Raw genomic sequence first — 72,089 nt, 5'->3', positions numbered from 1 at the left:
GCAGGCAAGATGTACCAATGAAAGCCAAAAGTGAAGGGTAAAACTTTGAGAAGAAAGATTATATTTGCCTAGTGCAAAATTATCACCCCCAAGATATCCATTAATTGCTAAAGGAAAAACAGTAATTTTAAAAATGGAAACACCTGGCAGATGCCATCTTAGCCAAGTGATCAAGATTAACATCACCAGTAATAAGACATATTGACACCCCACACTTTCTGATTTGATACACTAAGAAGGGCTTATCATTTCTGTGGTACTCTTGGCTAACAATGCACAATTAACATTTATTAATGAAAAAAAACATTAGGCAGATCCAAATTGCAGCACATTCTTCAAAATAGCTGTCCAATACTCTTCAAAAGTGTCAGGTCCTGGGACACAAAGAGATACAGAGGAACCATTACAGAGTGGGAGAGGACATGGAGATATAAAAACTAACTGTGATGTGGAATCCTACATTGGGTCATGGACCAGAAAGAGAACACTGGTGGGAAGACTGATGAATCTGAGTAAGTCTGTAGTTTGGTTTAAAGAGTAATAATAATAACAATAATGGTTTGGGTGCTGGCTCCTTAATAAAATTCCCCTAGTTACTGTAATGTCTAAAAATGAAGCCCCTATGGTGGGCTATTGTGACTATTCACTGCATTTAAGAATAAATAATAATTAAGGATGTGTGAATACATGGTAATAAGTTAATAACTCAGATGGTGCTGCTAATACATAACAACCCGAGGAGACAGCATCATGTAATGAAAATATTTTCACACTTCATAATCTATTGAACTCCTCTCCGTTTCTCTCTGGTCTCCAAATCTGTTGTTCTCTCTCTTTTTCTTTCCATCTGTCTCTCTCTTTCTCTCCTCCTCTACTTTTACTCATACTTCAGAATTATGATCTTATACAGTATAGAACTGAAGTATATTTTTAAGTAACTGATATTGCTATCAAGTCCCAGAGCTTCTCTATTGAAGCTTTTAAAAAGTTTCTGTCTTCCAAAGTAAAAAGCTAAAGCTGCATTATGGTGATTGTTCTTCCATGTAAGTCTTAAATTGATATAGCATGTGTGAGATTACTGGCTCTTCATAGGAAATGTTTTCTTTTCTCTGGCAAAAATCTTAGAAGTCCATTCAGAATGATGCTGTCAGAATGTATTTTCGTGTGATGCTTTGAAATAGACAAAAAAAAAAAAAAAAAAAAAAAAAAAAACCTAACAGCACACAGCACACAAAGATTTTATTCTTTAACATTGTAAATCAACTCAGTTTTTACCTTCTTGTTCATAATCATGGTGCAAGGTAATACAATACATAGATGGCCATTTAAAATAGGAGTAATTTCAAAATTTGATCATTATTTTTCATAGAAGAGCACAATTTTTACTTGCAAAAAAAAAGTTAATCAAATTATGTTACATTTCCTTCTCCATCTCCACTATGTTTTCAACAAAAATAATTATATTGATTGCTAATATTGTACAGATTATACAGACAAGAGGTGCTCCCTGAGTTAGTTGCCCCATAATTTATTTAAAAAATTAATTTCAAGTGGGGCTTGAGCACTTTCAAAATCTGTCTGTCATCCTAAATACCTTCACTGGGGGATGCAAACTGTTATTTTTGTTTTATTTTACTATTGATTTCCTTAGTTGAATTACCTCTAATTTAGCTCAGAGAGAGTCTGATCAACAAAGATCATAAAGATGAAGAAGGATAGGAACCTATACTTAGAAAGTGAAATCAAATACTATATAGCATTTCTCAAACATATTAGTATTTGGTTTCCTATTTTCCATTCACTTGCCAATTCTTCTTATATCTAGCCCTGGACAGAAGTGAACACCAAATACAGGAAAAGAGAGTAAATTCCAGGTGTGTGTATGTAAGTATGGATGTGTTGCGTGCATGGGTTGGAGAAGTGAAGCCTGGATTACAGAAATATTATTCTATATTTAGAATAGCAGGCTGATTGAAATACCTCAGCTTTGTGCAGAGCTCTCAACCACAGTTTGTACTAAGGAACAACCAAAATAACCAGACACTGGAGGAAATCTGAAATGGGAAACAGAAAGCTCAAGATACAAACTTCTATCCCATAGCAAAGAGAGATAATTCCAGTAACTTAAGGACACTTCAACCCTCCGATTAGTCCCTCCGAAAAACACAAAAAGATTTTTTACATTCATAAAGCAAGAATAGGTGAACTTTCACAAAATGAAGGTTGCTCAGATTCTGAAAGGTTTAAATGAAGAGTTAGAAAATACATTCAAGGGAATCTATAAGAACAACAACAACAACAAAAACCTGAGACCATGATTAAGGAAGATGCAATAAGAGACATAGATATGAAATCAGAAGGTCTCCAGCAAAAATGGGTGGCTGCCTACCCAACATCAACTTTCTGCCTCCTTCTTATTAATATTTAGGGACCTCTGATGGTTTCTCCTTATCCCCTTCACCCTTCCCTCCACTCTCTGACTGGGCCACAGAAGGCATAGATGGAGAAAGAATAACCAGATTGGGATCTGAGGGTGAAAGCTACGTGCTAAAGATGATGACTCCAGAAGAGGGACTGACCCTGGATTTTTATAACATCATGGAATCGCCACACCAGACCAAGACTTCTCCCCTATAGATTTCTAATTACATGAAAATTTAAGACCATATTTTGTTGAATGAGCCACTTCAGTCATATTTCTGTTTGTCTGGAAGCAGAAATAATGGTATCTAGAATAATCAGATATTATCTTAAAATAATGCCATCTGATACAACATTCAAGATCCAACTAATAGAAAAGAAATGAATAAAGAGGGAAGAAAGGGGGAAAGGGAGGGAGAGAGGAAATAGAGATGAGGGACCCTCAAAAAACAATAAAAACAATTTCCAAAAGATAAAGGGATGCAAGTGTCTTATATTTGGAAAAGTGTCCCAAGTGCTGGCACAGTTAATCACATCTCCATATTTTGTACAACAAGAAAACAAGAGATCATCTTAAAAGGTCCCGGGGCGGGGGGCGGGGGGGGTAGGAAAAAAACGCCAAGTAATACAGACAAATATAAAAATAAAATTGAAGAAAAATTTTAAACTAGAAATTTTAGCCAGAATGTCTAATAAAACATTTTCAGACATACATGGATTTAGAAAGTTTGTATTTCGTATAACCTTCCTTAGAAGTCGCATCAGAATATACTTCGGCAAAACAGTATAAACAAACAAACAAAGCAAAGCAATTCAAAAAATATTCAACAAATCCAGAAAGGTAGTGAAAAACAGTTTTATGTTGATTGTTTTCTCATTCTGCTGCAGAGCCATCAGTCCCGATTGAAGCACAGAAATAGGTAATTAGAAACTCTTGGATGGAAGAGAGTTACAAAATAGTTGTAGTACAGCTATGAGATAACAAGTAAAAACTAGAATAGAAGGTCAGTGGATATTCAAAACAAATGTAGTGGATTCTAAGTGATATTTTATGTAACGGAAAACGTAGTAGAAAGGTAGAACATTATTTGCAATATGCTGGGGATTGCATATATCTTGCACTTCACATACAGAAAAAGACAACCAGAATGCCAGAGAAATAATTTTTTAAAAGCCCACCAAAATGTGTACAAGAAAGGAATGAACAAAATATAAAGTAGATCAAAATATTACATTATTTTGATCAGTTGTGAAGAATAAAAATCAGAATTTGTTTTGGCATTCTTCTTTCATTGGCCAATAGATTGTGGCTTTAAAACTACAAAACTAAGGTCAGGCGCAGTGACATGATACTAAGTCCCAGTTACTCAGGAGACTGAGGTGAGAGAATTGCTTGAAGCCAGAGATTTTAATCCATCCTTGGCAACACAGCAAGACTATGGCTCTTAAAAACAAAAACTAAAACAACTATACTACTACTATTTGATGATTTTGTAAATAATATTAAATGTAGTCAAGTAATATAAATATTGATTTTCAATTTTTAGGAACAATGGTGAATCAATCATGAAATGCTTACTAATGAAAACAAAACAAAATGTAAATCTGATTAATCTTGACCATGTAAAAGTATAGCTGAGAGCAGGCAGCCCAGATAGTTATGCTGTTCACAGACTTGAAGTTGAAAGGTGCTGGGCTAGTCTCCTTGGGCAGAAGATCACTTTGATGAGAGCTTTAAAATGTCTGTAGTGTTTGAGTTAGGAATCCTCTTTTAGGAATGGATCACTGGATGTTCAAAGGTTTACACATGGGAACCTGAGGGAGGTCATCACAGCATTATTTGTATTAGCAAGAAAAAATGTAACAATGTCAATGTGCAAACAATAGAGAATGTTAAATGAGTTGACATATCTGTACAATAATATATAACGTTAAAATGGTAAATCTTAATGATTTGTGAAATACAATAATTGTTCATATAAATGGGCTGAATGGGACTCTTATTTCCTTAAATATGTGATAATATGATCTTAGCTGGGCTGTTATAATAAAATACCATAGACTGGGTGGCTTAAACAACAGACATTTACTTCCCATAATGCTAGAGAGTGGAAAGGCCAAAATGAAAGTGCTTTCAGATTCGGTTTCTGGTGAGGGCTCTCTCCCTGGCTTGTAGACAGCCACCTTCTCACTGTGTGCTCACATGGCAGAGCTCAAGTGAGTGAGCTTTGCCTTCCTTTCCTAATAAGGACAATAATCCCATCATGGGGCCCCACCTTATGACTTTATCTAAACCTAATTACTTCCCTGAGAACCCAGGTCCAAATACCATCACATTGGGGGTTACGGTTTCAACATATAAATTTTGGGGGGACACAAACATTCAGTTCATAACAATTCTGAACATTTACTGAGTGTTTACTGCAAGTTAATTTTTTAAAATTTTACATGTATTAATCTATCTAAATCTCCAAACCGCCGTATGAAATAGATGTGATTAGTGAGCATGTATATACAGAATATATACATACTTATATACACACATACATATACATACACATGTTTACATATATATATGTCTCTGTATATACATACACATTCTATGTACTCTCTCTATATGTATACATATGTAGGTATAAATATAATTATATAATTTATTCACAATTATATATTTTACCCTATATAATTTATCCCTCACCTTGCTATGGTCCCCTCTTCATGAGAGAAGTATACTCCCTGCCCCATGGACTCTGATAGATCATGTAAGTAGCTTTAGTTTAATGAACCACTAGTAGATGTGATATGAGCAGACACTATCAATGAGCTTGCATGGTTTAGGCTTGCTTTCTTTGCTTCTGCCATCACCAAGCTAGAAATAGGCTTCAGGTATTCACAGAATGAGGAATGTGGTTTACATCCAAACCTACCTATTGCCTGGAGTCCAGTCAGGTGAGGTTGCTGAGCCCAGCAAGCCAATTCCAGCCAAATCATCAACCTGTACACTCATGAGTGATAAAAATAAATGTTTATTTTCGTAATGCACTGAAATTTTATGGTTTTTGTTACACAACATTATTACAGTAACAACTGACTGATACAACATGTCTAAATAAAGACTTTAGTGGTAATCTCTAAGTAGTAGAATGAAGAATGATTTTTATTATCTTTTTTACAGTTATTGAATGATTTTAAAACTATTACCCACTACTTTTTCAATTTTTAATATGTCTTCAGATAAAGCAAATGATTGCTATTACATTAATGTTTCGAGCTTGTATTTATATACAGAATTATCTTAAAATCACCAGTAATTTGGAACCTTGAAATTGTATATTATTCAACACTTACTCTAACTTAATTTTAAAATTCAACTTTTTCCATGACTTAAAATGTTGGAGATTAAATAATCTCTTGGTTCAAAGAACCACTAAAGCTTTTTTGGAAAAGCAAATTGAGGAATCTGATTTGGTAGTCTGTCTCCTTGGGCATACATGAAGTTTTTCAAAATGTCATGAGACTAGTATAACAAGTTGCTCATGGAGATCCAATTGTACAGAGCCACAGACTTACAGAAAAGGAAATCTTAGTATTTTTTAATTTATCTGGAATCCTGACTGAACTTTAATTTATACAACCACTGGAGCATCATACTTGGACACATTTGTTGAGTTTTGATATGTGGTGACCTTTGGGAACATTGGTGAAGCATTTTATGCATCAGCTGAGAGGAGAGAGTCCACCAAACAAGACTGAATTTAGGAACTGGACAGAATCCAAATTTATTTTTCATGGTACTTCTGAGTTACTGTCCCAAAGTCCTTTGAGCAAGGAAGGCCAAGGCCAATAACTTTAGGAAAGGGAGAAATTAACAATATGCTTCCCTCCTGCCATTTAACCATTTCCTTTAGCCCTTTACTCTCCTGGCTGGCTTAGATCTAAGAATGACATTAAGGCTGATTGCAAGAGGTAGACCAATAAAAAGATAAAATTTATTTTTATATTGTCATTTTTTATGTTAATGTCTCCAGCAAGACTAAAAGAATCACTAAATGGTAACTGTTTCAGATGGAAAGAAAAGACCCTGAATCTTTTGAATAGTTCAAGTGCCAATGATAATGCCAAATCTTATTTGTCATATTTTCTAATATTTTCCTTTATTACAAATAACATTGGGCTAAAATAATGTTCATAAGTCAAGATTTGTTCATGTTTTGCCTGCTTTGGCCTTCCTTTGACTCATTGTTAATACTCTTCCCTTAGAAGGCTGCTTGAAGCAGATGAGAATGGGAATGACAGAAGACTTGGTAGGGTAGCAAGGGTGTCTTGTTGCCCATCAAGAGATCTTGTTAGTGCCTGTTCCTGAAGTTAGCTCCAACTGCATATTGTCTCCTAAATATTTGGGCACTGAAGGATCATAACTTCTTGAACAAAGCATCAAAATGTGTATTATACCTTATCGATTTTAGGAAGACAATTGGCAACTTAAAAATTACCAAAGGATCTATGGGCTTTAATTAATTTCCTCATTGGAAGTATTTCTTCTTTGGGTATTACATTAATGTTTCTAACAGTTTTTTACTAATATTCTTTGCTTATTTTGCTTCCTCTTTGCAGCTCATCCCACTGCATTTCTAGTTCAATTTTTTTCTACCTTTTCCTGACTTTCTCGAACAAGTTCTAACATCACGTCCCTCTTAAAAATGCACATACTGCAAAAAAGAAGAAAGGAAGGAAGGAAAGAAACCTTTTTATTATTTACCAATGTTTGCCTCAGCATCTCAGACACTCCTAGTATATTAAATGATGATTGATTCTCATGTTTGGATTTGTGAGGCTAAAAACTTGTGTTTTGTGGAAAAAGGAGAGTGATAAGCTACTCCTTAGGTCTCATTTAAAGGATCACTTTCCTAGCGATGTATTTATAATTGTTATGAGAGCTGAATGTCCTGATGACCTCAGGTACATTTTGGTAAATTATGCTTATTTTAACTGAAATTTAGCCAGATGCCCTTATCCCATCTTCCCCCCATCTTTACTGAGTTATAATTGAAAAATTAGAATTGTACATACTTAAGGCTTACAACTTAATGTTTTGATTTACATATAAATTGTGAAATAATCTCCACAATCAAACTAATTAGCAAATTCGTCATCTCACATAGTTATCTTTTTACTTCCTTTTCAGTGGGAATCATGCTTAAGATCTATTCTCGTAGCAAATTTCAAGTATACAGTACAGTATTGTTAACTATATTCACATTGCTATACTTGAGGTCTCCAGAATTTATTCTTCTTGCGTAGTTGAAGCTTTGTGCACCTTGAACACTGCCCTATTTTCCCTCTACCCCTCAGCCTGTTAACCACCATTCTACTCTCTGCTTCTATGAGTTTGACTAGGTTACATTCCATGTATAGATGAGATAATGCAGTATTTTTCTTTCTGCATCTGGCTATTTCACTTAGCATAATGTCCTTCAGATTTATCCATGTTGTTGTAAATGACAGGGTTTCCTTTTTTAAATCTGAATAATATTCCATTTGTGTGTGTGTGTGTGTGTGTGTGTGTGTGTGTGTGTGTGTTACTTTCTTTATCCATTCATCCATCACTGGTCATTTTGATTGTTTCTAGATCTTGGTTACTGTGAATAATACTACACCAAATACATGGGCATGCAGACCCAGTGGTTGTTCAGGAATGTTTTGTTTTGCTTACACATATTTATGAATTCTGTTTCTTTTTGTCATTTTTTAGTTTCATTCCATTGTGGTCAAAACTTCACAAATTAGTTAAGACCTAACATGTGATCCATCCTAGAAAATGTTCTGTGTGTGCTTGAGAAGAATATGCTATCTTATGCTGTTTGTGAAAAGTTCTGTATGTCTTTATTAGGTCCATTTGATAGTGTTGTTGAAGTCAGCTATTTCTTTTTTCATTTTCTGTCTGGATGTTCTTCTATCCATTATTATAAATGGCATATTAATGTCCCCTACTATTATTGTATCACTGCAGTTTCTCCCTTCAGATATGCCAGTATTTGCTTTATATATTTCGATCTTCTGGTGCTAGGTGTGCATATATTTATAATTGTTACATCTTTCTGTTAAATCGGCCATTTTATTATTGCAGAGTGACCTTCCTTGTCTCAACAGATGCTCTTCGACAAGTTTAGTTTGTCTAATATAAGTATAGCCACCTCTGCTTTCTTTTGGTTACCATTTGCATGAAATATCTTTTTCCATCCCTTTCCTTTCAGCCTATGTATAACTTTAAACATAAAGTGAATCACTTTAATTCAGCATGTGTTTGTTTTTTTCCATTCAGCCATGCTATGTCTTTTGGTTAGAGATTTTAAGCCATTTACATTTAAAGCAATAATTGACAGGTGGAGACTTACTATTGCCATTTTGTTAATTGTCTTCTGCCTGGTTTGCCATTGTTTTGGCCTTCTTTTCCTCTTTTGCTTTTTTTTTTTTTTAATTTGATAACTTTTGGAGTGCTTCGCTTTGATTCCTTTTTCTTTTTCCTGTGTGTATCTATTACAGATTTTGTTTTTTTGTGGCTAACTCAAGGTTTGCATAAAGTATCCTGTAGTTATAACCACCTACTTTAAGTTCATAACAACCTAAGTTCATTTACGTACAAAAACTCTATACTTTTGCACCCCTCACCCCAACACATACTTTGTGTTCTTGTAGCCAGTTTGCTACTTTTTACATTGTATATCTATTAATAAATCTTTATTTTCTAACTTTTACATTAGAGTTAAAAGTAGTTTACATACCTCTATTACTGTGTTATATTATTCTGTATTTGTTTACATATTTACCACTACCAGTGAGAGTTATGCTACCATATGCTTTCACATTGCTGTTTAGCATGTTTTCATTGCAATTTGAATAACTCTTTTAAATTTCTTGCAAGGCAGGTCTAGTGATGATGAACTCCCTCAGTTTTTGTTTGTCTGATAAAAGCTTTATTTCACCTTCATTTTGAAAGGTCAATTTTGCTTTGTATAGTATTCTTTGTTGGCAGTTTTTTCTCTTTCACTAATTTGAGTATATCATGCCACTCTCTCCTGGCCTGCAAGGTTTCTGCTGAACAATCCACTGATAGTGTCAGAAGGCTTCCTTTGTATGTGATGAGTTGCTTTTTTCCTGATGCTTTCAAAATTCTCTTCTTTCTTTGACTTTGAGAGTTTGGTTATAATATATCTTGGTGTGGTCTTCTTTGGATCGATCTGTTTCAGAGTTCTTTCAACTTCATGAATCTAGATGTCCATTTTCCACCTAAGATTTTAAAAGTTTTCAGCCACTTTTTCTTTAAATAAGCTTTCTGCCTCTTTCTGTTTCTCCTCTGGGACTTCAATCATGCACCATCACTTAATGGTGTCCTATAAATCCTATAGGTTTTCTTCACTCTTCTTGTTTTTCATCCACTGACTAGATACTTTCAAATGACCTGTCTTTGAGATCACAGGTTCTTTATTCTGCTTAATCGAATCTGTCTTAGAAGTTCTCTATTGCTTTTTCATTTTATCTACTGTATTTTTAACTCTAGATTTGTTTGCCTCCTTTACATAATCTCTATCTCTTCTAGTTTTGTTCACATATTGTTTTACTGATTTTGTTGAGTTGTCTATTTGTGTCCTATGGAACTAGCATTTTATGAGCACAAAAAATTTAACATAGGCAGTTGCCTTTGGAACCCCAAAGGGTTGTTCCTGCAGCATTGTTGTGTTGGTAAATATTTGACAACTATCTGTTTAAAAAGTCCTAACTGTAGTGTTTGCTATTTCCAAAGTATAAATTCTCTTCCATAGTCAATGTTATGATACTAACATTCCCCTTGTTCCCTGACTCCTTGGTTTTATGTACAAACTGAGTCAAGTAATATTTTCCCTCTCCTTAGAAAGATATAATATTGCTATCTAGTTCTAAAAATGTTACCTTCACACAACACCTTGGATTCTGTTCAATTAAAAATATAGTTATTTGAAATTAGTTACTATTCACAAAGTTATAAAATTCTGGCCCTTTAACCTTATTAAACTTCCTACATTAACAAATCCCAGCAAAGTGAAGAAGACTAATTTTTTCCTTACTGCTGGACCTCAGTTTTCTGGAGTTAGGGAACTAGAGGACATGCTCATTGAATGGTCCCTTACAGAGGCAGATTCCAAGCAGATCAAGTAGCTCACATTTTCCAAAACATCTCACCAATTCCCACCAGGAAATATGCTTTCTGGATATTTTGCTTCCAACTGCACATCCTTGAAAGGGAAACAAAGTATCTTGTTATTATCAACTAGCACCTCACCTCTAGAGAATTTCATGACTCATCAATGTCACTGAGAACTTCAGACAACAGCATCCTCTGGGAAGAGGAAATACAAGTCAGAGTGAGTCATTTGGGAGCAGTGGAAGGTGGGCTCAGGAATATGCCTGTAGCAGGGGACATGGATGAACACAGGTGTATGATGTAGAAGCAGTATGAAGCTGCTCCAAGGAAGATGAATTATAGAATAAAAAAGGAGGATACAGAAAATCAGTGTCACCAATCTAAATGAGATCATCATCAGGTGACCAGCAGGGGCTCGGAAAGATATTAAACTTCCTCCAAGGTCACACAAGTGACATATTTTGGGGACACGAGCTCAAATATAGGACTTTGCTCTCTCTATCTATCCTCCCTCTCTACTACGTCTGTCAAAAGGATATTTTCCTCTGAGATTGCAAGCTTCTGAATCATGCAAAAGGATTAAATCTTACTCATCTTATGTTTCCTGACAGCACATGGCATACAGGAGGTGTTAAGAGTTGTTTGTGGTGTAAGATTTACTGTTTCTTAATCATGAGCATCCTACTCCTACTTGCAGCTGTACAAAGCCTGTCCTGCCAGTTTTCATAAACACACGCACACATACACACACTCCTCATGAGTTCCAGCAGAATGCCCAGTTCTTGACTCATGGTGCACAACGAACCATCCCAATTTGTATTTATATTTTTACTGACCCTTTCTGCATTTTTGATTGCTGGTATAGACTATTTTGATGTGAAAATCCTATAATTTTCATCAATAGGCCAAAATTAGCCTATGTACATACACTGAGGAACTTTAAAAATGCTACGATGCTATTGCTCAAGCCCAGATATTTATTTTTAATTGGTTTGAGATGAGATTCAGGCATCAGGATACTTATATTGTCCCCAGGTGACATTAATGTGTAGCTAGGATTGAGAATTACTGATGTAAAATTTACTACTTTTCCATGGAGAAAACTCCACCCAGACTAATGAAATGAGAATCTCTAGGGATGAGGCCCAGGCAGCAGTATTTTTTAAGCTCCCCCTGGTGACTACAATGTAGAGCCTGGATTGAGAATCTCTGTATCACAGCAGTGGTTCCAGGCCAGTTGCACATCCAAGAAACACCCAAGGAGATTTGTAAAAGTACAAATTCAGGTAGCACCCTGGACTTAAATCAGGTTCTTTACTTTGCAAAACTCCCACTTCCATCTGCTACTGGCCTTAGAGGACAGCATTAATGGGAGTAGTCTACTAGGTTTGCTTTCTTGAAATCTTCACACCCCATTAAAGGTAGAGCATTCTGTCACATGGAGCTCCTGCTGCTGTGAAGAGAGGAAAAAAAGATCCCCAGCAAGGTTCTGAGGAGACTCTGGAGTGTTGAAAAGCAGATGGTGTCCTGCACATGGGTTGATGTGCTCCCAGGTGGGCCTATGTGTAGTGCTCATGTCTGGGAGTGACATAATTGCCTAAGATGGGACAAAGTTCGCATCTACACATGGCTAGACCCTCAGAAAGGACTTGTTGAATTAATTAATCTTAAAAAAAAAGTTTCCTATGGACCTGAACCTCTGGCTTCTGTTGCGTGTGTCTGAGCAACACAACTCCTTATGGAATTTGTTAAAAAGAGTGTACTGGTCATAAATGGGCTAGGCTGGCAGTTTCTGGTTACAGTGAATCTCAGTTTTGACACTGAGTACTCTGCTGTTAGTGACAAATTAAGAGAATGTCAGCCTGAGTGTTCACTCTATTGGGTACCTGTCAACTCATTCACTTAACAGGTAGAAGGGGAAAGCATTAGGATTACACTGTATTTCAGCTTGGAAGAAGCATCACTTTTGCTTCTCAGTAGCATAACCTGCCCCCGAGCCAGTTAGTGAGAACTTCAACTTGTCTAATGCATAACCAGTCCCATGTAATCTCAACAAAATCTCAAAGAGATTTTTAAGCATTGCTTTGGGTGCTCAAAGAACATTCCTTATGTCTTTGGGAAATGGCACATTTTATTGGAAGTAGTTAGTTACCCCTTATCTCAGGTCTGTTCAAAACTTTCACCTTCACCACTTAACTTAATGTTGACTCCTTGCCCTAAAAATACAGGGAAGTTCTGTTAAATGAGCTAACTGCTAGAAATACTATGGCTGCAAAGGGAAAGAAATGAGGTGTGTACCACAGACCACATGAAACAATAAAAACAATTTAAAGACAAAACTTACAGAGTAAGAGAAATAGTCTGGCAATATTGAAAGCACATGAGTGACCTGCTGCTTTGGGCAATGCTCTGTAAACTTTGGCGTCCACCCAGCCCCTCCTGGGAGCTCCTCTGGATGAGAGCAGACCTAGATAGCAGCACCTTCCATCTTCAAAATCAGGTTTTCTGACGGCTCATAGAGGGGACAAGGCAGCCATTACAAACCAGAGCTCCCCAGTTCTGTCAATTTCCTGCTGATTCAGAAGGGGGCAAAACCTAGGGGTAATTTACAGTTGATTAAGTGGCTGATGAACTGTTATTCCCTTTGTTTAAACTTGCGTTTACCCTTTTAAAAAAGCACTTTGTTGAACAAGAGCTCCATCTACGGGAGAAATCAATTATATGGCCTTCTGCCCTTAACACAGCAAAGATTGTGGTTCTCAACTGAGGGTGATTTTGCCGCCCAGGGGGCATTTGGCAATGTCCGGGAACATTTTTGGTTGTCATAACTAGATTAGGGGTGCAGGTATGATCTGATAGGTAGAAGGCAGTGATGCTGCTCAACATCCTACAATGCACAAGAGAGGCCCTACAATAGAGAGTTTTCCAATGGTAAGGACAAGATTGAGAAACTCTGCTTGTGAACAAGAGAATTGGTAAGATTTATGCTTACAGAGGTCTCTGATTCTGCCATCCAAGTCAAAAAATAATTTTTATTTAAATCATTCCATATTCCCTCACCACCACTTTAAGCTTCTCCCTAACTTTACCTATTGACCATGGATTTGGTGTTAGTGATTTCACATATTTATCTTTATTTTTGCTACTTGGGAAGGAGAATTAAAGAAAGAGGAGAATATTCAAGGCAAAGAGATGAATTTATACTGGTAGAGTTTTAGGTACCAGTCTCTAAATGGGACCAATACTTTGCCTTCCAAGAGGTTGGTCCTACCCTTGTGGCTGGTTATATAAATAAAACTGTATCACCTGGTGTTCAAGCCATTGTAGTTGATGTTATTGTTGTAAAGGTCTTTATAATATGTACACAACAGTGAGAAAAAATACAGCTTCCTCAGACACTTCACTTAACACATACTGTTCAGCAAGTCTCCATTCAGTGCAATGGGCAGCAGTTTACTAAACAGCATTGTAGAAGACTAAAAACTAAAAGTCAGCTTCTAAGAGGTTTTATTTCTGTCCACTCAGAGGCAGGTATACCCCCTGGAGTTTATAATAGAGGAGATTTTTATTAAAAACATAGCCCTGAGCCAGGATTTTTTGTCAACTGTGGTCCCCTAATTGTGAACTATGAGTAAAACTTTGAAGACTCAAGATCCAAGATTATCACAACCTCAGGTGCTCTTTCTCAGGGATAAAGTCCATTCCCCTAAAGAGGAATCTTTGTTTCAGCTGCATAGTCCATCGCAACCCCACTGCAGCCACACCAAGAAAAGCAAATGATCAGCGCATGTGCCTGGAAATATGACCATCTTTCTTTATATGGGTTTGTGTCACAGCTGTCATTTCTAATGACTATGCATTAATTCATCTCATTAAACAATGAGCAACTACAGTGTGATGTGCGTAGCACCAAGCTATGAGAATGCAGAGCTGAATGAGAGTCCCACCATGTGGGATATCCAAGCAAGGGTGTTGTACCTGCACTCCCTGACTCCAGCCCTTTTTTCTATTGTAGTATGGCATAAGGCCATGCACATTGCAGTTAAGGAAAGCAGACATCCTTGAACATTATCTCCTCATCTATTTTGTCATTAGCAACAGCAGACCAATTATTCAACCCTAAAACTTGTTAAGATCTTGTCCAAGTTTTCTACACAACATCTAAATTTCTACACTACCTAGTAAGCAAAGTGCATAGTGAGAAGAATTTCAGCATCCTGGAAATTTGTATTAAATGAGTAATGATTTAATAACTTTCCTCTTCAAGTGCCATCAGCAAGAAATTGTACAGTTTTATGGGAACACTTGATTTACTGCTACCGAATATTGCCACAGCAAGCCACTTTGCCTCATAATTTGTAGGAAAGAAACAAGATTAAAAATAAATTTGAAGGGAAAAATGAGTTGAGAAAAATTGGCAACAGGGCTTGTGCAGTATTAATTGTGATTGAGAAGGGAACGTCTTTACTGAATCCAAGGCATATTTATGCACCATAAGCACTGATGAAACTAGTATCCTTCAAACTACCAGATGTATGAGCACTGCTTTCAATCACATGGATCTGATGAGTAGCAAATGCTAAAATGATAGTCTCAGTAATTGTAAGTGTAAAAATATAAGACAGAAAAAAATAATGCAATACCTACTAACACCATAAACTGTGAAAGGTATTGGGTGACTCTCCTCCCAAGCAGGACACGGTGAAATGGTTGAAGGAGTGTGAGATGATAGAGGAAAATTAATGTAAATGATATAGATATATAAAGAAAATAAAATATTGAAACATGTTATCATATTAGTTCCAAGGACAGGAACTTTCCAGCATATTGAAACACAAATTCTACTACCTAAACATAGTAAACAAAGATGAAGAACTAAGACAACCGGGTAGGGCTGTGTCTATTCCTAGAAGATCAGTTCACAACCATTTAATCAAAGATGATGGAGTTTGAAAAAGATAAAAAGTCTGAATGATAAACCCATAGTTGTTTGTAACAATATTATTTGCTCAAAATGGTTGGAAATTTGGTTTGCTGGAAAAAAATAGTTCACTTGTTTTTTCTGTACAGAGAAAAATGTTTTAATAAATATTAATACTGTGTCTAGATCATGCTTATATTACCAAGAATACGTAATTGCTTTTGTTACCAATAAATCAAGGTTAACAGTTATGCAGTTTGGGGCAATTGCTTAGATTTCTCATGTTCCATTTTAAAAAGTGAAATTTATTAAATCATAACCCATTTGTTATGAGTTTATAAAGCACTACAGTTTCAGTGCCATACCTATATACTTCAAATATAAAAGGCCAGAATTTCTGCTTAGTCTCTTTCAAGAAATACATAGCTCTAAGTTCTAAGAAATCATGAGTTTTATGATAGTTTCTGCAGAATTTTAGAGGTAGAAGAAGTCAAAGATAATGTGACCAGCCCAGACAAGGTCAAGGCAGCTATTACCAGATAGGAGTCCTCCGTGCTGTGCATTTCCTACTTGTCCAACACCCATGCTGTTTCTTAATTGTCTCTGTTTTAATGTGCCCACTAATTGCTTATCTCATTGAAGATTTGGGGATTTCCTTAGGACATTCATTCTATTTGGAGGGCAGATTTAAATACTAAAACCAATGTTTTTTACATTGAGCCCAACTGTTTACCTTCTAGCAATGATTACTATCAACTTTGGTCCTAGACCATCCCTTATGACTATATTAAAAAATGTGGCCGGGCACGGTGGCTCACACCTGTAATCCCAGCACTTTGGGAGGCTGAGGCGGGCGGATCATGAGGTCAGGAGATGGAGACCATCCTGGCTAACACGGTGAAACCCCGTCTCTACTAAAAATACAAAAAAAAAAAAAAAAAAAACATTAGCCGGACTTGGTGGCGGGCGCCTGTAGTCCCAGCTACTCGGGAGGCTGAGGCAGGAGAATGGCGTGAACCCGGGAGGCAGAGCTTGCAGTGAGCCAAGATTGTGCTATTGCACTCCAGCCTGGGCGACAGAGCGAGACTCCATCTCAAAAACAAACAAACAAAAATGTGTGTGTGCGTGAATACTGACTTCCTCACAGACAACCCTTGCAACGCCTGTAGGCAGCTAGCCAGCAGTCATTGCCCACGGTTCCATTCCTCAGTTTGAGACTTTCTCAATGGGCTAAACAACTCCTTTTCTTCATATAACTGAGAATCAAATCTCCTCTGTAGCTCAGGATTAACTTTGGCAATGAGTTGCTTCCTCTCTTTTCTACAAACTCTTTGTGCAAAGTGTGACATCCAGAATGACAGCAATATCCCAGTATTCTTCTGATCTAGTGAGCAGTGATGTTACCTCCTCTTTTATTCATATTTTTAATTCACTAAAATTTTATTGGGCAGCTACTGTGTGCTGAACTCCACGCAGGGTGTTGGAGGTTCAACATGAACCACAAGACACAGCCCCTGCTGTGGTGAACAGCTTTGAATGAACGTACGATGGTAGAAATAAATGACAACTCATGATAAGGGAAGTGAAGACAAAAATGTAGATGCTTTAAATGAAAACAATGAGCAGAGATATGATTTAGATTTTGAGGTCACGGAAGGTTTCTCTAAGGAAGGAATATTGAATCTAAGACCAGAAAAATCAATGAGATTATTGTTGTAACTATGTTAATTAATATATCCTAAGACCAAATAAATTTTGAGGACAGCTATATCAATATTTGGATTCACTTTGATCTCATTCTCGTATTATTCTTGAAATAAATGCATACAAACATACGCAGATAAGTGTTTTAAATATACACGCTAAGCTTCATGTAAGACTCCCTCTACTGGGATAGATGTATAACAACAAAATCCCCGCTCTTGACTTTATTAGTTCAGAAATTACCTTCGGACAAGTAGGGCAGTGGAAGACTGCATTACAAATCATTTCCTTAATGAGTCTTTCCAGGAATCTTGCCCAGGATGGAAGTCAATTGCACTGGCTGCTAGTTTTCAAAATCTACCTTATTTATCTTGTTGCAAATTGCATTAACATTTTCTCTCCTCTTTAATCTTCTCATATTCATTCATTGATTCATTTATTCTGCCTTTTGTCCAGGACCTCAAAAGACTTCTGCAAGAGTTAGAATGTTTCCACTTTCAGGCAGAAGACCTTCAAAATAGACCAGAGGATTCCTTTCATCTGGAATGTCACTGCAGGGCAGTGACAGAGTTGGTCGCGTGTCAACCCTCACTAGACACCCTCTTTCTACCACCCTTGTGCTCTGTGTCCCTCCTAAGGAGTGCAATTCCTTTTCTTTGCAAGTCCTTGAAGATCATGGAAAATGATTTACCATTTTCTTTTGCAGTTTTTTTCTGTATAACAGTTCGAAACATTGGTTTTGTTTTAACTTTCATCTTTGCCCCTTGGAACAGGTCATATGACCTCTCTGAGCCTGACTTTTATCATATGTAAAATGAGGATATTAAAGAATACCAATTCCCAAAGCATTTCTGTAAAGATTACATGAGATAGTTCACATAAAACATTTAACACAATTCCTGGAACTTTGTAGGAATCTAACAAATCATAGTTATTATTACTTCTGGTCCCTGGAAGGCAGCAGTCCAAGCCAAGAAAGTAGAACAGCCAAAGTCTCATTTTCATTTCTTCATACATCCTATATTTCAATCTTCATCTACCAATGGGGGTTCCCTATGTTTAAAATGCAAATAAAACAACAAAAAATTGCCATTGATGGTCTTGATTTAACTGCCACCTAGTAAAATAACACAATTATACTAGGTGTGCCCAAACAATGAATCAATGATCATTTTCTTCCAAAGAGAATTTAGAAAGCCAGTGTTACTGTCTTTAGGGTTTTAGTCTCATTGGCACAATTCTTAAAGCTTTTTCTGTCTTGGGAATACAGCTTTGCTTCTTCTCAATTTCCCTCTGTGTTGGGACTAAATGCTCGGAATTTGAGTTTTAAGAGTTCTCCAACTCCCTTGAGCCCTTTCCCCATTCAATTCTCATAGCATGCAATTATCCATTTCTTTAAATATAGATCCCACATCTGCCAAGCCTTATCTTCCCAAGCAATCAAAAATTTTCCAAAGTGATCTAGACACTTTATTCAAAGATTCCTCTAACTTCCTCCTCTGCAATTAAACTCCCTTTGTTCATCAGAATTGAGGCCATAGGAGCAATTCTATTTATTTCTTCTCTCTTGGGAAAAATCAACTTGGAAGAAAGGCTGATCTAGAGTGTATCAGACATCTTGCCCTCTTGCTCTTTTTTTTTTTTTTTTTTTTTTACTTAAACTACAGAAATTTATTTTCTTACAGTTCTGGAAGCTGAAAAGTCCAAGGTCAAGGTTCTAGCAGGGTGTGGTTCCTGGTAGTTTATCTTCCAGGCTTGCAGACATTCTTGTTATGTTCTCACATGCTGGAGAGAAAAAGTATGCTCTCCAGTGTCTCTTAAAAAAATCTTTCGGCTGGGCGCGATGGCTCATACCTGTAATCCCAGCACTTTGGGAGGGCAAGGCGGGCAGATCATGAGGTCAAGAGATCGAGACCATCCTGGTCAACATGGTGAAATCTCATCTCTACTGAAAATACAAAAATTATCTGGGCATAGTGGTGCATGCCTGTAGTCCCAGCCACTCGGGAGGCTGAGGCAGGACAATCACTTGAACCCAGGAGGCGGAAGTTGCAGTGAGCTGAGATCACGCCACTGTATCTGGCCTGGTGACAGAGCGAGACTCCATCTCAAAAAAAAAAAAAAAATCTTTTACAGTATTTTATGTATTTAAGGCACACAATATGATGTTTTGATATGCATATACATAGTGAAATGGTCACTACAGTCAAGCAAATCAACATGTCTGTCATTTCGCACAGTTACTCTGTGTTATTTTGTGGCAAGAGCACCTTAAATCTACTCTTTTGGCAAAAATAACAAATACAACACAATATTATTAACTAGAGTTTTCGTGTGGTAGATTAAATCTCTAGACTTGTTCACCCTACATATCTGCAACTTTGTATGCTTTGACCTACATTTTCCCATTTCTTCTCGAGCCCTTCCACTCCTGGTAAAAACCATTTTATTCTCAATTTCTGTGTTTTCATTTTCTTAAGTTTTATAGGTATACAATTGTGCATATTTAGGGAGTAAATGTGAAATTTTGATACATGTGTATAATGTGTAATGATAAAATCAGAGTAGTTGCCTCCCATTTATCATTTCTTTGTGTTGGGAGCATTTCAAATCTCTTTTAGCTATTTTGAAACGTACAATAAATTGTTGCTAACTATAGTCACCCTACTGCGCTGTTGAACACAAAAACCTACTTCTTCTACCTAACTACGTGTTTGTGCCCATTAACTTATCCCTCTTCATTCCCCTCCCCCAATCCTTCCCTGGTAACTATCATTCTACTCTTTGCTTCCATGACATCAATGTTTTTAGCTCCCACATATAAATAAGAACATGCAATATTTTTCTCTCTGTGCCTGGCTTATTTTACTTCACATAATGTCTCCCAGTTCCATTTATGTTGCTGCAAATGACAGGATTTCATTCTATTTTATGGCTGAATAGTATTTCATTGTGTATATATACCATATTTCCTTTATCTATTTATTCATTGATGGACAATTAGGTTGAGTCCAGATCTTAGCTACTGTGCTGCAATAAACATGAGAGTGCAGCTATCTTTCTGATAGTGATTTCACTTCCTTTGGTTTATCCAAAAGAGGAATTGCTGGCTCGTGTGATGGTTCTATTTTTAATTTATTTAGGAACCTCCATACTGTTTTCCACAGTGGTTGCACCAATCTATATTCCCACCAACAGTGTTCAAGGGCTCCTTTTTCTCCATACCCTTGTCAATGCTTGCTATTTTTTTAATAACAGCCATCCTCACAGGTGTGAGGTGATGTCTCATTGTGGTTTTAATGTGCATTTACTTAATGATTAGTGACATTGAGCATTTTTTCAGATACCTGCTAGCAAATTTTATGTCTTCTTTGGAGAAATCAGGCATTCTGTTTTAAGCCCCGTAATAATTCCTGCAGACAGTCTTAGGTTGAATTCCCTCAAAGAATTCTCCTCTAATCCCTACTCAGCTACCCGTGCCTGCAAAATACCTTCTATTTCTTTCACCTAGTAAAGCTATGTCTAGTATGCTAAAACACTGATAGTTTTATTATTCTCTCCCTTTATCTACTCCCATGTTTTTTTCTGATATGCTTCCATTTTATAGATTCCAAGCAAGTATATTAGATGTGATTCTTTTGGTAGAAGATGAGAAAAACCCAATTTGAACTAGGTTAGAGATAAAAAGGCCTAATTGGCTTTTGTAAGCAAACCATAGGAAGTACAAGGGTGTATAGAATCACGTTATCAGAACTCTTTTTGGGTTTCATTTCTTCTTTTATCAGTAGCACTGGGACTCTGTAATGAATTCTGTGACATGCCACCTCTAGGTCAAAAATACTTATTTCTCCAGATGCCCAACTGTCAGCCATCTTTAGGAATTTCTTTGACTAAATACAGTCACCTAGCCCAAGTCTGTGCCCACCTTCCAGCACAACCCACAGCCAATCACTGGCCAGTGCAATGATATAAAGATTAATTCTCTTAGCCTTCCTCATTCTGAGCCCCCTGTGTGGTCAGCCAAAGCCATTGCTGAGAAGACATTTCAGTCCACAATTGCTCACTTCCCAGTCCTGCTTTCATCCCTTTCTTCCACAACTATTAATTGCAAAAGGATTCCAAAACAAAACAAAACAAACAAAAACAAACAAACAAACTTACAGCTAGTCTCTGTCTCAAAATCTACTTCCCAGGGTCCTCAACCTTCAATAGCTTCCATCTTCCCATCTTTGACAGCTGTGAAGAAAGGTGCATCTATTTGCCAGTTCTGTTTCAACAAATCCTGAAAAAAGACTCTCCTTCCACTCGAGCGCGGCTCAAGTTTGCGGCCTGATGGCCCTCTGTGTCAGTGCGGCCATATTGGAAAGCACAACTGTGGGCCAATCACTGTGGCTTGGGGTCTGAGAAATTATGATTGGCTAACCCAGAGGTAGGTGTCCGCCTTTATCCCAGTATCTTTAGGCAGGAAGAGCAAACTGTATCTCCCATTTGCTTTAGAGTTGGAGTTGGGAGAAATGGTTGTCTATAATAAGTGAGAAAAATGGCACAGAAATGGCCCTGGTAGGACCCATGGGAGCCTAACACTGTTCTGCCTCTCTTTCTATACCCCAGTTTCTGTTTAATAGGTGCCCCCTTCTATAACCACATTTAAATCTTGAGTCCTATTCTACCCAGAGTGTAGGTGATGGAGCTCTCTATTTTCAAGCTTATGCTGCTTGTTACCCATAGGCATACATTCCCTCCCATGCAGGTGCATATTTATTAGTTATTCCTCAAAAGGTATGGGAATTTCATTTTCACGATATGGTACTAGTAAAATAATATATTTTTCCTTTCCTTTTGAAGATGTCCGAGGTCTCACCATAGACTTACTACACAGACCAACCTTAGGACAGGCCCATGAATGTTTATTTGTAAATATGTGCCCCTTGGTGGTGATGGGCAACCTGAATTAGGAATGACTATCTTACTGCTTACTGGTCCCATGTGTCTAATTATTATTGTAAATTTTCAACTGCCCCTCAGAATTTAGCTAGACTATGTCCCGAAACCTTTCCCAATAAACATGTCCAGGACCTAGGCACATAATCTCTTAACTATCACTAGACAAAAGACCAGGAAAATAGGCTTAAGAGACTCTTTGATATTGAAAGTGCACTGTCCACACAAGAATGTCAACTGGGACTGAGGAGAGTTTTAGGACTAACCTGGCCATCACATTCTCTGGACATTCAGTCCTCAATGTACTGAGCATCGTTTCATTCAATGGATACATTCCTTCCGCCAACTGATCCTTACTCTCTGCCCATTTGTCAAAGTCCGCACTTCTGAATCCCATGCAGTGTACATTATTAATCGCTGCTAAATTATTTAAAAAGTAAATTTACTTTAACAGATCTCAAAAGCATAACAGATCTCAATTTTGGTCGTTTCCTCCTACAATTACATAAAATGAGACCAGCTCTGAGGAAAGCAGGAGAAAGAAAAACAAAATGCCACCACAAATTATAGAACTTCCCAACTGCCTCCGATAGGTTAACTTTTTCAACCATAAAAATAAAAATATTAAACACCTTACATTTACAGAGTCCTTATTATGTGTCAAGGATTGTATAAAGCACTTCCCATGTATTATTGCATTGTTCCCTTAAAACAGCTCTCTGTGGTGGGTAGATCTTTCACTCAGCCTCATTTTGCATATGAGAAATTAACTAAGTGCCTAAGTCCCTGCCTCCCAACCTCAGTTAGTTAATAGCAGGAACAGGAATTAAACTTGACTCCAAACAGGAGCCCCTAGTCATCACAAGTTGGGCTTTCTTTTGCCTTCCCAGGGCACACGGTTTGTTTGCCAGCTTTTCTAAGGGATTGCCTATTGAAAGGGCTTTTTTTTCTGTGTTTGGAAGGCTTTCAGCTCCATTAATTTAATAACATATTCATTAGAGGGCTGAGAGTTACAGTCCAGGCTGTGTGATGCAGGTAAGGAGGGCAAGTTTCCTTGAATAGGTTCACAATGTGGTTCATGTTTATGTTATGCTCATTGGACCATGACAGTTAAACCGAAATAGAGAGTAGGTCCTTGTCAGATTCTGTTTCCTTCTCTTTCATGCTGATTGATTTTATGCTTGAACTACTACAGATACTTAGGCCAGTCATTTTAACCTTTTTGGGGTTACTCATCCCTTGGAGACTAGTGAAACCTTTGAACTCTTTTTCTAGAAAAATCTTTATATCCACATGATCGAAAAAGCTATTAATATATGAATGTTGGAAGATTTACAGAAGAAGCCTGTCTGTGAAGTTTAAGAATCTGAGGAACCCATATTAAATACTTCTACTTTGGTCAAATAAATTCAGATTCCTCCCTCGTATTCAGCAAACACCAGAAATGAAAGACTCAGAAACCAAAGAAACATCTCCTGGCTCCATCTCCTTGACTTCTCAGGATGAATACCGGGAAGCCCCAGCCATATCACCAAAGCCACCACACTCAGGCATGCAATTGGAGCTCTGTGCAAATGTGGCTCACCAGGGAGGTGAGTGGGAACTGGAGTCCAGCTCATGTCCTGCTTGCCAGCCCACTGCTAAGTTGGGCTACATTCACCAAGAGTGAATGTGTTTTCTAATTTGCAGAAAGGAGTTTGTGTATGGATCAGTGTCCTCCATGACATCTACCCCCGGACCATGTTACAGCCAGAAATGACCTATGGATAAAAGTCCCCCATTCCCCAAATCAAAAAACCCCAGCTCAGCTTACTCCCAAATGGCTCCCTGCAGGTCCAAGGCATGGCACTGGAATCTCAACTCAGTCCAGAAAGCCAGCTTCCTTGTGTCCAGTCTCCATTCTGCATGTGAGCAGCATCGAGATGGTCATACAGTTTTTTTATTGGGAATCCAATTTCATAGACACAATTTGCCAATTGTTATTCATCACAATGCGTGTGAGATTTAAACAATAAGTATTTCCTCTTTGCTTGCACACCTGCTTATCCACCACAGCTTATCTATGCAATGTTTTTGAAATGTAAACCATATTCCCCTCTAATAAGAGCCAGACGGGTTTTCGTTTTCCAGTAGTGGAAATTTCACAGTGAGGATTTTCATGCCTGGTTGGCCTAGTCTGATTATCCTTTTTGTTTTTTTTTTAAAGAGGGAGTCTACCTCTGTCACCCAGGCTGGAGTGCAGTGGCATGATCCCAGCTCAATGCAACCTCCGCCTCCCAGGTTCAAGTGATTCTTGTGCCTTAGCCTCCCCGGTAGCTGGGTTTACAGGCATATGCCACCACACCCAGCTAATTTTTGTATTTTTAGGAGAGATGGGCTTCTCCGTGTTGCCCAGGCTGACCTCAAACTCCTGTACTCAAGCAATCCACCCACCTTAGCCTCCCAAAGTTCTGGGAATACAGGCATGAGCCACTGTGCCCTGCTTTATAACCCTTCTTAATTGACCTTGTCAGCTATGTAGGAACCAAGGATCTGGACCTGAGGCTTTTATTCATGCCACAAATATTTCTGAAGTACCTACTATGTGCCAAGCACTGGAAAGCCCAATAGAAGATAGAGGTAAGAATAAGTGATGATAATCCATCTTAGAAATGCTACCAACTGGGGTTTATACCATTAGATTAAAGCTGACTGGTTAGACCTTCCTCAAGAAGACATAAGGCCTTGACCACATATCTGTGAGGGCCATAACTTCTCTGGTTTGATTTGTGTACTAATAGCTTCATATTAATATGAAGAATATTCTTGGATGGCCAAGAGAAACCTGCCTGAAGGCACAAGATTAATCCACATGGCCTTTAAGGTCTCTTTTAAACATAATGTTGTAAGGCATTGACAGACAAATCAATCCTCTGGTTTCATCATGCACTTGGGTGAGAAGGAAGCTGAAGGAGTCTGAAGGAGTCTTACTTTTATTGAACCCACTTGTTTGAGCTACAGAAGAACTAGGATGTGGGATTGTTCCAAGTCTGCCAATTCAGGACCTCCTATCCTTGACTGATGAAGACACTGTACACCAAGCTTCAGGGGAGATGGGACAGCCAGAGTACAGTACAGCCAAACTGCCTTATTATAAACCCACATTTTATTTCATCTTTGCTCCCTCTATATCTCTGCAAGCTTCCCTTTGCATCCTGGTTTTCTTTGCTTACTTATCCCTTCAGATTCTGACCTTTCATGTTCTTGTTGCCTTGCACAAAAAGTGTTTTCTTTTCTTGACTCAAGGTGTTCAAGACTCATTTGGGTGCTGTGCCTCTTTGACATGCCTCACAATGTCCCCCAGGACCATCACCAGTAAACAGCATTTCCCATTCCCAAATGCATCTTATCTTTTCCAGATCTTATGCCCAAAGGTTGGATGTTATCTTCTGGTACAAGTGATGACCAGAATGACAAAAATACATTGTGCTTCTCAGAGGACCCTTACCTGAACAATGAGTGACCTGTCCCTTCACTGAGCATGGCTGCAAATTATACTCTCTTGACTGTCTCCTCTGAAAGCATGATGGTGCTGAGTGCCTGTTACCATCTAATCAATCATTCTGTATAGAAATATCTTCATAGTAAGAAAGTCTTTGAGAGCAGTGAGGGAAATGAATGATTGGCCATCCCAGTGGCTTTTGAGTGAACTTTGAGCCTAGACCAGAGGCCCCCCTGGAGACAGAGTTAAGAGGGCTCCATGGAAACACTGTCTAATTTTCATATTGGAGGGAAGCAGAATTTTATCACAGTGTAGCAGCCCTCCTGGCAGCTCTTAGGAGGGTGCTGATGTGTCCCTGAGGTGAATTTCAATGCCAATATTCTGTCAGTTGGGCTGTTGGTGAATTGTTCCAAAGCAGGTCAAGCTATGCACACTTAGCATTATTTTTTACTATTAGGAGTAACCCAACAAAAAGAAAATTTTCTCTCATCCAGGGACATAATACAAGGGGAAAAGAAGACAGAAAGAGGTAGAGAAGCAAATCAACAGCTCTAGTACCATGGCAAATGACAAGAACAAAAAGCTCCAAAAACACTCTCTTGGGTTATATACTTTAAATAATAACTGTGTCTGGGAAAGAGAACTATCAAGGGCCACATGTATTTATGGAAATGCCCCCCATCCAGAGGAAAAGATGACTAGTTGGAATGGGTTTTCGAAGATTAAAGCAACAAAGGCAGTTGGACCATATCCATTATTATATTTTCTATGGAATTCATGTAACTCATTTGTGTTATTGTTGGGTTTTGGTACAGAGGCATATACACCCTGAGGTACATTTTGTGAGTGGAGAAAATAAAAAAGAGGATTTTGAATAGATTTAAGAATGATTAACACTTTTCAACTGAAAAGCCACTGTGCTTACCTAAAGGGATTAGTGATTTGAGTCTTCCTGAAATCAAATGCTGTTTCTCCCATGCATAAAGATAATTATCTTGGCTGGGCATAGTGGCTCACGCCTGTAATCCCAGCACTTTGGGAGGCCGAGGTGGGCAGATCACAAGGTCAGATCGATCGAGACCATGGTGAAACCCCGTCTCTACTAAAAATACAAAAAATTAGCCGGGCGCAGTGGCGGGCGCCTGTAGTCCCAGCTATTCAGGAGGCTGAGGCAGGAGAATGGTGTGATCCCGAGAGGCAGAGCTTGCAGTGAGCCGAGATCGCCCCACTGCATTCCAGCCAGGGGACAGAGTGAGACTCCATCTCAAAAAAAAATAAAAATAAAAAAAAAAAGATAAGTATCTTTTATTTCATGTAAATAATGTGAAGGTAGGATTTGAGAGATGTTAATCTTTTTAATAAGCCAATGGTTGATTGAAAAGTTAGAAGCAAAATGGGACAGGAGGTATGGAAAAGTGGTTTATGACTGATAAGAAGGAAGAAGAGGAAGAGGAGAAGAAGAAGAAGAGGAAGAGGAAGAGGAAGAGGAAGAAGGAGAAGGAGAAGAAGAAGGAGAAGGAGAAGAAGAAGAAGAAAAAGGAGGAGAAGGAGGAGGAGGAGGAGAAGGAGGAGGAGGAGGAGGAGAAGGAGAAGAAGAAGAAGAAGAAGAAGAAGAAGGAGAAGGAGAAGGAGAAGGAGAAGGAGAAGGAGAAGGAGAAAGAGAAGAAGAAGAAGAAGAAGAAGAAGAAGAAGAAGAAGAAGAAGAAGAAGAAGAAGAAGAAGAAGAAGAAGAAGAAGAAGAAGAAGAAGAAGAAGAAGAAGAAGAAGAAGAAGAAGAAGAAGAAGAAGAAGGAGAAGGAGAAGAAGAAGAAGAAGAAGAAGAAGAAGAAGAAGAAGAAGAAGAAGAAGAAGAAGAAGAAGAAGAAGAAGAAGAAGAGGAAGAAGAAGAAGAAGAAGAAGGCGGCAGAGGAGGAAGAGGTATGGGGTGGGAAGAAAGAACCACCACCACAATGATGCCCTGGGTGTGTAGGCTGCTTTAACATTTATAAAATGCTCTTATCACTAGAAATGCTCTTATCACTAGAATATACACAAGTTTGTCTTAATTATCTTTGGTTCCTCAATTCTTAACATAACGCCTGACTAATGGTAGTAACTCAATAAGTATTAGTTTCATGACTACACTAAAGAAGAGTTGAGTGACTAAATTTACTATTTATTTAATTTTTACTATAATTCTATGAGCTTGGATTTATTATCTTGGTTTAATATATGAAGATTTCAAGACATATACAGAGTAAATAACTTATGCAAAATCACATGAGCCAAAAGTAGAGCCAGAATTTCAGTCCAAGTTTTCTGTCCTTAGCCAGGGCCTTTTTACAGTAACAAAGCTCAGATTCTTGGATAACTTAGGATTGGAACTGATTTTGAAATGAAACTTATATTGGGTGTAGAAAATAAAACAAAAAAAGAGATACTTTGCTTTATTTTTTAAGGTCAATTGTTGTATCAGTGAGCAATTGCCACAGTAAGTCTGAGTCCCTCAGATTCAGAGGCAGACAACAATAACTGTTTCTTTTTAGGATAACAGGTCTGTAGGTCAACTCAGAGCAGATGGATTAATACAAACTGGGCTCAGCTGGCTGGCTCTGCTTCTAGCTGCTGATTGAGTTGCCCTTGCTTCCTTCTTACATGTTGGGCTCAGAATTATTCCAAATGTATTTATTCTGGGACCCATAGAAAAGGGTCATCAGCTACCTGGGGAAGTTATTCTTATGGCGATGAGTGAGGAACCAGAGATCAAACCATCCTTGCATGCATATTTCAAGCCTCTGCCTGCATGTCCTGTGCTAATACTCCATTGGTCAATGTGGTAGTCAGAATGATCTCCAAAGATGTCCATACCTTAATTCCTGAAACCTGTGAGTACATCATATTTTATGGCAAATGGGACTTTACAGATGTAATTAATATTATGTATTTAATATTGTAAACCTTAAAATAGGGGAATTATCTAGGATTATCTGAGTGGACTCAATTTAATCACGTGTCCTTAAAAGCAGAGAACTTTTTCCAGCTTGAGTGAAAAAGATGCAGCCATAGAGAAGTCAAAGAGACTTGAAGTATGAAAGGAACACAACCCACCATTGTTGGAAGAGGCCACACGGAAAGCATGGGAAGAAATGCAGATAGCCTATAGGAGCAAAGACTGGCTTCCTGGTGACAGCTAGCAAGAAAGGGAGATCAGTCGTAACATTACAAAGAACTGAACTCAATCAGCAATTAGAGTGAGGTTGGAAGTGGATTCATATCCTGGAACCTACATAAAAGATCCAGCCCTGCTGATTTAGGCCTTATGAGACCCTAAACGAAGGGTGCAGTAGAGACCACTGAACTTCTGACCTACAGAAACTATGAGATAATAAATGGAAGTTGTTTTAAGCTAATATCTTTGTGATAATTTGTTATGACAGCAATAAAAAAATACAGACAATGAAAGTCACATAACCAATTCCAAAAACCAGGGTCAAGGAAGGCCTTTCCTCCTAATGTTTGGCCATGGCCAATGTTGACTGTCATACAGCAGGGTAGTGAAAAATTTGGACCAACACTTCAAACTTCTCCAATTAAACTGAAGTGAAAAGAGAACACTCATGTCCAGAGGAAGTTTAGTTAAAATGACTGGGATGTGGGGAGGCTGTTAGAAAAACCTTTCTCAAAATACAAAAGCCTAGAAACAAGAGATACTTTAGAAAGCTGTCAAACCAGAGAAGTTTCCAAGTGCTTTTTGGTTTTCATCTGAAACTGGGGCAGGGATGGAAAGTTAGGGTTGGAAAGTCAGGTTTGTATATTTCCCAAAAAACGAGAGAGTGTTTATGGTGCTGATAGGGAGTAGCTGTTAACATTGTAAAATTGATATGTTGGGTGAAATCCCAACCAATTAAGGCTCTGTCATTTATTGACCTTTGTAGTTTGTCCTTTGAGATTTTCTCAGCAAATTATTAATGGAAGCTTGTTGTATTCCAGGGGCAGATTCTAAATATGCATGACAGAAAATCTAGACCCTACAGGCATACCTCAGAGATACTGTGAGTTCAGATCAAGAATACCACAATAAAGCAAATATAGCAATAAAGTGATTACACAAATTCTTTGGTTTCCCCGTGCCTATAAAAGTTACATTTACACTATACTGTAGTTTATTAAGTGTGCAATAGCATTATGCATAAAATGTACAAATATTAATTTAAAATATTTTTAAATGAAAAATGCCATTGATCACCTGAGCCTTCAGCAAATGATCATCTTTTTGCTAGTAAAGGGTCTTACCTTAATGTTGATGGCTGCTGACTGATTAGTGTGGTGGTTGCTGGAAGCTGAGGTGGCTGTGGCAATTTCTTAAAATAAGACAATACTGAAGTTAGCCACATTGATTGACTTCTTTCACAAAAGATTTCTCTGTAACAGGTGATGATATTTGATAGCATTTTACCCACAGTAGAACTTCCTTCAAAATTGAAGTCAGTCTTCTTCAACCCTGCCACTGCTTTATTAAATATGGTTGGTTATTGAATATTCTAAGTCCTTTATTTTCATTTCAACAGTGTTCATAGCATCTTCATCAGGAGTAGTTTCCATCTCAAGAAACCACTTTCTTTGCTCACCTTGAAGTAACTACTTACCTACTCAAATTTTACCATGAGATTGCAGCAATTCAGTCCCAGCTTCACAGTCCACTTTTAACTCTAGTTATCTTGCTTTTTTCCACCACAGCTGCAGTGACTTCCTCCACACTGAAGTCTTGAATCCCTCAAAGCTGTCATAAGAGTTAGAATCAACTTCTTCCAAACTCTTATTCATGTTGTTATTTTAACCTAATCTCATGAATCATGCCTGTTCTTAAAATGGCATCTAGAATAGTAAATCTTTTCCAGAAGGTTTTCAATTTACTTTACCCAGATCCATCAGAGAAATCATTATTTATGGCACTTGTAGCTTTACAAAAAGTATTTCTTAAATAATAAGACTACGTATTTGAAATTATTCCTTGATCCATGGGCTTTAGGATGGATGTTGTGTTAACAGGCATGAAAACAGCAATTAATCTCCTTTTATATCTCCATCAGAGCACTTGAGTGACCAGGTGCATTGTTAATAAGGAATAGAATTTGGAAAATAATCTTCTTTTCTAAACAGTATGTCTTACCAGTGGACTTAAAATATTCAAAAAACCATATCGTAAACAGATAAGCTGTCATCCAGGTTTCGTTGTTCCATTTATAGAGCAAAGGTAGAATACATTTAATATAACTCTTAATAACCTTAGGATTTTGGGAATTATAAATGTGCATTAGCTTCAACTTAAAGTCCTCAGCTGCATTAGCCGCTAACAAGAGAGTTAGCCTGTCTTCTCAAGCTTTGAAGCCAGGCATTGACTGTTTCATCTACATGGAAAATCTGTTGTTTGATGTAGCCACCTTCACCAGTGATCTTAGCTAGATGTTCTCAGTAACTTGCTACACCTTCTACATCAGCACCTACAGCTTCACCTTGTACTTTCATGTTCTGGAAGTCTCTTATTTCCTTAAACCTCATGATTCATCCTCTGCTAGCTTCAAACTTTTCTACTGCAACTCCCTCTTCTCTCCTCAGCCTTCAAAGAATTGAAGACAGTTAGGGCCATGCTCCGGATTGGGCTCTGACTTAAGGGAATGTTGCCAGTTTGATCTTCTTTCTAGACCACTAAAACTTCCCCTGTATTAGCAGGAAGGCTGTTTTCCTTCATATCATTTGTGTGCTCACTGGAATGGGTCTTTTAATTTCCTTCAGGAACATTTTCTTTGCATTCACAACTCACCTAACTATTTGACTCAAGAAGCCTAGCTTTCAGCCTATCTTGACTTTCAAAATACCTTTCTCACTAAGCTTAGTCATTTCTAGCTTTTGATTTAAAGTGAGAGACATGCCACTCATCCTTTCACCTAAACATTTAGAGGCTGTTGTAGCCTTATTGATTGGCATAATTTCAATATTTTGTGTTGTGTCTCAGGGGATGGGGACGACTGAGAAGAGGGAGAGAGATGGGGAAACAGCTGGTCAGTGGAGCAGTCAGAACACACATTTATGGGTTAAATTTTCTGTTTCATATGGGTATGATTCATAATGCCCCAAAGCAACTACAATAGGAGCACTAAAGATCGCTGGTCACAGATCATCATAACAAATATAGTAATAATGAAAAAGTTTGAAATTTTGTGAGAATTTGACACAGAGATGGGAAGTGAGTCCATGCTGTTGGAAAAATGGCATCAGTAGACTAGCTTGACACGGGGTTGTCCTAAACCTTCAATTATTAAAAAAAAATAAAGCAAAGTGCAATCAAATGAGGTATGCCTGTATTCTGTCTTGCATCTATAATTCTGGCTGACTGATTCAGTGAGTCACCTAGCAACTGATGCCAAGGAACCAAATCCACCTATTTCCAAGGAGATGGAGTTAAGCTTCTCTAGGGAAGCCATGGTTAGAGATGACAGCTCACTCTGAATATGTGACACATATTCTATGTACAGCTCTGCCCTAGACCACTCACTTTTATAAGATTTGGAAGACCTGGTGGAATCTGAGACCATAGCAACCCAATCAAAAATGGGCTCAATTTATGTGTTGGAGAAATGTGTATCCATTTCACCTCCATGAAAAATGAGCTTTTGTGTCTGAGAATTCATTTCTTGCCATGGGACTCTGAAGAACAATGGTTAAGGGGCTCAGTTAGGGGTGTGAATCTTCAGCTTTCTTCATTCCTAATTGTTTGTCTTTGGGAAAAGTGCTTAATCTCACTAAACCTGATGCTGCTAATCTGTAAACAAGGGCTATAATAGTATCCACCTCATAGGCGGAGAGCCATTTTGAGATTCGAATGATAGCTATTGTTATGATTCAGGGTCAAGCAGAATGTAATCAGCTGAATTGCAGGAGAATAGGTTTAAAGTTGACGTAAAAAGGAATGTCCCTGCAGGAAGAGTTACAAATATTACTGTGAAAATTTATAGAAACTCCTTCCATGGAGGCTTTGACAATAATACTGACTATAAAATTATGTGATGGTTGTTTCTGGCCACTCAAGAATTTACACAGTCAAGTAAGTGGCTGTCATTCCCTCAAAGTCACCACCTTGGAGATTTATACCCTGATTCCAATGATACTGCTTTTGAGCAAACTTTCTTTGGTATCTCGTCAGTAAAATGGCCTTCAGAGCATGTAATGTTTTCCATTCAACATCCCTTTATAGAGTAAAATCATCCTCTTCTCAGAGCTGATGTGACTTTTAGAAACAAACAAAAGTCATTCAAAACCAGTAAAGAGAGGGAACTATACAATGAGAAAGAATCTTGTGTAGCTCAAATACTTGCACTGAGATTTGCATTCATGCATTCTTTATATGAAGAGATTAGAAATGAGAAGAACTTTACATCTTATATATGATGCTTTACTTGCAAATGCCCTGGAACCTGTGTGTTTTTTTCCTTGGATAGTTGACACACAATTGTTTATAATGTTCTCTATCCTTTGTGGCGAGCCTGAAATATAATAAAAAGTCTTTTTAAGCGACTAATTTTTGAAGCCAAAAACCTTTGGGAATCTGGATTCCCCAAAAGCCACTCCTTCTTAACTGCTTCCAGAATCTCGTAATTTGCTTCCCTAACTCCCTCATGATTTGGTCACATCCAGAGCCTATTTAATGGGAAATATTTCTAATCTCCCTTAACAGATGGATTCTATCTATTTAAGACTCACACCTGATTAGCGGGCAGCCTTATCTAGTGAGGATTGCCAATGATTAAAGCTTCCACTGCCTTTGCTACCAGAATCTCACATTTCCAACCAACTGCCACAAGACACACGCACATTCCTGGTGAGTATTTAGATGAATACTAATGACTGATCCGTGTGCCAAATCACAGGATACTAGCTGTCCTCTGCATCATTGGTGTGCTGCCATTCTGATGAACCAAGTTAGTTCATCCCAGAGGGACCAAACCCAAGAGTGAATTAGGCAGACGAATTGGAAGGGAATACAGAATTCACCAAGAGCGAAAAAATTTGTGTGAAGAGTCCCCAAAGTTTTCTAAGCCAAGAATTTTATCCTTTTTTTTTTTTTTTGGATCTGCTTCTCCAGCCTCCCTCCACCCCAGCAGATTCACATTTTCTCTGAAATCCACCATGGAGCGGTATCACCTCAGGACTTGTGTTCTTGGTAAAGAACTCCCCAGTGCAAGCAAAGCTGGCCTTGATCATGATACCAAGGTCTTCTAAAATGTCTCCACTGAGGTCACTTAAGGTCACTTGTCTGGACAAGTGTCTACACTATGCCTGACGACCTGGAGGCTCTGTGTGACTGTGCTGGCTGCAGAACTGTGGGGTGATTGGTCTGGCTGAGTACTGGCCCTCTGTCCCTGTTGGGCAGAGTCCTGGCTACTTTCAACCTCAATCTGAAGCTCTCCTCAGGGACTGGTTTGCACTTGTAGCTCCCTCTTTGGTGAGAAAGAACAATGTGAGAAGGGGCTCTGGCCCCTAATATTTCTGAGTTTGGCTACAATTTGTAGATGGGTCACATAGGTGGTAGCCTCCCTCACTCTTACCCCTGCATGGAATTCCCTGCTAATTGATCTAAACTATCTTTCCTGGTGAACATAGAGTCATTCTCTAAATTATTTTTGCATAATAGTTTTGGAAACTGCAATCAATCAATAGGTGTTAGCATGCAAAATGAAACCTATTAGCTATCAAGATTCTTGACCAGATCCAAGGAGTTCAGAAAGCATAAGCTCTATGAGCTGCTTCCTCCCATATTTTTTTAAATGACAAGAAACATATTCACAATATGCATAAGCATCTAGGTGTTACTGCTATAGAATCAGAATATCTGAAAAGTTAGAACAACTTTGGAGACCTGTTCATTTTGCAGAAGAGGAAATTGAGTCTTATGCTAAAGTTTCTCTCTCTCTCTCTCTCTCTCTCTGTAGCTATTGGGCATCTGAAGTCCCCTTACAAATGGGAGATTCCTCAGCTCATGAGTCTCAGCAGGAAGCAAAGCTTGATTTTCACTACTCTAAATGCTGAAAACCTCAAACTTTCACCTTCTCAGCCTCCCTTGTAGCTAAGTATGGGCACATGACCAAGGCAGCACTAATCAGAGGTACCTGTCCCAAACTCTGAATTGGGAGCTTGAGATGTAGAGAGGCAGGGAGATTCCCTTCTGATGGTGGGCGGTGGCAGTTGTGATTTCAGGAGCTCCAGGCTTGATGCTGCAATGCAGTATTCCTGCTCAGTTCTGGCAGCAGCAATGGTGTCCTCCCTGACTGGTTTTGTTGCATGGTTTGGTTTCGGTCCTAGTTGCTGCCAGGACCTCATGTTCCTGAGCATTTTCCAAGCCTTGTTCTATGCCCTTCCTTGTTGTCCCGAGAGCTACCTCATGTCTTCTTAATAAAATACTTATCTGCTTAAGTCAGCCAAAGTTTTAGTTTTTTTGTTCTTATGCTGTTGTTTTTGTTTTTTAGTTTCTTGCATCCCAGACCTCTAACTCATATGTGGCCCACTGGGTACAAATAATCAATAGGCTCTTGTAGCAGAGCTGGGTTGGGGCCACTTAAGCCCTAGCCCTGTGTGATTTACTCAGGGCACCAACCTTGCTCTCTTTTTGTTAATGTCATTTCTCATCTGATTCTCTACTTTCTGCTGGGAAATGCTATAATATCTCTGCCTTTTCTCTACATTCAAAGTGAAGAAATAAACAAAGTAAGATAGAATATGGGATCAGTTTACATTTCTCACTAATACAGGTATTCACTGTACAGTAAGTAAAAATTTAGGTGCCTATATTAGCGAGAAATAGATTAGACAAAGAGGGACCTTAAACTCAAAATATCCATGACCTAAGAAATTTAGAAGAGTGTTTCTCTTTCCCACAAACTAGAGTGGTGCAGAGTGCGGGGAGGCTCCAGGCTTTTGGAGATCCAGGCTCTTTTCCTCTTATTTCTCCTTCACCCTCAGCACTAAGTGTTGTGATCAACATATGGTTTTAGACACATGGCCTGCAAAGCAGAATGTGTTTACCATTCAGCTTTTAAAAAAAAAAAAAAAAAAAGAAGCGTGTAGACACTTGCTAAAATTCTTCCACACTCCAATGTCAAAAATTTGAGTGGACGTTATTCTAGGTTTTTACAGAGGGTCTGGTGGGGGCTGGGCTCCAGCAGCACCTACTGTGCAACTCTGACCCTGCCTGGCAACAACAGTGGGTGACGTCCTTTGGAGAGGCAAGGTCAGCTCTCAGTTAAAGTTATCAAGCTAAGGTGAAAACAAAGTCCTCCCTCAGAGTAATGTCCACACGGGCAGCATAGATATGCCTCTTCTGTGGCAAATGCTGGTCACAGATGCCACAGTGCCAGGAGATGGAAGCTTTCAGCTTGAACTTTTCCAGTCGAATTTAATATCTGATCAGATAAAATGATTGCATCATATTTCTTAAGTAGAGGATGAATTCTGACTAGCCTGGCCTTTATTCATCTTGAGAATCATCAAATTTTATTCTGTAATCAATGTCACAAAAGTCCCCAGAGAAATAAAGGATCTCATCTATAAAAAGGAGGAACATTATTTAACATCTCGCAAAGCCAAGATTTCACCTACTAATCATCTTCAACTCTTTCTTCATTTGCTCAGTGATCACCAATTCAAACAAGCAGGGAGACCCATGGTAGTAACCAGTATTTTGTAATAGGCTACATTCTCTCTCTCACTCCAATGCATACACATGGTAATTATAAAAAGCATTCTTTTGAATAGATTTATTACTGATGCCATCCTGTATCCAGAACAGGCACTCTAACTTTTAATTATCTTTCCTCCTTCAGATTCTGAAAGCAATTCCTTTAAGCTATGAAATCTACACTGACGTCTATCATCTTAAAAAGCAGGACTCCCACCTCTTTGAACACATAAAGAATGTTTTGTTTGATTTTTTTCCTTTGACATTGGCTGGTCAAGGTTGACACGTAAGTGTTAAAATCATGGCACATTTCAGTAATTGCAACTTCCCCAGTCTGTGGAAGGTCTGATAAATGACCATCATGTGAACAACAGCAATAACAATTACTATTCGCAAAAACACTTGGTCAATTTCAAAGTGTTTTTTTATGAACTTAAAAAAAACCTAAATCTTCCAGCCCACTTTTGAGTTGCTTCATCCAGCCCAAATGTCAACCTGGAGCAAATAATGATTATTACAATGATTATTACAATATTTTTCTTTAACAGAGAAACCAATTCTACAGCAGTCTCAGTAGAATTTCAGCAATTGTTCTTAAAGAAAAAAGGGAAAATAGCTCCAGGTCTTCTTGACAGAAATCAAACTATCCCAAATTATAGACTGAGCAGACAAAATTACACAACGGGGATGCTATGAAAATCAAAAGCATTGATTTATTTTTTTTTTTTCGAGGCAGAACACAGGTTCCCAATACTGAGACAACACCTGATGCTCTAGCTGGGAAACATAAAGCAACCATGGCCACGGTCAGGAGTGCGTGTGGGTTGCAGCTGTGTGTCTAAGCAGGTGTTTGCAAGACCATGGGGGGGCGATTCAGTTCCCGTAGGAAAAACAAGGCCAGCTCCTCTCAGATACTGCTCTGCATGACATTGCAAAGCCTTTCTGCTGGTTTTTAGACCAGCAAAGTGCCCTTTACATCTTTGAGTTCCTAAGCTGGGGTTAGCTCAGGTCAATGAGCCATTTCCTGGAGTGCGCTGTGCACTGTGCAACCCAGGAGCTCAGTGAAGAGAGATGGGGTTGGAGGACAAGTAAATTGGCATGAGCTGAAGTTTCCTTCTTTGCATGGTCGACATGATGGACAGTTCTCTCCTGGCCCAGAACAGTCTCTCAGCCACAGGGGTGCTGCTAGATGGACAGGGCTGCTCCCTCGCACTCACATCAGGAGGTGGTGGGGAAGGGAAATGCTGTGGGAGGCTGGTCTTGCTCTTCCTTTCTTTTTTCAGTAACTTTTAGTTTGTTATGTTTAATTTAGAAATGCCAAAAACAAACCAGAAAGACAAATTGAGTCCACCAAATTTTCCCTGTATATCATTCGACATAACAGTTCTGAAGCTACTGGTTTATCAATTATTGTTATTTTACTTTTTTTAAAAAAATCAGTTTTGTGGTTTGTTATAGCCTATCTTGGTGACTGCAAATAGTGTATATAAATACCATGTGGCTTTTGTTCTACCTTTGGTCTTCACTTACCCTCTGGCTTCTTCTTGCCTTTTCCCCTTCCCTTCATGCTGCACCAGCTACAATGAACTGCTTTTCCTTCTACAACACTGTACTCCTTCCTGTCTCAGAGATTTTGCATATTCTGTTTTATCTAGCTGTAGCCTCCCCTCCATCGGATCTTCAGGTATCAACTTGGAAGAAAATTTTCTGTGGGAGGCATTTTTCAATTCTAGATAAAATTATATTCTCTTGCTATGCAATTTAATAGCACCTTGAATGTCCTTTGTCTTCATCATAATAATGGTGAACACTTATACAACACAGGGTGCTAGATACTGCTCTAAGAATCTGCACACGCTCATACACAACACACATATTCATATACCTACATATCTACATATGTATCAAATTATCTAGGTTCAGTTGAAGATCAAATGAGTATATAGCAGCAATGGAATAAACAGATAAATAGGTATGTAGGTAGGTAGGTAGATAGGTAGGGAGGTAGGTGGATGGATGGATAGATAGAGAGATAGATAGAGAGATAGATAGAGAGATAGATAGATAGATAGATAGATAGATAGATAGATAGATAGATAATAGATAGTCTTGCACTTTTTGCCATTTCCCTGTGGAATATGAAATGCCCCATGGTAAATATCCAACCGACAATTATAAAATGCCATAATGCTTCTTCCGACCATCAGCCTCCTCTGTGTGTATATTCTCAGGAGCAGTGCCAGCCTAGGTAAAAATAACACAAAACACAATTTTGTGTGCGTCCCTGGTAAGATCAGCTATCTCAAGAATTTTGCTTAGCGAGGGCCATGCCTGGCTTTGTCCAGGAAGGACGCAAATAAATCTATCAATCAATAAAAGAGTGATACTGTGGGTTGAAGAAATCCTGCATCAGCTGTACTAGTTAGGGTCACACAAACCACTGTACCAAATCAACCACAAAAGGAGTAACAGCTCACACGTAGTGGCAGTTTATTTCTTGCTGAGTAGTTCTAGGTCAAAAAGGCCTGTTCTTCTCCACACAGGAATTTCAGGGCTCAGGAAGCTCTGCCATCTTCAATGTGTGATTTCTACAGTCACTGGGGTTTCCTGCATCCAGTCGTAAAGGGTTTTAGAAGACCATTGGGGTAGTTTTTACAGATCTGACCTGAAAGGCTGTCCAATCTGGACACAATTCCTTTACTAACACTCAGTCACATGGTGTATTAATTTCTTGTTGCTGCTGTTGCAAATTGCCACAAATGCCATGAATTAAAACAATATGCATCTATTCTTTTACAATTTTGGAGGTCAGAAATCCGAAATCACTTTCTCTGGGCTGAAATCAAGATGCTGGCAGAACCACGTTCACCCTAGAGGGACGGAGGAAAACCCGTGCTCAGTCTTCACCAGCTGCTGGAGCTGCATTGCTTACCCCTCCTTGTTCCCGCCCCCACCTCTCTCTTCAAAGCCAGTGATGTAAGCCTCTTTCTTTGGTGGTCACCATGCTTTCTTATTCTTTGGCCAATCTTTTTTAACCTCTCTCTTATAAGACACTTGTGATTGCATTTAGTGTCTACCATGACAACACAGGATAAACCTTCCACCCAAAGATTTTTAACTTTGTTATATCTGCAGGGTTTCTGTTGCTGCATAACAGTTACAGATTTCATAAATTAGGGCCTGGATATCTTTGGGGGCTATTATTCAGTCTACCGTAGTCTGCTCTCTGGTCCACAAAAATTCACATATATCCCACATACAGAAAACATTCACTCTACCCAAACACCTTGCAAAGTCTTAACCCATTACTGCATCAACTCAAAGCCCCAAATTCCCTAAATTTACCATATGTGGACATACTGAACTGCAAGAGGATTGGAGAAATGTGCTGTCTGCTCTGGTGACCAGCTGGCAGTCTCTGTTGCACCATCAATGTCTGAGGAGTAGCTCCAAAGATCTTGTTTTTGACCTGGCTGTCAGGATTGAGGCTAAGCCTAAAGTGGTCCTTACTCACAATTACAATTTGGCAGTATGGTGGGGCCCAGGAGTGAGTTTCCCTGGAACTGTCCTCCCAAAATATTTCCCCTCTTCTAGCCCTTTTATCTCATCTAGTTAGAAGTCACCACCACTAGCGTTGCTCCGTCATATTCTACAGAAAACGGTCATCAAATGAGTCCCAGAGGGAGAGGGCACTTTTCTAACCTTCTCATTTAGTGTGATAATGTGGATTATGTGTCCATCCAGCCACCTGTGGATGAAACCTGTGAAGTAATGATGGGGTGGGGAACAAGGACGATTGCTGGAGGAAGACAAGTTTTCCCCGCATTACTCTTTTATTCTGTGAATCCTCTTAGATGCCCCTGGTAATCTTCAATGCAGAAAAAAAGAAAAAAATGTAGAAAAGGAAGAGAGATAAAGGAAAAGAGCTTGGACAGTAAGACCATGACCTCAGATGACTTTCACTGGCATTCATGCCAAGGCTTGCTCATCCCCATTCCGATATTGATGAGAGTAGTACCAGAAGAGGCATTTTTATAACAGCAATGATGTACCAGACATAACCTGGTATTTGGAGCCAGACAGACCCCACTGAAATGTCATTTCCATCACTGTGGATGAGACATGTCAAGTAATGATGGGGTAGAGAACAAGGACAATTGATGGAGGAAGACAAGTTTTCCCTGCATTCCTATTTTACTCTGTGAATCCTCTTAGATGCCCCTGGTAGTCTTCAATGCAGAAAAAAAGAAAGAAATGTAGAAAAGGAAGAGAGATAAAGGAAAAGAGCTCAGACAGTAAGACCATGACCTCAGATGACCTTCACTGGCATTCATGCCAAGGCTTGCTCATCCCCGTTCCGATATTGATGAGAGTAGTACCAGAAGAGGCATTTTATTCAGTGAAGATAACAGCAATGATGTACCAGACATAATATGGTATTTGGAGCCAGACAGACCCCACTGAAATGTCATTTCCATCACTTACGAGCTATATCATCTTGGACAAGATTGCTTAAGTTTTTTAATCTTCAGTTTCTTTGTCTATAAAATGAGGATGCAAATGTCTACATCACAGGGTTTTTGAAAGTTAAATGAAATAAAATATGTCAAAATGTCTTTTATGTTGTGGACACTCAATTCACATTAACTTTTTTTCACACTCCCCTCACTACCATCCAAAGTTCCTAATTGGAGCTAATTGGCTGATGAGGAAGGATTTTCTCCCACAAAGCAGAGGTTTGCAAATGACCTGCTTTGAGGACCAATGTCATGGCAGCTTCTCTTTCCTGGCAACTCATGAAACGTGTTATGTATTCTTACATCAGAATAGAGTCCTTCCTGTTTCACCTTAAATAAGTCAAGTTCTTAGCAATCTTGTATTCGAATTTTTAACCTAAGAGAAACATGGATTTTATGAACATACAGAATTCCTCTTTCTAATTCACCAAGTTATTCCATCACCATAATGTTGCCTTAAAAATGAACTTGTTCCTTAATGACACCAAAATTGTTTAAATAAAATCATGCACATACATGTCTATTTATCAAGCACACTTTATGATATAGTTTTATAAATATGGAAACTGTACCAAAATATGTACATCAGGTGGATATTGCAGTGGTTTGGCAGGCAGTGGGGGTGTGGCAGGTAGAGTGGAAAAGGAAGAAGGCAGATGAGAGGTGAGCAAAAAAGAAGAAAATAGCACATACATGCAATCACATTTAGGTATTTACTTACATTTGTGTATATAGACTCATAGAGATATTAGGGAAAAAAAAGATAAAGTTAGAACTAAAGCTACTCATTTGGAGAGGCAACCATGAAATATCGCTAAATAACAGACTATTATTAACTGGCAAATTGCCAAGTTTGTATGCAGCATGACCCCACTTTAGTGGAAATCAATTAATCAGTAAAATCTGGGCATATGTGAAGTATTTGCAGAAGCAGAATGGAAAGGAATGCCATTTGTGTGGGTGGGTTATTGGGGAATAATTTGCTTTGCTTTTCTATATCTTTCTATATGATTACACAGGCTTGTGTGGTTTTTGTAATTTGGAAAAAAATCATTTTAAAAAATTAAGAAACAAATTAAGTTAAAAAAAAGTATACTTTATATTCAGAACTGATACTATCCACCCAGTGACAGGCTGGATAGGACACTGTCTAAGGCTCACTACTGCTAAAACTGTGCTAGTTTTTGTATTTTAGCATTAAAAGGACCTAAAAGTAGCTTAAAATGTTGATATAGGCCTCGCTTTCTCCAATACTTCCCTAGCCCCCACTACATTACTCTGACTCCCAGAATTAGACATTTTTTTCTATCCCCAAGGAGAACATTAACCAGTATTATCAGTTTCCAGGACATTCGTGAATTCTCTTTCTGTTTCTAGAAGTGGCCCTTTTCAGGAGCTAAATTCAAATGTGTGGACATCCCCACGCCCACCTAGACAGGTAAGATAGGCCTGGATCTCAATATCTGCTTCAGGTTGTATGCCTCTTGGGCCTACTTCATACACATTGGATAGTCCTTTTCCTATAAACATGGAATTGCAGATTTGGGGTTGGGCTTTGAAGGTAAAGCGGCTTGTTAGGAGTTCTCCATACGGCTTAACTATATTATCAGTACTTCTCATTGGGTTTGGTGACAAAGTCCCAGCTAACTACAGGGTTATTTCATCTTCCATTTGCAAGCCACTGCACTGGGACTCTTTTCCCTTGACGCTCCTTAGGGAAAGTAATGAGTCTAAGGCTAAATGTGGTCATCATTGGATACCCTGGTAAATGATAAACTTAATTATCTCATGATAGCATCCAATAGTCATGAAAAGCTGATATAGTTAGGAGATTTGTCCCCACCCAAATCGCATGTGGAAATGTAATCCCCAGTGTTGGTGGGTCCTGGTGGGAGGTGTTTGGATCATGGGGGTGGATCCCTCATGAATGGTTTGAACCATCTCTTTGGTGATAAGTGAGCTCTAGCTCTGAGTTTTTGCGACATCTGGTCATTTAAAAGTGTGCAGCACCTCCCACTCTCTGTCTCTCTTTCTCCCTCTCTCTCTCTCTGTCTCTCTCCATCTCTCCCTCTCTCTCTCTCTCTTTCTCTTCCCTGCCACCCAGGCTGCCTTGCTTCTGCTTTGGCCATGGCCATGTGATACGCCTGCTCCTGCTTTACCTTCTGCCATGAGTAAAAGCTCCCTGAGGCCTCCCCAGAAGCAGATGATGCTAGGATGCTCCCTGAACAACTAGTGGAACCATAAGCCAATTAAATAATCTCTTCTCTTATAAATTACCTAGTCTCAGGTATTTCTTTTTTCTTTTCTTTTCTTTTGAGACCGAGTCTTACTCTGTTGCCCACTCTGGAGTGCGGTGGCACAATCTCAGCTCACTGCAACCTCTGCCTCCCAGGTTCAAGCGATTCTCCTGCCTCAGCCTCCTGAGTAGCTGGGATTACAGGTGAGCAACACCACACGCGGCTAAGTTTTGTATTTTTAGTAGAGGCAGGGTTTCATCATGTTGGACAGGCTGATTTTGAACTCCTGACCTCGTGATCTGCCCACCTGGGCCTCCCAAAGTGCTGGGATTACAGGCATTAGCCACTGCACCCAGCCAGGTATTTCTGTATAGCAATGCTAGAATGGCCTAATACAAAAGTATTTGACATTCTACCAGGGGTGAGGTTGGCATGAGGGTGGCCAGAATCTGTGGTTCTCTTTTTTCTTCTGATTCAAATTAATTAGGGTGTATAGTATTCTTTAAAAGGGAAAGAGAACATGGATAGTGTGGAACAAAATAAAAGTCTACAAGAAAAAAAGATGCCTTTAAAATAGGAACAGTTGTCAGATATAGCAAGAGTCAAGCAGAGGAAATAAGGACACGCAAAGTATAATATATGCAGGTGAGATTTTAAAAGCTTAATAACATGAAGAAAGAGCTACAGACAGAGCACTAGCAAACAGGGCAGGCTTTTTTCAAACTAAGGTACCGTCAGCTTCAGATCTGAGAGTTTTAAAAATTGCTTTTCATCTGGTAACGTGCAAGTCAGTGTAAGGTTTTGAACTAGACGATCTCTCCTATTTCTTCCAAGTCTAAGATCCTCTGTGAATTTCAAACTAGCCATGTCGTGATATATTATTTTAAACAGCAATAAAAAATGTTTCAGCAACATTTCACTCTTCGTTCTGGATTTAAATTGAGACATTTAAGCTAATAAAACCAGGATCAATACATTCACATGGACATACACACACACACACTCACATGCCCATACTCATGCTCATGCGTGTTTTTCCTGAAATAGCTAGTGAATACAAAGACATTTGGCAAGCATAAAATAGGGAGAAGTCGGTTGATCAGTTAGTTATTGAACACCATCCTTGCATATGAACAGGGTAAAGTAAAACCTTACATTTGGAAAAACATGGATACACTGACGATATCACTTGGAGAAAAATTTTACAGAGTAAGAGTCAATTAGTTATACAGGGTGTTTGAGAATGGAAGCATGTTTTCAATTATCCTTATCCCCAGAGTCAAATATTTAAAACATGATGTCACAGTTGACCAATGAGACACTAATGCTCTTCTGGTGCTCTGGCTCTTGTCTCCATAGACCCTTTGCCTTGGGCAAGACCCTGAGAGGTTCTTTATGCAGCCAGGAGAGCCAGAAATCAGGGGAAGTGAGCAGAGCTCAAGGCCAGATGTGAAAAGAGGAGAAACTTCATGATTTTCTAGTGTGTTTAGGGAGCTTGTCAGATGCATAGTGTGTCTCTATTTTAAATGAACAGATTAAGCAAAATACTCACTTAATGGAAGCATTGCCCTTTGCATTAGTCAGAGTTCTCCAGAGAAACAGAACCAATAGGAGGTATATACAAATGAGATTTATTATAAGTAATTGCCTCACATGATTATGGAAGCTAAGAAGTGCCATGATCTGCTGTCTGCAAACTGGAGATCCAGGAAAGCAGCAATGTAGTTTGAAAGCCTGAGAACAAGAAAGCTGATGGCATATATTCTAGTCAAAGTCTGAAGGCCCAAGAACAAGGGGGGTCAAGGGCAGAAGACTGATGTCCCAGCATGAGTGGTGAGGGAGAGAGCAAATTCAACCTTCCTAACCTGCATGGTCTATTCCAGGCCTCAGTTGTAGGATGGTGCTCACCCACATTGGGGAGGACCATCTGCTTTATTCAGTCTATCCATTCAAATGCTAATCCCTTCCAGAAACTCCTCATAGACACACTCCAGAAATACAGTTTAACCAGCTATCTGGGCATCCCATGGTTCAGTCATGTTGACATGTAAAATTAACGATAACACCCTTATTAGCATGTTAGGATTTTTAATGTACTGAGCACAAGCACTGAACCTCCCAGAGTTCTGTATGGGAGTCTGTGTCTGGGTGCGGAAATCCAACAGGCAACTCAAAGCTTTTGGATGGATCAAGACATCATTGGTAGAAAAACCAGTGTGGAAGTCTTTAACATACAGATATTGAATCCAATTCAGACACACAGAAGCAAAACTCCAAGCTCCCTGGTACCTGCTTCTGGGCCAGGCTGGACCAGTTCACCCGACTTTGGCGTTAAAGGTTCTATACAGTTGAGGCAAAATTATTAGTTGAATATCACTGCCCTGAGATTTAGTGACCCTTCCTTTTCCTCCATCCAGAAAATCTTTTCATGGAGGGCGAATATGGGCAGAGTCATGATTTACATGGACATACATGAAGATTGCCTACTTTTGACACATGTTGTTCATTGCTTTCCAGAGATGACTTGCTTGATTGTTGCTGAAGGTGTGGGAAGGAGGGGTCCTTGCTCTACAGGAGTCATCCACAGACAGGTGGCACCTTCAAGGGAAGACAAAGAGGGTTGTATTTTTCTTACAGAATCCCCCAAATTTTAATTTGAAATAATGTTTTTTAATTTGATATAATGTGGGAATTTTTGCCCTTGAGTATGGCACTTGGCATGTTTATAGTACCAGAATATAGTCTCTCATCCCCAATATTGCCTTGTTTTTCCCCAACCACCTCTTACCTTAAGACGTGAATTTCATACAACAGAAAAGTCATTACTAAAGTATTTTCCAAATTTTACTTGATGATAACCCCTACTTATGACATTATGATGGATATCTATTAAGTTATGACATGTAACATTGAATTAAAAGCATGGCGTCTGGATCCAGACAACCCGGGTTCAAATCCTGGCCCTAGTCCTTGCTAGTCCGCACTGTGACTTTGGACTTCATCTCTCAATATCTCAGTTTTTCTCATCTGTGATATCTATTTCATGTAACTACTGTGGGAGGTAAGTGAGCAAATATTTGTAAAGTACTTACAACAGGAACTTCGTATGTGTCAATTTTTGTTCTTCTCTTTTTTGCATATGTGTAGATGAACTATGCATGGCTTTAAAAATGTTTTCCTGGCCGGGCGCAGTGGCTCACACCTGTAATCCCAGCACTTTGGGAGGCCGAGGCAGGTGGATCATGAGGCCAGGAGATAGAGACCATGCTGGCCAACATGATGAAACCCTGTCTCTACTAAAAATACAAAAAAAAAAAAAAATAGCTGGGCATGGTGGTGCGTGCCTGTAGTCCCAACTACTTGGGAGGCTGAGGCAGGGGAATCTCTTGAACTTGGAAGGCAGAGGTTGCAGTGAACTGAGATTGCGCCACTGCACTCCAGCCTGGGCGACAGAGAGAGACTCTGTCTCAGAAGAAAAAAAATGTTTTCCTTTTCCTTAACACAAAGTTATTAACAAAAAAGTGAACCCTTACATCTATAGACTGTGCAAGAGAGTTTAGCCAATTTTTAGGTTGAAACATGAGTGAATCTGGTGGCAGGTAAACCCCATTCGCAAAAGCCTAGATCATTGCTTTGTTTTTATTTTCATTAGGGTACAGAGCAGAAAAGGACTTCACTCTTCATGAACTTCTTCACCTGGAACATACTGGAATATTGGACATCAGTTACTCACTAGAGGTATCATAAAATAACTTCAGGAATAGCCCCACACATCTATAAATTCTGAGAAAATTTCAGGGAAGACAGGTCAAGGAGAATGGAAGGTAGTTGAAGAAAGAAGCCAACATACATTGAGTGCTTCATATATGTCAGACACCATAACACACACTTGATGTGTACATCTCTTAACATGGGAAGGGATTACTACTGCATCTTTTAGATGAAGACAATATGTGTGGGAGAGCCTGGATTTGAACCCAGGACTGTCTGACTCTGGAGAGTATGCTCTTTCCTCCTCTTGAATTTGCTTTGACAGGGCTGTGTGACACATATTTTATACGGTCACCATTCATAATTATGATTGCAAGTAATCGAAATAAGATTATTTTTCACTGTAGGTTTTTTCCAATTCAAGTAAAGATACAGCATGTTTTCAATATTTTTTATTTGAAACAATTGCAACAAAACGAATTTTTATTCTTAAAGAAGTGACATGTATGTTTTGAGGAAAGGTCTCTGAGTTCTTTGGCAGTGCAGGATAAACTGTAATGCAGCTAAACCAAGCAGCTGGTGGGCTGTTTTGGGACTCATAGAACAGGAGGGAGCCTGTACAACTGTGCCCAGCTGTGAAGTTTCTAGAACACCCTCTTGGATTCCAATGCTTCTAGTGATAGCTGGCCCCTGGTGGAAAACACAGGTCCTCTGACCCTTCTCCCAATCACCCAGAGCAAAGATACCAAAGACACCCAGCCTCTAGTCTCTGACTGCTGTCTCAGCATGGCGATTCTCTCCCCACATCTCCCTAGGATGGTGCGGCAGGTCCAGCACTCACTCACTTCCAACCCAGGGGCAGGGAAGAAAGGACAGAGTCCGTCAGAGACATCCCCAAGACTCGCCCCACCTCACACCTGCGCCCACTCTCATCCCCTCCTCCAGAGTGCATGGGTCACTTTCACCAAAGGGATTTGCTTCCTCCCCTCTCAGAGGGCTATCTACAGGGGCTTTGGGAAAATGCGTCAAAGAAGGGGTTGAGGATGAATAGGTTGAGAATTTTTATTTTCTTAATGAGGTGTTTTGGCACCATGAAATCCTCTGAGATAACACTCCTTTCTTGGATAAAGAAACATACTCTTGTTGTATATCCCAGCCTCTTGTTAGATGACTCTCAGGAGTTTACTTCTAAATTTTAGTAAATGTACTCTACCTAGCAGCAGTATTTGCTCAGGCTGAATGAAAGATGAACAAATCTTAGACTGGAATAAATGTAAGGTGTTAAGGCACTCTGTGAAGAAAATGAACATTCTTTCCATTACAAAATATAAAAATGACAGAATTTCCTATCAACACTAGAGCTACCTTGGGTAACCTGTGTTCATAGACAGAGGTCCGTAGGAATACCTGGTGGTCCAGAGTTGGTCGAAAGATACAGTGTTTTAAATTAGGGACTTTTAACCTAAATCCAATGCCTATACAACCTATCAGACCCCTGGAGATTGCCCTGAAAGATGGGGCAGAAGAGGATGCAACTGAGGATATTCATGCCCTACAAAATATTCAGGTTGTCTGTTGAAACACATATCACCAGATTCTCACTTTCAAACTAGATTCCTGGCAGGTGTGTGCACAGAGAAAACATCAGGGAAGTATAGCATTTTACAGGTAAAGAAGACTTTGACCCCAAACTTCCATCTTGTTTTCTATTTTAGTAGCCTAAGATTGTTCAGGTGTGAGCCTAGAGGTAGATGTTTGCCCACAAAGTGTTAAAAAAGACTAGATTCATAGAGTCAATATGCATAAAACTGCACGAAACAGTGCCAGGAACATAATAATATACCCTATATTTATTAGTTGCTCTTTTTATCATCACTATTATTTTAAGTGATAGCTACCTTCATCTCTTAAGCAATCAATATCAGTATCCTGGCCTAGACTTAATGGGTGCTATGCTTTGAACATGACCCCCAAAAAGCATGTGCTTGAAACTTAATTCCCAATGCAACATTGTTGGGATGTGTGACCTGATGGGAGGTGTTTAGATCTTGAGGGCTCCACCCTCATGAATGGATGCATTAGTCTGTTCTCACGCTACTGATAAAGACATATGCAAACCTGGGTAATTTATAAAGAAAAAGAAGTTTAATGGAGTCACAGTTCCACGTGGCTGGGGAGGCCTCACGATTATGGCAGAAGGCAAAAGGCACATCTTACATGGTGGCAGACAAGAGAGAAGTGCCAAACAAAATGAGGAAAACCTCCGTATGAAACCATCAGACCTCGGCCCGGCGCGGTGGCTCACGCCTGTAATCCCAGCACTTTGGGAAGCCAAGGAGGGCGAATCATGAGGTCAGGAGATCAAGACCATCCTGGCTAACACGGTGAAACCCCGTCTCTACTAAAAATACAAAAAATTAGCTGGGCGTGGTGGCGACGCCTGTAGTCCCAGCTACTTGGGAGGCTGAGGCAGGAGAATGGCGGGAACCCGGGAGGCGGAGCTTGCAGTGAGCCGAGATAGCGCCACTGCACTCCAGCCTGGGCGACTGAGCAAGACTCCATCTCAAAAAAAAAAAAAAAAAAAAAAAAAAAAAAAGAAAGAAACCATCAGATCTCATGAGGACTCACTCACTGTCATGAGAACAACATGAGAAAGACCCACCTCCATGATTCAGTTACCTCTCACTGGGTCCCTCCCACCACACGTGGAATTATGGGAGCTACAATTCAAGAGGAGATTTAGGTGGTGACACAGCCAAACCGTTTCAATGGATTAATGTCAATTGGAAAAGGTCTGGAGGCTGCAAGTTTAATCTCTCACATTCTCTCATTCTTTCTCACCTTCTGCCATGAGATGATGCAGCAATGAAGGCCCTTGTGTGGCACCAGCACTTTGATATTGTACTTCCCAGCCTCCAGAACTATGAGGAATCAATTTCTGTTCTTTACAAATTACTCATTCTTGGATATTCTATTACAGAAGCACAAAACAGACTGAGAAAATGGGGAAAAGCTTGGATTATCCAAAAGGGAAATACAATCGTTTTACAAAGCATTACCCTGCTAACCTATGGTTTTCAGTATAATAGTTCTGTTGATTTGTTGGCTTCTCTAGATTTTTGAAACACAAGAGAAACACAGTCACAGCCAAAGACTGGGAAACTGACTCAGCCCTGCCTAGCAGTTAGATTTCTTAAAATGACATAGATGTATCCAGAAGCTAGCTTTCAGAGTGGACTGTTCTACCCACTACCCTGAGAAATAATCTCATATTTAATTCTAAGCATACCAAGTCATAAAGGCATATGTGTTCTTAAGACAAATAGACTTGGGTTTTGGAACTACAAATAGATTTTGGAGCATAACGTAGGCACAGATAGAGCTATCTGTTTCTTCACAGTGGGATTAGACAAATGATGACTTCAAGGGAAATAACATTTGAAGAAACCATCCTTTCACATCAAAGCCAAATTAGGAACATAAATTGGGAATCAAAGGCCAGATAAAACTGCTGGTTTCGTAGAGAAAAAGTCTAGAGGTTTATTGAAGACTATAAGTACAATATTTCTTTCCAAAACAAAATGTCATTATCACAAGGGTTTGCTTTTGCAAGCAGCCACAGCTGTATATATATGTAAATTTGTGTCACCAGTTCAAAAACCACATTAAAATAGAATTAAGAGCCTGGTTTGCATCCATCAAAGTTTGGGTAATATCAAGGTTACGCCAAGTCTCCCAGCCCTGGAATGCTCCACGTTCTGCCATTCATCTGGCTCTTTACACTGGGTTGTTTGGTCACTGATCATCTTGAGTACCAAAGCAGGAAATCTGGAAGGCAGAGGCTAGAGTTCAAGACTCAACTTTGGTTTCATTTTCTTATCCCTTGCAGTCAGTTCTAAGTCTAGGAGTGGGCCAGTATTAATTTCTAATCCTTCATCTGTGGGGGACTTGCACTTCTAATGAGTCAGGACCAGGAGATGAAAATTGTGAATGAAAAAGAAGGGCGGTATTCATCACTGTGCCTCAGTTGGAATTAAGAGGAGGCCAGATCCGAGCAAGGAGTGTCCACAGAATAACATTATGGGGGTCTCTGTCTAAGGACTGTGGATATAGAACAAAGGGATACCTTTGCGTTATATCTAAATAAAGTTCTCTTTGAAATGGATGTAGAGGATTTCCTGTGACTATGGTAAGGAAGAGAGAAAAACATTTTGCTGTGGGGTTGTGTGTGAATAGACAGAGCTGCTGATGGAGGCTTCAACTTTGAACACCTTATACCTTGTCTGAACAGGCAAAATAACAATTACATACTGATTATATAAGTATTCCATATATAGATTTATCACATCCTTTTCCACTTAAATTATGTAGGTGCAGGTAACAGGAAACAATGTCTGCCCTGATTGATCTTTTGATTTCAGGAAAGTGACTGCATAAGAAATGGAGATATTAGGCCCTAAATCCCCCATGGTGAAAAATATTTAACATTGATCGACCTATCATGTTATGCTGGGTGTCAGCTCTCACCCCACCTCATTTCTGCTTTATGACCTTGGGGAAGTAATAACCTTCCTCCTGCACATCACCTCTTCTGTTAATTACATAGGGAAAATTACCAGAGAAAATGATAAAAGCATGCCTATTTCTTCAGGGTCTTGGAGTATCACCAACACTATCGATCAACATTTTAAATCATAATAAGGAAAATATGGCCTCCCCATATATCCACCAAACTTTCAAAAATAGATGTTGATCACAGTTTCAATATCCTGATATTCATGTAGCATCTTTATTACAGCACACTAAACCACCATCTACTTAGTCCCCTCACCTGATCTCTTCCAAGTTTCTATATTCTATTTCTGCCTTTGAGAAAGCTTCCCAAGCCAGGTGCAGTGGCTCATGCCTGTAATCCCAACACTTTGGGAGGCTGAGGTGTGCGGATTGTCTGAGGTCGGGGGTTTGAGACAAGTCTGGTCAATATAGTGAAACTCTGTCTCTACTAAAAATACAAAAACATAGCTGGGCGTGGTGGGGGTGGTACCCGTAATCCCAGATACTCAGGAGGCTGAAGCAGGAGAATCACTCGAACCCAGGAGGCGGAGGTTGAGCCGAGATTGCGCCATTGCATTCCAGCCTGGGCAACAAAAGTGAAACTCCATCTCAAATAAATAAATAAACAAACAAATAAATAAAATTAAAAGCTTCACATCAAATTATTCAATATTGAGCATCTACTCCATGCATGATACTGAATGCAAAAAGGAAACCTGATGTAGACACCTGTGTTTTAAAAAAGACAATTTTGAAAGTTGACACATAGGTTCAAGATTTATTATGATGTTAGCAAATATAATGAAACATTCTTCAAAGAATTAAGGCATGACTCCCATCCAAGTACTTACCAGGCCTAACCCTGCTTAGCGTCTGAGATCAGATGAGGTCGAGCATGTTCAGGATGGTATGGCCGTAAATGAGACATGACTCTTTGTCAAATAAAATAACTGCATACATGTATTTTTCAGATCTTGGGTGGGCAAGATCTTCTCTCTGTATCTCTGTTTTCTTGCCAGTAATAGCACCTAGCTTACTGTGAACTAGAGTTGCTGTGAGAATTAGATGAAATAATATGCATGAAGAATTTAGAAAGAGAACCTAAATCATAATGAGTGCTATTACAAGCTGAATTCTATTACCCCAAAGCTCATATATTAAAGCCTCAGTATCTCAGAGTGTGGATATATTTGCAGATAGGTCCCTTAAAGAGGTAATAAAATTAAAATGAGGCCATTAGGGTGGGCCCTAATCCAATTCGAATGGAGTCCTTATAAGAAGAGGAAATTAGGACACAGAGTGAGACACAGGATTGCCACGTGAAGGGGCAGCAAGAGAGTGGCCATCTGCAAGCTAAGGAGAAAGGCCTGGATCAGATCCTTCCTTCAGGGTCCTCAGAGGAACCAACTTTACAGGTGCCTTGCTATTGGACTTGGAGCGTCAAGAACTGTAAGAAAATAAATTCTGATTTTTTAAGCCACCTGTGTGTGGTATTTTGCTATGGCTGCACTAGCAGACTAATACAAGTGCTCATATGTGTTTGCTACACAGAGATGAGAAGTGCAGGGAGGGAAAAATGAAAATGTGCACAGGACACCACAGATGAATTGCACACGGCTGCAGCTTCCTTCTTGGGTGGACCTCCCTGGACTACCTTAGGTAGCTCTATCTTTGCTGCACCAAAGCAGTGTCATCAGATTGTCTTCTTAAGCCAGGGAGGAAATTCTGGAAAAAATCACAGCTACTTGCAGACAGAACAAAAGCAGAGCATCTCCATCTGGATTAATTTATGAATTCCGTGTGGAAGGACACTGAGTTTCAAATGATATCAAAAGGAACACACCAGCCAAAAGGGGCCCTGATTCCCCTTAAAGCTATTGTCCTTTTTTGCAGGTATAAATCAATAGTGTGTTTTCAAAATGTGTTGTTTCTTTTGAATGTCTTGATTTCTCCAGGCAAAGAAATTTAGAGTCCAGAGTTAAATAGAACAACCCAGGACAATATGTATCAGCATCTATTCATAGAGTCCTAATCAGTGCAATCATGAACAATATGCTTCCCGTAAATCACTCACACTGGGTAATGTATGCAAATATGCAATTCCTTGCTACGGACGCAGACTGCTAATGTGCCCTTCCCCAGTGAGGTCCAGGAGGCTAAAGGAGATCATGCTCAGAGCTGTATGTCTTTGCAGTGCCATCTCAACAACCATAACTTCAAAAATTCCACAGGGATCTAATAGTGCATTGCTGCCAATAGCTGTATCTTTTTATTGCTAAATGTTCTCTTTCTCCCTTGCTTGTGGCATAGTTTTAAAATCACGTAGTGCAGCTTATATTTAGGAGAAACCAGATGATATCTCTATATCCGGAGGTCAGACCCCAACAGCCCATCAGTTAGTTCTGGAATGCCAAGGGCTATGTGTGAGACGTTTTAAGTACTTCATTAGTCTGGTGCCCTGTTCCCCAGAGCGCTCATCTAACAAAAGGTATTATGAGTGCTTTCCAAATGTTCAGTTGTTTTAAATCATTGCCACTAAACATCGGCAGGCTGTGTAAGGAAGATAATCTTAGGATTTTGATGGTACCTTTTGAAATCTTCCAGACCAGGGGTGGCAAATAGATTCCATTTCAACTGTTAATTCTTACTGATTGATGGTGGTTACCTAGGGCATGACACTGACAAACGTGACAAGGTCAAGGGTGGGCTCAACAAGAAACAATGCCGGGACTGATGTTGATGTCTGAGGTGGGCACAAGATTAGGGAATGGTAGGTAGTAAACTGTGCTGAGGATGTTCCATTGAAGTCCAACCCTTTCTTCTTACAGATGAGAAAACCGAGCTCAAAAAAACCTAAAAGATATTCACAGGATCACATAATTAGTTAACAAAAAAGCCAAAGTCAGAATCAATACATCCGAACTCTCTTTTCCGCCACACTATTGAAAAAAAAAATCCTAGAAACATAAATAGAATCTAATTCTGCCCTCCAGGTGGTAATTCTGGTCTTCATACTCTAATGAAACTGTAATCCAGAAAATAGCACTAAAATTCTTCCTTCTGTAACACAGGTGTACCCCTTCTTCCCTCAAGGGCATGTCTACTTTACATTTACTTGGAGATGTTTTCTGCTGAGGCTCTTTCATGTTAGAAAAGCCTCTTTTCATGAGGCCCTTTTCATGTTAGAAATTCTGAGATGTGTGGCTTCTTGCCACTATTTACTTACCTGTACGATTATGAGAGTAAAACCCAAAGTCGGAATTCGGCATGTTGAATTTAAGTCTCTAAAGCCCTCGGAGTTCTTTAGAAAAAAAATTTAAAAAATGAAAGTTTCTTTAGTTATCAGTATGCCAAATATAGATAAAAATATGAACGTGTATATGTAAATGTAATATGTTCTGCACATAAATTAGGCAAACTGTAAGGGAAAAAAGTAAAAGCGATAGTGAACTTGTTGAAGGAGTAAGAGCTAGGAGTTAAATTCTAATTCCTTGTAGCAATTATTTTTCCCCCTTGGGGAAGGACATTAAGAACTTTTGTGCTGCAATGCCATCTATTTTTTATTGCGCCAATGAACATTGCACCTTTCCAAACTGCCACTATTCATCCCTTTTAAATAAAAATAGATGAGTTCGAAAATATATGAAGATTCATTAGCTCCAGCTCTTAATATTGCAGGCAAAATTATTTCCATCCACTGCAGCAGACTGCGGACTCAGAGAACAGTCAAATAACACACTTGAAAATTATATTTCCACATAATTTGTCCCTCTTTGGATAAATGCAGAGGCAGCAAGACATCAGCCCCTGTTCACTAAACCAATCTATCATGCATTCTACCAGATAAAGAATAACTTCGGTCTCCATAAGAAGGGGTCTTTGCTACGTATTGAGAAAATCCAAAAAAGCTAGGGGAGGGGGGATTGATATTAACATGGTTTTTAAAATGAAACCTATTCAGTAGGGAAGTATTATTATGATCCATTTCCTTCCAATCACATTAACTTCCAGAGGACAATAACTGAGGGAGTATCAACTCTTTGGAAAAAGCTGGCATAGGAGTTCGTTCATGAATTCTACTGAGTGCCTGATTGGTGATCTACATGTATTACCATATTAATTGTCGTAGCTCTCCCAGAGGGTAGATATCATGCTCTGTAATTTACAAATGGGGATGTAGAGACACTGAGGGCTTGAATGGATTAGTCAGTGAATTAGTGATCATGTGTTCATAGGTCAGCACTCTGGAAGCAGAAATAGGAACGGAACTGTCCCATTGACTCCTACTAAACCAACTTGAAGGCTGTTCTGTGCCATATTTGGTGACCAAGTAGTATCCGTAGCTTCCTAATTCCACCTAAGGTCTTCTTTCAAAACAAACAAACCTCTACTCTGGCATTGCTGCCTGGTTTGCCTCTCCGTTGCATGCCCAACTCCCAGATGGGACTATCTGACTCTCCCATGCACGGTAAGGGCTGGCCCTACTTCCTTTCTAAGGGTGGTGTTTTGAGCATGCCTAAAATGTACACACAGATTAATACATGACTAGGGAAAGGTTACTCTACTTCATAAAGGGCACTCATTTCATCCTGCATTTCGCTAGACTTCATTACTTACATGACCAAGGGCAAGAGCTATGCCATGCAGCCAGAATCCCCCACAGCCTCCTGCCTGGTGCCTTGCGCATAGTAGGTGCCCAGGGCATATTAGGAGAGTGACTGTTGGAATGAAACCATAATTCTCACTGATGGAGTATCCTTAGCTGCCTATTTGTTCCTACCTTTTCACTCACCTTCTACCGCATGAATCACTTCCTAAAGTCCAACCCCCTCCCTCCCCTGCTGCTCACCTGACAGGCCCTTCGCTGTCACCCTCTGTTGACTCACCCCAATGAAAAGAGGGCCCCAGGAGAGTGACTCAGCTCAGAAGGACATCTAGTCAGCCATGACCTTTTGTCCTTCATCATTTACCTCCTTGCCAGTCTGAGTGACTCAGCTCATGGCTTAATGGAAGTGGTGTTTATTGTGTACTTAATATTTCTTACATAAAATATTTTTTCCGAAGCTCTCCTACAGCCACTATTTCACTTGACAGACACAGCACCTTCTGGGACCAGCAGGATCCACCTCCTGGGTCTCATCTTACAGAGAGGAAAGAAAGGCAGAAAGGTGTCTTCCCCAAGGTCACATAGCTGGTTGAGATAGTTAATGGCAGATGCATGTTCAGGGCTCTTTTCACAGGGCATTAGCCCCTTTAATTGCTGGTTGACCTGGTTTCCATCCTAAAGGCAAAGACTTAACCTCAATGACTCAGTTCCAGTTTAGGGCAATGGATGCTGCTGAACTTGACTGTAGCTCTTAAAACTGCACTTGGATCATATTTTAGTTCACATGGCTTAAGGTACTTATGGAAACAGTTTTGTTAGGAACAAAAAATTTACCTGAAATATTTAATATTTAAATAATGCTACCTCACTGAAATCTCATCCAAATGGATATTCCCCATTCATTCATTTGTGAAGATTTGAGGGGATAAAGGCGGCATAAGAAGCAAGTATTATGGGAGCTTCTGGCTTCTTCTGTCCCAATGAGGGCTCCTGAAAACAATCCCACAGTCACTGTGGGTGGGGCCTCCAGACTAGGTAAGCAGCTAATGGTGTTCTGTTTTGAAAGAGGAGGAAATTTGTCCAGGAAAAAGTGGTGGGTAAAAGGATGCTTAATGGGAGAAAGAGAAGGGGATGCCACAGAGACACGGGATGAGTGATGTCAAACTCCTGGGCCCTGGGCACTAAATTGCTGTGTGCGTCTGTGGGTACCATGTAGATCACAAACAGTTGCATTCATGCCTAGGTTTTTAAAATTTATTTAATTGTTTGAAAATTATTTTCTCCTGAATCCACTTCCTTGTGGAAATGAGGTTAATTAAATGAGGACAAATTTACTACTTCTTGGCTATGTGAAATAGAACGTTTATCTGAGCCTCGTATTTCTGCTTTTGTGAAGTAGAAAGACTTCAACCTGCCTCACAGGATTGTGGTGAGGATAGATGAGATGATCTATGTGAGGTGTCTAGGACAGTGCTTGACATCGAGTAGTTGTCTAGTAATTTCCTGAGTGGTTTTTCATGCACTCCTGTCCCTTATGCCTGTAGTAAACACACATATATCCAAAAACTGTCTTGCTCCTCAAAGCCCAGGTGTCTTGGAAACACTCTTATTGTCATTTTTTTCAGTCTGGAGGCACAATACATTAATTACACAAATAGATAGATGATAATACATAGGGAAAGAGAGAGAGATAAATAGATACAGATGGACAGACAGATAGATGTTAGATACATGCATACATACATATGTGGCTGGAGATTAGATAGACAGACAGACAGAAAGATAGGTAGATGGTCAAATAGACAGATATATAGAAAGAGAGAATTGAAGTATTATTCTTGACCCACCCAGACCTCTGCGAGACAGTAGCATTTAATCTTGCTGAAGCCAAAGCCTGAGTAATTGCAAATGACATTTGGACTTAGGAGGTTTCACTGCAGGTCTTGGTTATTTATATTTCTTGTTCCTGGGTAATGAAACATCACAGGAAAATGGAAGTCATGGATAAGAGAGAAAAATTGTAAACCCCTACTCAGATACTAAAAATAAGCTCAAATAAAAATTGGAGAGCAAAGAACATAGATTTTCACCACTCTAATTGTGCATTTTCATCCCCCTAACTCTGACATGACTTCAAGGAAGGCCTCCTCCCCTCACTTCCACGCCTCCTCTCCCCTGCCAAAAGTGCCCACGACCTCAGTTTTTACTGTGTAGCTGGGAGGAAACTAAAATTACTGTGGATGTGGAATCTAGGAATCTAGGAATGTGAAGGCTTAAACTTAAGGAATGGAGATAGGGGCTGCAGCAGGTCGGGTTATTGGAAGAAAGATCATAGGAGAGAAGATTCCATCAGGACTGGATGTCCTGGAATAATCTGCCTGTGCCTCATACACCTTTATCAGGGAAGAGTCTCAGGCAATGCATCCTCGCTGATTATTAACAATGTATAGAGAGCACCAGGTAAGGAGTGAACATGACAAGATTGAAGAGTTGGCCCAGGCACTGCTGCCTCAGGACAGGGGAGAACAACTTACAGGATTTATGCCCATTGATATAATTGACTCAGTTCTTTCCAGCCAGACCCCTAGAAATAAAGTTTCATTTCCAAATTTTCTCAGTGTTTGAGCCTGTTTTTTGTTATTTATTTTTTAACTGATACATAATAATTGTACATATGTTTGGGATAGATGTGATATTTTGATACATGCATACAATGTGTAAAGATCAAATTAGAGTATTTAGGATATCCATCACTTCCAACATTTATTATTTCTTTGGGCTGGAAATATTTCAAATCTTTTCTTCTAGCTATTTTTGAATATACAATAAGGTATTTTTAACTATAGGCACTCCACTGTTCTATTGAACACTAGAACATATTCCTTCTAACTGTACATTTGCACCCTTTAACCAACCTCTCTTCCTCCCTTCCCCCTTTCCCATTCTGGTAACGGTCATTCCATTCTCTACGTTCATGAGACCAACACCTTTAGCACCCACATATAAATGAGAGTGTGTGTGTGTGTGTGTGTGTGTGTGTGTGTGTGAGAGAGAGAGAGAGAGAGAGAGAGAGAGAGAGAGAGAGAGACAGAGAGTTGCTGGTGATGAAGCCAAGATTAAAAACTACAGCCTGATTTCCACCCATGTTTTACTGTATAATGCCCCTTCTTCCAAGTGGTTGTCTTCAAATAATCACCATGCAGACGTGAATGTCAAGACAACTGGTAGGGCTCCAGCACTGATCAAACAGAGTGAACACCAGTATAAATGTCCACCATGACTGTAGCTAGGCATCAAGCTGACCATCAGCCATCAACTGATGTTCCAGAGACTCTATACCTTTACTACACCTATGGCCAGGGTGGGAGAATATGTGTTGTCTTGCTCCCTGTGTCATTAGATACAGATATCTTGGCCACAACAGATTGTACCAGAGATTTGCTTCTCAAGTGAATGCCACACGATGTATATGGTAGCCCTGTGATTGACAAGGTGGTCAAGTCTGGATATTTGCCTTTCTGCACCTGGCTTATTTCACCTAATATAATAACCTCCAGTTCTACCCATGTTACTGCAAATGACAAGATTTCATTCTTTTTTGACTGAATAGTATTCCGTTGTTTATATATATATATATATATGTACTACATTTTCTTTATCCGTTCACTCGTTGATAGACACTTTGGTTGATTCCGTATCTTGGCTATTGTGAAATGCTATAATAAACATCAGAGAGCAGGTATCCCTTTGATGTACTGATATCTTTCCCTTTGGATAAATACCCAGTAGCAGGATTGCTGGATTGAATGGTAGTTCTATTTTTAGTTTTTGTGAGAAATCCTCTTACTGTTTTTTTTTGTAATGGCTGTACTAATTTACATTCCCACCGACAGTGTGTAAGAGTTCCCTTTTCTCTGGGCAATATATGTTATTTGTTGTCTTTTTCAAGATAGCCATTCTAACTGAGGTGAAATGATATCTCATTGTGGTTTTGATTTGTATTTTTCTGACCACAGCCCATTTGAATCCACAAAATATTTTATCTCTCCCCCCACATGATTATAACCACAGCTAATGTTTTCAGAAGACCTATCACGTGCCAAGCCCCACTTAAGTCCTTTCTACGTACTAATTCTATTACTGTTTATCCCATCCCTATAAGGTAAGTAATATCATGCTGTCTTACAGATGAGATACCAAGGCACAGGGAAGTTAAAGTAACTTGCTCGACATCACACAGCTGGTAAGGGGGAATTGAGGTGTGCACCAGGCAGGCCGGCTCCGCAATCCCTGCTGTTCCTCCTCATGATAGGAGTGCTTTCATCGAAGAATGAGTCACACAGAACAGAAGGTTTCTACACATCTAGTACACTTTTAAATTCATCTCATACAGATAAAAAATAATACGCCTGTGGATTTAGCTATTCAATTAATAAACACACGTGAAGCAGCACATGGGTGTCTGGATGTCTTATGATGGCCTCCCTTATCCTGGTAACATATGGTTAGACCCCCTCCCCTCTGCCTCCACAGCCCTAGGGCCTATTGTTCTCCAGACTTCTCATACTCTCTTAGACATAGGCTGCATGTTGGGTGTGTCCTTGCTGTCAGGGACTGTAACTTCTTCATTACTGTAATTCGTGTACCCGTCATGTCTTGCCTATAATAGGTGCTCAATACAAATTTTTTTGGAATGGATAAATGCATAGTTTTTTGTTTTTTGTCTTTTGGGGTTTTTTTGATGGAATCTTGCTCTTTCACCCAGGCTGGAGTGCAGTGGCATGATCTTGGCTCACTGCAATCTTTACCTCCTGAGTTCAAGTGATTCTCCTGCCTCAGCCTCCCAAGTAGCTGGGACTACAGGCATGCACCACTACGCTAGGCTAATTTTTTGGTATTTTTAGTAGAGATGGGGCTTCCCCCATGTTGGTCAGGCTGGTCTCGAATTCCTGACCTTAAAAGATCCTCCCACCTAGGCCTCCCAAAGTGCTGGGATGACAGGCTTGAGCCACCGTGCTCGGCCAGAATGGATAAATGCATAATTCTGTATCTAGTTCCTCCCTTCTCCTACCAAAGATGTTTTCAAGTACAGATGATTTGGAAATGACTAGCCTAGACTGTGAAATTGATAGTAATGCCAGGTCTTCAGAGAGAGGGGTACAGAGGAGAAGTAGGGCTCTAAGTGAGCTCCCCTAGAGGTGCCAGTATAAAAACATACAAGGTTGGTTCCAGGAGTCCTTTCCATGGGCTTTGACTGAGCAAGTTTTCACGGACAGTCATGGACATTATGTTCAGTGTGGAGGGGTGAGTGGTTAGTGTAGGCAGAAACCTTCGGTGAAGATAGCAGGGCTTTGGGTAGTCCTGGCCTGAGGCTGCTGCAGGACGTGGCTTTCATGTGGTACCTGGGACAGAGTAAAAGGCACTATTCCCAATGCTGTAAAGGCCACATCGACTATCCAAGGATGAACCAGATGCACCTAGGGTGTGGGCAGCCTGCCTGGGTTGCTGATCCCAAATGGCTGTATAACAAGGATTGGCTCCTTCAGCTCAAATTCTGGCCAAGCCACAGGGAGACTCTCCTTCTCAAGCTCTTCTAGAAGAAATTTACTCATTGCTATTTAAACTGAATAAAAAGACACACTGAGAAATTTCAAGCATGTCATTGTGGATATGAAATTAGACATTTGGGCACAAAAGGAACCCAGGGCAATGGCCTTTTGAGAGTCTGGGGTTGCTTTTTGTTCACACATCTTGGGTCTACCAATCAGGGGTGTTGTGGACTTTTAGGCAGGCCCGTCTCATTCTAAGGAGTAGTTAAGAAATCCCAGAGGGCTCAGTCTGAGCCCAGTATAGGATAAATAAGAGCTCCCCAAAGGAAGCAGGTTCTGACTTATGTCTTTGAAAAATGACCCATGAGTATCAGATAGCAAATCATTAGTTTCGAGAGGTTCTTTGATCCTGAATTAGATTACGTGTGTGAAGATCATTTCTTCCTTTTCATAAAAGTCCTTGTGGCCCTCAAGCATTAAGGTGGGGGGTGGGGAGCGCAGAGAGGAGGCTACAGAGAACATTCTCCAGTAGTTTGCCAATAAGGTAAACTTCTAGGAGAGAGGATTCCTAGCTCAGAAAGGTCATCCTGAGGCGATAACTTGGAGAATGGACAACTTGCTTGTCTCTGTCTGGTTATTTGACACCCCGCCTGCTTCCGCACCGTCCTTTGTGACCTTGACCTTGGATAGCTTTTCTTTACAGAATGGATCCTGATGCCCACCCTGTGCAGTCAACTCAGCAGTAAAACAAACAATGAATTAGCCATCACATGTTAACACTGTAAACTTCTCAAAAATGAGAAATATTCAAAAAGTGCAAGGTAATAGTGTGTCGGATATAGGCATAGAATCAACTTTTCTTGCTGAGTAGAAATAAATCAAAAACAGACACTTCCCTTGATCATAGATGAGGCGGTATCTGGGGCTGGATAACAGCAGGTTGCTGAGTTTAAAATGCACATAAAATCCAATTGTAAATTGGCTGACTGCAGAATGGGACTGGATTTACTTACTGCTAATTAGGATGAATAAAAGGAGACACTGGGAGACGTGAAGCTTGGGATTATGGGTAGGGGAAGCCATTTGATGGAGGAAATGTATTTTTCCTGATGTTTTGGAAAATCACTCCGTGTAATGTCTGGTTCATTACTTATACCCTGAAATATGTACGAAGTAAGAACCAAGGATATTTCTGATAAAACCACATTCCATGAAACCCAATCCAGAAGAGCCTTAAGGGTCCACGCTGGGAAGAATGAGTGAGTTTAGCTCCCTATTAAAAAATGACTTTTTTGGCCTGGGCTGTATGGAAAGACATTTTTCCTTCTGCCCCAAGTGATAAAATGCACATCACTGAGCAATGCTCTGGATACTGTTAGCTGAGGTTGGTGTGAGGCCCAGATAGCCCATTTGATTATTCATTTTATTTGTACCTCCTGGTGCTAACTTCTCTCTCTTAGGGTGAACCCACTATTCCTTTACTCTATTTAGACAAGAAATGAACTGCCAGGCTCATGCAAGGTAGGGGAGACTAGGGAGGTGTAAGGACAGAAGAAATCAGCTAGATGTTGGGCATAACATAGCGGAATCTTCTATGGAAATTCTTACTCCATAATGTTGGAACACCCCTTTTCCCAAACTTTCTGGCCAGAGGTAAGCTAGGAGAGTTATTTTAATCTTAAATTTATTTAGGGGATTGGAGTGTTCCAAACAGAAGAAGATTTTTTGCTGAGCATTTTAAACAATTGATTCCAGATGGATTCCCTCTGCATCATTTGTGGAACTGTTTTCTCTAGACGTGTTCTAAAGATAGAATGTACATATTCACTAATGATTGAAGGATGCTGAAATATTAAGCAGTTAGAATGGCAAATGTTGTCACATTCTGGTTTCACTTGGGCAAATGGCTTCAATGCTTGTGTTTTTCTTGGTGTTTCTTTGAGGCATCTAAGACCATAACTCTGGCAGAGTGTAGCCCACAGGAGGAATAATGAGGAAAAATTTTCTATGCCTTTGCTCAAGTGCATACTTTGAGAATATTTTGTGATAGTAATACGTGACTTTTATTTCAAGTTAGTTTTTGGAGAACTGGAATGAGAAATGTAGGGTGTGTGTGTGTGTGTGTATGTGAGAGAGAGAGAGAGAGAGAGTTACTGATGATGAAGCCAAGATTAAAAACTACAGCCTGATTTCCACCCATGTTTTACTGTATAATGCCCCTTCTTCCAAGTGGTTGTCTTCAAATAATCACCATGCAGACGTGAATGTCAAGACAACTGGTAGAGCCCCAGCACTGATCAAACAGAGTGAACACCAGTATAAATGTCCACCATGACTGTAGCTAGGTATCAGGCTGACCATCAGCCATCAACTGATGTTCCAGAGACTCTATACCGTTACTACACCTGTGGTCGGAGGGGAAGTACATGTGTTGTCTTGCTCTCAGTGTCATTAGATACAGATATCTTGGCCACAACAGATTGTACCAGATATTTGCTTCTCAAGTAAAGGCCACATGATGTATATGGTAGTCTGGTGATTGACAAGGTGGTCAAGTGCCAAATACACATGATCCTTTCTTTGGACAAAGAGCAGCCAACCCAATGACAGCCTCTCTCTGCACTAGTTGAATGAGTGACACAAGAAGTAGAGAGAAGAAACAGAGGCAGGGAAGTTGTAGTGAGACTCCAAGAGTAGAAAAAGAAGCAGCTAGAAAAGAGGTTGAAAATGACAAATTCACTAGAGTGGGTCCCAATAGGTGCTATTGACAAAGAGGACAAGAGGACATAGAACTCCTAAGGATCTGCAATGCTGCTTCAGTTCTCCAAGACAGTGACTATGGGAGGGTGGTCTTCTGAGCCTCTTCACTTCCCCGAATCTTCATTGTTAACTTCTTATCACCTACAGTATCACAAGCCTGTTTCTCCTCCATGTAATGCAAAGGAATACTAACTACGATAATCAAATGCTTTCTATATGCCACATGTTTAAGTAGATTGTTTTAGCTAATTATCTCAAAAACTCTATGAAGTCGGTATCATAATTCTGATATCTATTTTACAGATGAGAAAATGGAAGAAAAAGGAAGTCAAGTACGATGGTAGCCTTCTTATTGAAAGCAAGAAGTATCCACAATAAATTAATTGAAAATGCCAATTAAAATTGGGAATTGTTAAAAGCTGATTTATGCAAATCTTAAACATTTTATTTTCTTTAAAACATATGAATGCACATCAATTTGGCAAGGCTTTTTCTTTCAGTAGAGGGTCTGCTAATTGCAATTCAGCACTGCTTTTCCGGAAGAAACCACACAGATAACATATGCTCACCATTATCTAGTTTTAGTTCCTTTAAAGTGAAATAAACCTGAAGATATGTGTAAAGAAATCTGATGCAGAATCCTTCTAGATTTCTTTTTCACTGTTCTCTAATCTTTTATAGTCATTTTTCCAGTGCCCAATTTGCATGGCTTGCTCACGTCCTGTCCTTCCAATACATTCAGCCTAGTTTTCACTGGGGAAAAAAGCATTCTTTTCACATTCAGATTTCATCATTAGTTATCACATATAATTAAATTATGTGATGACGACTAGTATTAAGAGATCTCAGAACTAACTATTAGACAATTCACCTGGTAAGAGCAGAAATGTGTGAGTCTACTATGGAGGATGTATTCCTAACATAGTTGTAATTACCTGTAAGATCTCACATGCTCATCTGGAACTTTTTACTATAGAGGATGCGTACTATAGAGGATGTATTCCTAACGTAGTTGTAACTACATGTATGATCTCATGTGCTCATCTAGAACTTTGCCACTCCTCCATTAGAGGTAGAATCTATGTCCTCTCCCCTTGAATCTAGAGGGGCCTTGGTGACTAAGTTGACGAAGTATGGTGAAAATAATGCCGTATTACCTCCAAGTTTCAATTATAAACATGCCATACATGTGTGCCCTGTTCTTTTACAATGCTGCTTCTTGAAACCTTGCTATGTGCTGCCAGAAAGCCCAAACAAACTGTAGAGGTGCCTACATAGAGAGGAACCAAGACCTATAGACCTTGGCTTGAGCTTTCAGCTGACACGAGAACCATCTTGCCAGTCATGTGAATGAACTAACTTGAAAGTAGCTCCTCTAGTCCCCAGTCAAGCCACTCTACCATGTACCATGTGAAGCAGAGGTGAACCATCTCTGCTGAGCACTTCCTAATTAAAGATCAATGAGCAAGATAAAAGGTAGTTATTTTAGGCCACTAAGTTTAGATGGTTTGTTATGAAGCAGTAGGTAGCTGGAATGAGTGCTTGGGGTATCAATCAGTGGGTCTGACAAGTTAAACTTCTACTGTAACTTTCCCAAGATTACACAAATATTAAGAGATAAAGCCTGGTCTGCAGATTATGTTATGATACCCCTGAAAAAATTTTAAAAGGCCCCTACAGAGACACACATAGAAGTTGATGATACATAATTATTTATGCATAATTATATAATAATTCCATGCTCACAGACATGCTCCTAATATTTAAGGGGTTCAAGGCAAGAGTACACATTAATAAAAGTTATCTAATATTTACATATCTAATATTTAAGAGTTTAAAAATCACGTTAAAAGCAGTTAAAATAAGTTTTATCCTATTACCTTTACACGTATCTTACAAAATTTGAATGATCAGGTTTGAACTTAGAATTCTTGAACTCCATGTCTGTTCCCTTTCTCTGTTCACCCCGGGATCCTTTCCTCACTGCAAGGGCTTTGGTCACATGTGTGCAACCTCCAGCCTATACTTCAAAGCTTCATTCACACATCCTACCCAAATGGCATAAGTCAGCCTCCTGAGACTACCTGGTCCTCTTCTCTGCATTTGTTCTCCTAGGGCTGACCATCCTGCAGCATGGACATCCCTAATACCTGGGACTGGCCAAGAGGCAGTTGATGGCAAAACAGTGTATTTGTCTCTTCTCATGATGATAATAAGGGCATACCTGAGACTGGGTAATTTTATAAAGGAAAGAGGTTTAATGGACTCACAGTTTCACATGGCTGTGGAGGCCTCACAATCATGGCAGGAAGTGAAGGAAGAGCAAAGGCACATCTTACATGGTGTCAGGCAAGAGGGCATGTGCGGGGAATTCCTCTTTATAAAACCATCAGATCTCATGAGACTTATTGATTATCACAAGAACAGTACAGGAAAAAAATCCAACCCCATGATTCAATTACCTCCCACCGGGTCCCTCCCATGACACATGGGTACAAATTTCTGAGAGACTGCTGCCTGGAGCATGGTCTAAAAGAAGAAATGGGCTCTGGCAGGACTCTGGGTGGAAACATGCCCTTGTCCCCCAGTCTCCTTGTGCCATGGAGAGAATGCAGCTAAGAGGGACTGGAGCAGCACCCTTTACTATAGGGCACCCATGACAGGGGCTCCTCTTCTCAGGTCTAAGGACACACTGGCCCTACCTCCCAGATGTGCTTCTCTCCAAACTCCCTCCCTCACCCTCTTCCAGGGTGTCTGGCACAAAATTGAGGATTGATGAATATTTTTCCAACACAGTACCCTGGTTTCTAAAGGCAAGTTTTCCATTTTCAGTCTTGGGCGCTGCTGAGGTTTAAGGCTGTCAGCCCTGAGTGAGGTTGTGAAGCTGGGATGGGAGCCAGATATTCAGCACACCTCTGAGCACAGCTAGAATTGATTCTAAGTGTCTCTAAAGAGCACACACAATGGATGAGAATTAGATTTGACTCAATGGCTAGTGGCATAAAGCAAGCACCAGACATTTGAGAATGAAACCTTGAGCACTCTTCCAACCTTTTGCCCTGATGATGATATTTCCACTGACACTGACAAACTGCTATAATCTCTCTCCACACTCATGCCCAGCTGAGACTTCTCATGTCTCTACCCAAGTACACATATTGTTCTGGTAATGACTACCAAGTAAAGTGGAAACGATTGGAGCTAACGTTTGCTCTGCTGTTCTGTAGAATGCTGCAACTACACATTTAGGAGATTTATTTTAAAAGAACTACCCATCTTGATTATATCTCCAGATCAGCCTCTGCAGAATCACAGAACCTTCTATGTCCAACACCAGTAATGATAGCAATGTACTATTATTTACCAGACCTGTAAGTCACAGGTCTTCCAAGCTTGTGTATGTTGCAGACACAAACTTTCTGACTTAGTTTTAGTGCTATATTTTCAAATACACTCTCTGTTATGTCCAGAAAATTATTACTCATAAAAGCAGCTGTTTTAGTTAATTGAAGCTAGGTGTTTTAATACTGTTTTAGTCCAAACATAAAGGACTTGAGTCATAAAGTCCTATTAAAAATTTTACCTGCCATTTTGATTGAACTTATTTCTTCCAGCAGCAACAGAAAAAGACTCTAAGTTATACTCCAGAGTGTTTTAAGAAAAGGTGAAAAGAAAAGTAAAAGAACAGGGTCATTCTGCATTTCTTTCAGTAGATTTAATTTACTTTTATTTGGAAGGGAGTTAGTGCAAATCATTCATAAACATGGCTCTGAAGATCTCTAATGGAACTGAGGCTATTGAGGCATAACTCTCTTGGGGTGTAACTCAAAAATGCAATCAGAATTGTGTTTTCTGGAAGGTTATTGGATCTAGACAAGCAACAAAGATTAAATCTATGAGAAATGAGTGGTGCACTCTCTCTAGACCTCCTTCTGACAGTTAAAAATTCCCTTGGCTTCAGAAGAAATCCATCTCTGCCTAAACTCATCATTGGTTCTCTGGGAATAGATGTTGACAAAGAATTACATAAATTGATATTTTAAATCAAGCTTGTCCAACCCACAGGCCACAGGCTGCATGTGGCTCAGGATGGCTTTGAATGTGGCAAAACACAACATTATGAGATTTTTTTTGTGATTTTCTTTTTAGCTTATCAGCTATTGTTAGTGTTAGTGTATTTTATGTGTGGCCCAAGAAGATTCTTCTTCCAATGTAGCCCTGGGAAGCCAAAAGATTTGATACCCCTGTTTTAAGTGGCATTTTTATCTTTAGAGATTTTGAGAAAATTTGATAAATTTGGGGTTAAAAACACAAAACGTGGAGAGGTAATTTATTGAAATACTAATTAATGGGTTTTTCCCTCTGTATTTCCATGGGAGACTTAAAAGCCAGAAAAAAATTCTATTTCCTCCTCATCCCTAAGGCTGTGTTTGCATATTTAAAAACCGAGCTTTTGTTTGGTTTGGCACATTATTGTTATTATTTTACTTTCCCTGAAGGGAATTACACTGGCTCCTGGAAGGGGATGAGAACTGAGGAATGCAGGGAAGATCTGTGTGAAGCAGAAGAATGGCCCCCCAGTTGCATCCAAATTTCCTTTCCTGGAACCAGGAAATATGTCACTTTACATGGCAAAAGGAAGTTATAAAAGAAAAATGTTCAGAGTGAAAAAAAAAGTGGGACTCATCTATATGCTATTTACAAGAGATAAACTTGGCCAGGTGCGGTAGCTCATGCCTATAATCCCAGCACTTTGGGAGGCTGAAGCAGGCAGATCACTTGAGGTCGGGAGTTCGAGACCTGCCTGGCAAGCATGGTGAAACCCTGTCTCTACTAAAAATACAAAAATTAGCCAGGCATGGTGATGGTTGCCTGTAATCACAGCTACTTGGGAGGCTGAGGCAGGAGAATCACTTGAACCTGGGAGGTGGAGGTTGCAGTGAACTGAGATTGGGCCACTGCACTCCAGCCCAGGCAACAGAGCAAGACTCAGTCTCAAGAAAAAACAAACAAACAAAAAACAAAACAAAAAACAAGAGATAAACTTTAAATATAAAATATAAATAATTTCAAAGTAAAAGGATGAGATGATGTATACTGTTAAAAGACTTAGGCACATTTGAGTTGTAAAAAGTTTATTTGAGCATTCAGCAATTCATGAATTGGGCAGCGCTAGACCACAAGTGCTTCATGACTCCTCAGAGAAAGTCCCTAGTCAAGTTAATTGGTAGTTTTTGATTGGTTAAGTTTAGGTTTTGTTTTGCTGCTTACCTTGAGTGAGATTTGGTTTGTTTACACAGAAACTCAAGGCACGAGAGGCATTTCAGCCCAATGGTCTCTCGACTAGTTATTTTAACAGTATCAGGCAAAAAGTAACCTCTAAGGACTTCCCACTTTAAACAGTCAAATATTTTCTTTGGATTGCTTTCATGAACACCTCATAAAAGTTTTCCCCTCATGTCCACTCTGATGTTGGACTGGAGGATGGTTCAGTGGGAAGTCCCAGAGAAAACTCCTATGGAAAAATTAATACTGACAAAATAAGTTTCCATACCAGAGACAGAGAAGAACATTTAATAATGAAGAAACTCAATGTATAAAGAAGACATAACATTTCCATATGTACACATATATATCTAAAATCAGAGCTTTAAAACCCATGAAACAAAAACTTACAAGCAAAAAAGAAATAGACAACTCCATAATCATGGTGGAATAAAAAAAATAGATTAAAAATCTGTAAGGATATAGATTTTAACACTGTTGACCAATTTGTGGTGATAAAAAATTATGGAACACCATACTCAAAAATTGCAAGAGCGTTTTTTCAAGACTCCAAATAGGAACCTTCATGGACCCTCCATTAAACAAGGCCACAAATTAATTAGTCCCTCCTCCCTTCAAGAAGTACATTTTATTTTCCACCTCTTTGATGTAAGCTGGTCTTGTGACTTGTATGGCAGAATTGGTGTTATGTCACTTATGAGTCAAGGCCACAAGAGGCCCTGACACTTTGTTTGCACCCTCTTGGAATGCTGCTGCCACTATGCAAAGAAGCTCAGGCTGAGATGAAAAGAGCACATGGAAAGAGGCCCAGTCATGCCAGTGCTCCGACTGAGTCAGACCCAGCCAACCCTCCAGCTGAATGCAGCCTCATGAGTGTGATCAAGGGAAACTAGCAGAACAATCATCCAGACAGCCAACAGAATTATTAAAAAAATAATAAACGGTCATATTTGGGCCACTATGTTTTGGAGTAGCTTGCTATGAAGCAATAGATTGCTGATACCTAAGAAAGACCATATACTTGGCTATAAAAAGATCTTAATACATTTCCATGGATCCAAATCATATGAAGTATCTTTCTGACTACAGTGAGTTAAATTCTAAATACCACAAATCAACAACAAAAAGATCTAGAAAGTCCACAAATGTTTGGAAATCAAACAACGTAGTTTTGAATAATTTATAGGTCAAAGAAGAAACTGCAGGGGAATTTACGAAGTATTTTGTACAGAATAAGGAAAATAACATATCAAAACTTGCAGGATGCAGTAAAAACGGCACTTAGAAGGAAATGTATAGTTTAAAGTGTCTAAGTTAGGAGAAAATAGAGCTGGCAGTGGTGGCTCATGCCTGTAATCCCAGCAGTCTGGGAGGCCGAGGCGGGTAGATCACTTGAGCTCAGGAGTTCGAGATCAACCTGGGTAACAAGGCAAAACTCTCATCTCTACAAAAAAATACAAAAATTAGCTGGGTGTGGTGGCATGCACCTTTAGTCCCAGATACTTGAGAGTCTGAGGCAAGAGGATCGCCAGAGCCTGGGAAGTCAAGGCTGCAGTGAGCCGAGGTTGCACCACTGTACTCTAGCTTGGGGGACAGCGAGACGCTATCTCAAAAAATGAAAACAAAATTAAAATTTAAAAAGGCTAAAAATCCATAAAGAAGCTAGATCAAGGGCCGGGTGTGATGGCTCACACCTGTAATCCCAGCACTTTGGGAGGCTGAGGCTGGTGGATCACCTGAGGTTAGGAGGTTGCGACCAGCCTGGCCAACCTGGTGAACCCCATCTCTACTAAATTTACAAAAAATTAGCCAGGTGTGGTGTTGGTGCAGTGAGCCGAGGTTGCGTGACTGTACTCTAGCCTGGGTGACAGCGAGACCCTGTCTCAAATAAATAAATAAATAAATAAAAATAAAAAATAAAGAAAGACTAAAAAACCATAATCTAAGATCCTACCTTAAGAAGCTAGACCAAGGGCCGGGTGTGGTGGCTCATGCTTGTAATCCCAGCACTTTGGGAGGCTGAGGCGGGAGGATCACCTGAGGTTAGGAGGTCGTGACCAGCCTGGCCAACCTGGTGAAACTCCATCTCTACTAAATTTACAAAAAATTAGCCAAGCGTGGTGGTGGGCGCCTATAATCCCAGCCACTGAGGAGGCTGAGGCAGAAGAATTGCTTGAACCTGGGAGGTGGAGGTTGCAGTGAGCCGAGATTGTGACATTGCACTCCAGCCTGGGCAACAAGAGGGAAACTCCATCTCGAAAAAAAAAAAAAAAAAAAAAGAAGCTAGACAAAGAAGGTAAAAATTAAACGCAAATTTCATAGAAAGAAAGAAATAAGTAGTCATTACATACAGATGTAGACTTGACTGTGTGGGTAGAGAACATCAAGGAGTCAATAACAGCAACAATAAAAGCCTATGAGAATCATTAGTGGAATTAGCAAGTTCAACATAAAAAAGTCAATTTTGTTTCTATGTACTAACAATAAACAACTTAAAAATAAATAAAAATACAA

The sequence above is a fragment of the Macaca thibetana genome, chromosome 6 (genome assembly GCF_024542745.1).
Source record: "Macaca thibetana thibetana isolate TM-01 chromosome 6, ASM2454274v1, whole genome shotgun sequence".
NCBI classification, from domain to species: Eukaryota; Metazoa; Chordata; class Mammalia; order Primates; family Cercopithecidae; genus Macaca; species Macaca thibetana.
This window is presented reverse-complemented; position numbering follows the sequence as displayed.